Source organism: Electrona antarctica, assembly GCF_951216825.1.
Source record: "Electrona antarctica genome assembly, chromosome: 15".
Classification (NCBI taxonomy): Eukaryota; Metazoa; Chordata; class Actinopteri; order Myctophiformes; family Myctophidae; genus Electrona; species Electrona antarctica.
Window position 1 is genome coordinate 39,103,940 of NC_136796.1, and position 72,089 is coordinate 39,176,028.

General features: G+C 43.4%; 2 protein-coding genes across 3 annotated transcripts in view; both read left to right on the forward strand.

Moving 5' to 3' along the window:
- The window catches only part of LOC306938839 (homeobox-containing protein 1), a 14,421-nt gene extending 11,947 nt beyond the window's left edge, over positions 1 to 2,474 (forward strand). Inside the window, exon 10 of the mRNA XM_079523171.1 lies at positions 1 to 2,474. This exon is cut by the window's left edge and continues 218 nt beyond it. The gene's annotated coding sequence lies outside the window, so the exon portion shown is untranslated.
- Positions 2,475 to 32,944: 30,470 nt separating this feature from the next.
- On the forward strand, positions 32,945 to 49,077 carry khdrbs1b (KH domain containing, RNA binding, signal transduction associated 1b). 2 transcript variants are annotated; one of them, XR_013791739.1, is made up of 11 exons: positions 32,945 to 33,315; positions 36,150 to 36,274; positions 38,041 to 38,157; positions 38,971 to 39,117; positions 41,354 to 41,487; positions 41,662 to 41,893; positions 42,192 to 42,262; positions 42,618 to 42,676; positions 44,015 to 44,202; positions 46,387 to 46,454; positions 48,291 to 49,077. XR_013791739.1 is itself a non-coding variant. In XM_079522741.1 (9 exons), exons 1-9 carry the CDS (start codon positions 33,222 to 33,224, stop codon positions 44,119 to 44,121), a joined length of 1,086 nt encoding a protein of 361 aa, XP_079378867.1. In that variant the 5' UTR covers positions 33,111 to 33,221; the 3' UTR covers positions 44,122 to 46,372. The 2 variants fall into 2 exon arrangements, 1 of the variants encoding a protein (XP_079378867.1); XM_079522741.1 differs by lacking the exons at positions 46,387 to 46,454; positions 48,291 to 49,077 and having other exon boundaries at positions 33,111 to 33,315; positions 44,015 to 46,372.
- The last annotated feature ends 23,012 nt before the right edge of the window (positions 49,078 to 72,089 follow it).

Below are 72,089 nucleotides of genomic sequence, written 5' to 3' on the forward strand. Positions count from 1 at the left end.
GGGGGGGGGGGGGGGGAAGTCTGAGTATCTCCTACTTCCCTGGTGGCCTTTGGGGACTGTGGCACTCAGCAACCAAAGGGAAGAAGGGGTGCTAAATGCTCGCTGCGGTGCCCCAAGTGGTAAGGAGGCCACTGTATGTATCAACAGTAATCCTGCTTATAGTAAAGGCAATATCTATCTCTCTCTATATATATAGTGCATTCCAAGACAGTCTTAAGAAGCCTAAATTCCTTAGAGGGAGAGGAGTGTAAAAGGAATAACTCTCCCTCTTTAAGCTAAGCCTTTCCTCCTTTTCTTTGCAACATGCCTCCTTTTTAAACATGTTTGACGGACGTTTGTTTGGTGGACTGTGGTGAACTTAACTGTGTAGAACCTGCGGGTCAGGTGTGTTTTGGTTGACAGGAGAGTGGGACTTGCTCTTTGGCGTGATAATGATAACGATGATGATGATGATGACAACATTAAGCGTGATGTTATTGGTTCGAGCTTGTTGTGATGAGGAATGCCTTCAGCCTGCCTGAGTGTCTTTGACCCCCACCTAGTGGCGAGACTATGACCTCAATCAAGTCGATTGATTAAATCAGTCGGTCAATCAACCTGTAGTCTTGATATCAAAACGAGTACAGCCCTGAGGGAGAAAAGGAATCTCAGGTAATCCAAAGACAGTGGATCAAAACAGTAAAGGATTGTTTTTGTTTTTATATTATTATTTTTTATTTTTTGTGTGTGACATAAGCTTTGTTTTTCTTCAAATGAATGTCTTTGACTATGTTCAGCCAAAATAGGACATATTACTTGTACCTTAAATAGGACATATTATTACTTGTACCTTTTTGTACTAGCCAAGCTAGCTATAACTATCATCCATATAATCAATGGATCAATTGAACAGTATTTTCTTTGTTCTTTTTGTTTTTGTAATCTACTGTACTTCTATCCATTTGAACCTTCCACCCAGCCAGTGAAACTAGACTAGTTATGTACAGTAAAGTATACTGTTAGATTTTAATTTTCCTTTTTTAATGTTTTAAAACGATGCTAAAACAAATATTATTATTATTATCAGTAATCATAACGTACTGACCTACTCGCTAGAAGCACCTTTTCTCGCGTTTGGAATAAGCTAAGCTCATATAAGTTTGTATTATTGCAAAGCACTTCAAAAGTGGATTCCACTCTAATTAAAAGAAGGGAACAATCGAGACGTTTGGGCCTATAGATGTGTATACACGCATCGCTGAAAATATGTATTTAGAAACTAAACTGTCAAAATGTGACGACTCTTAACAAACAAATTAGGCTTTACTATCTGTATTACGTAATATCCTGTACTTTATGACCCACAAGGACTTATGGGGTCATCATTCTCCAAATGGTCATTAAGTGAACCAAGCTGCTTCTCAAACCGCCCACAGCGGGCGCCAACCTGTTTTACCTCCTAATGCCAAAGCTATGTCAAGGTAGAGGCGAGCACCGATGTAAACTGTGCTCACATAGGAAACAGCAGATCATTACGACATCCACACAGGTCACGTCAAAGTGATTTGACACGGTCACGACACCATATAGACGTAGATGTTCATTTTTGCTCAGTACAACACTAGCCAACCCTAGCTTACCTCAGAGTACTAATGTGTCATGAACGTGTCACGCCCGATTTATATACTTAGTTGTGTGACACCCGTGTGCACAACGATGAGCTAACTTGTCAAAGACCGACAGTAGCTGTTCACACCATGACTGTTTTCTCATACAGACAGTGATATGTAGCATCCATGATGGTTTGGGGGGAGGGGGGGTCGGGGGGGGTTTGCCCTGTGCTGTAGTGTACTGATTTCAGACAGTACCGTTGTCTGGCTTTGGACAGGAGGAACCCTCCGCTCTTCCTCCCGAAAGCTGCACACTGTTTCTGATTTAGTACGCTTCTCTACTCTTATCTGCTTTTATCTGACAACAACAGAACAATAACAGTAATAAATCGTATATCGAATGGTTGTGACACGTCTGGATTTATTGGGAGTTATCTCTTAGATAAATGTTTCTGAGCTATGCCTATGAGAGACTTTGTTATTAGAGAGAGACTGGTGTGGTAGATTTATTGAATCACTGTTAAAAACGTATTTTCTAAAACTATATTTTCTATCTTGTAAGGTATTCACTCACTTGTTTGAAAATGTTTAATACCAATCTACATTATGTACTGTATAATCAGTTGTATTGACACAATCCATGCTAAACAAAAATGTTAAATAGCACTAGAAAGTAATTCGTAAGCTCTGTCAAATTATGCTTTATACATTATAGCAGCATTAGAGGTGCCTAAACTAAGCCGAAGAACCAGTAGAGTGATCCTCCAAAAGGCATAGGACTTAACAAAGGCCTTCACAATTAGAACAACAAAGGAACCAGCTGCACTCACAACAACAAGTTAAAGTTTAAAATCTCTTTAATTAATGCTGCAGCAACAATCACAAATGGGCATGTTATGGTAGTTCACTCTGTTGTGATTGGGTGCTTTGTATGCCATAGTGGGGCACTAGGGACATCTGATCTGGGCACCTTGATGTAAAATTGACTAGTATTTTGTACAAAAATGTTAAAAAAATAAGATATTTGAAATCCTAAAACTTCTTTATGTCCCAAAATAACTGGATATGGTTTTGAAGTAGAAATATTAGACCTTAATTGTTGAATATTTAAGCACGTTCTAATCATGTATTATACTTTACATAAAGACATTTTCCAAATGTTTTTTATTTTATTATTTATTTGTTAACATTTTGTTTGTCCAGTTACCGGTGATATATGCATTATTCAGCACCTCAAACACCCCAAAGAACTCGTAGAACGACAATTGTTTTTGTGTGATACAGATAACATTCTCAAAAATGTACAAACATACGGTATCAGTCAATTGGCATTTTACCAATTGAATATCCAAATTGGTCAGAACAACCCATACTCTTATGGCTCTACTATTCTACACTTAGAAAATATCAACTCTGATACTTAGAAAAGTTAATACTGCTATTTAGTATTTATTTACTTCACATGTTTCTTCATTTCCAGGTTCTATCAGTGCACTGCAGTACTGTTGGAGCCGTCTGTCTACCATGAGAGGGTAATATTGTTACTCGTGTGAAATTAATTAGTGCCCAACTGTCACTGAAGCCAGAGTTTTGGTTCCGACACCGATCTTGATTTTGAAGTCCTAGACTACCGATTACATTTGTTTTGACCGATATTTCCCAGAAATAGGGATTCCAGGTTGAAAGTGGAAAAAGTTGAGAGTGCAGTGGTGACTGCATAATTTCCAATACCAATGTCACAGAGAAGTCAAATAATTTGACTTCTCAATTCTTCTCAATCTACATTTGTGTCGGTTTGGCCGAAATCGGCCAAACCGAGTCTGCGGCTCTAACACAAATGTAAGCATGATACTGTGCTCAGATGGAGTCCTGATGGTGATTTTGTCCCTGGATCACGTTATCATAGACTATAACCACTTTCAATTCACAGTAGTCTATAACTATAGTGCCCTTATTTTTGGCTAGTCATTATAGGTCAATTGACCGATCTACAAGGTCACATCGCAACGTGTCATTAACTTGTAGATTGGCTATTTAACGACACAGGAGTTTAGCTGTCCACACCAAGCACTATACCAGTAAGACACCTGAGGGCGAGAAGCGTGCACGCATCTGCCTCGTTGACAGCAGACTGCTGGGTGAGCGCTGGCGCTTTGGCATGGGGGGTCAGATCAACATGGAATGAATTCTGTACTGGCCATATAAGGAGCATGTCTTGAGTGTACAGGGTTTGATGAGGTCAGATCAACATATGGAATGTCAACAGGTGAGCTCCATACAGTATATGGAGATCTAAGGGTGGTAGCGGGGATATTCTCTTGAGTATACACTGTACAGGGTTTGATGAGGGCCCAGGTAGTGCCGGACCTTAATTTTCGGGCCTGTTGAGAACTCTAGTTTTCGCCGGCTGTCGGGCGCAGCAGCACTAATAACTTTGGGACAGGCCCGTCTAGAGTTTGAATGGACAGGTGGGCCTGTTGAGAACTCCAGTTTTCGCCAGCTGCCGGATGCGGCTGCACTAATAACTTTGGGGCAGGCCCTAGAGTTTTAAATTTATAGGTCAAGTCAAAAGGGAGACATCGAAGAGGAAGGATGGATGGGGAAGGATCAACATATGGGATGTCAGAACAGGTTCTGACATATATCCATATATGGAGATCTAATGGTTTGAGGTCAGATGTAGAGTTGCTGGCCAATGTTGATGACATCAGGGATCTCCATATATGGGCTTAACTGCGACAGCAGGTTGCATTTACTCTGACATCAGGGTCTCCACATCTCCGTCCCTGATGATGTCACATGATGTTACGAGACCTCAGCACCATATATGGTGCCCGACACACATCAGATACACGATTCCATAGTTAACTGCGACCTTCGGTCGCAATAACCGAAGTGGATGCAGAATCCATACCACAACTATAATGATTGGCAACAGTGTTGAACAATATAGTTGTCGTTATAGTGGTTGGTGTGGGTCAATGTGACCTTACCTAATGTTGAAGGAGACAGCCATCCACCATTATGCAGCAACTAAATATAGCAACCAAGAATGTCAATTAGACCCGTTATTAATCATCCATCTGCTCAATTGCTACAGTCATAAGATATGTGAGTCACTGTCTGTCTGCCCTTTAAATTCAGAGATCAGAGACTGTGATAAGTCTTATTCTGAACTGGCATAGTCACCATGCACACATAGGCCTACATAATAACTTGTCATGTAGGCTATGTGTATGGTGACTAATACTGACTATACTTAATGGCTTGATAAACGATAAGCCAGCAGGTAGAGCTTTTTCTTATAGGCAATAGGGCCAGTGTGTATAAAGATATACACACGTGAGACAAGCTATACAGTATCATTTATGACCATTTTGACTTTTTCCACTCATCTTTGTGATGTCTGTCTGTGTGTAATGTGGCTGTTAGTTAGAAAATGTCTGACAAGGACTTTTATTTGTGGTAGGCCTATTGTCTGTTTTTGTATGGTGCTATTCATTTACTCTCAATTCACATCTAAACCACTTGGGGGAGACATTATCTAACGCAAATTCACAGTTGGGGGAAACGAGCATTTGAGTCTGATTCCTTGAAAATGTGAAGCCATTGCCAACACTATTTTAGTGACATATTTTTTTGAATTACTGTATAAGGCGAGACCACGCAATTGTGACAATTTCATCATAATGGACGCATCAGATGCAGATCAACAAACATAAAAAATCAAGGGTGTCTGACTGGCGACTCCAAACATATTTCAAAGTGGGTCATATTTGAAAATCCCTTGGGCCACATACTGCATATCCTGTCATATACTGTAAGCCACTCATCTGTGCTTTTTCAGCCTTTTTTTCACACGTGAAACAAATTGGTTTTGTGAAACAAAAATATTTTCTCAACCATCCAATAATTGTACAAATATTACAGTAAATTGGTGAATGTAATTTGGGACATTTGTGAGTATATGTTCACAAAACGAAAATGACTCACTCAAAGTAAATGTAAACAATAGCTTACAGTATCGTGCATACTTTTATCAGTAGAATGCACAAGCAGCAGAGCAGAGTCAAGAGAAACAGGTCAGAGGTCTTTCAATGGAGTGTGGAGGAGGTTGGACAGTGCATGGAGTTTTATGCTCAGGTTTTAAAATGGTCTATTTTGAGATTCAGTGCCATTAGCTTCATTGCACTGTTTGTACATGAATGTATATCTTTTTTGAGTGGTGTAAACCACTCCTACAACTGGCTTTGTTAGTTTACGTGTCTGTCTGTTCGTACCAAAAAATGAGCATGGTTGCTATGGTCACCCAGTTCACACGGGTGTGATTGTTAGTCTACGTGTCTGTTCGTACCAAAAAATTAGCATGGAGGTTCCGGTGACGTCATGACCGAGGCAGACGTGTGAAAGACTAGCTCCGCTGAACCTATTTAAAAAATAGCCTTAAAACTAATCAAAACCTAACAAATGAGTTCGAAAATATACTGAAATGGTCGTCAAAGAATGGTGAAAGGCAAGACTACGAAAGATTCTAGCAAAGGAAGCACAGAAGGGTCCGAATTAAGACCAAACACAAGGCAGCTACGGCTAACACAGCTGAAGCTAACCGGTGAATCATCGCAAGCCATGGCTGGTGGAGGGAACGTGGAGTCGGAGATGCTAACAGAGCTACGGAAGCTCCGAGCGGAAAACAGTGACTTTTATAGAGACACAAAGACCTCGTTGAGCAGACTGGAGGCATCCATGACTGAAATAAAACAACGGATGGACACGCTGGACCAGAGAGTCACTACGGCAGAGCAAAGAGTGAGTGAAACAGAAGACAGAAGCGTGCTACATGACAGAGCATTAGCTTACTTGCTAAAAAAGGAGGCCAGCCTGGCTGCTAAGTGTGATCAAATGGAAAATATGTCACGACGCAACAACATTCGTTTGTTTGGAATTAAAGAAGGGGCAGAAAAGAATGATATGCCTGGCTTTATACAAGGATTCATGTGTGAAACTTTGCATTTGGAAGAAGAACTGTCTGTAAGGGTGGTGAGAGTGCACAGGGCCACTGTGCCCAAACCGAAAGAGCCGACAGCACCACCAAGATCCATAATCGTTCGCTTCCTGGACTATGGGGTAAAACAGACAGTCTTGGAGCAAGCGTGGTCACAGGGAAACATCCAGTATGAGGGAAGAAGAGTGGCGTTTGACCATGACTATTCACATAATTTACAAAGAAAGAGAAAAGCGGTGTGGGAAGTGATTAAAAAGCTGAAAGAAAAGAAAATCAAAGCCCGCACCATCTATCCGGCCCAAATAAAGATCTTCTTGGACACCGGAGAGAAGGTCTTCCCATCCCTACTGGATGCTAGAGAGACACTGAAGCAGATTGGAATCATCGTGGATGCTGAGGAACAAGACGTGTTCGACAGGGAGCTGACACAGGACGGGTGGAAGACGCAAGGAGGGAAAAGAAGGAGCCGTCAGCTGAACCTGGAGGACATCAGAGCCATAAAAAGAGGCAGTCAATTAAATCCCGATGACACCAGACCCACCATTCAAGAGGACGACCAAGAATAGCAACAGACAGAGTATCTCATCCAGGGACGTCGAGGACAGCGAGTTATCTAGATATTCTGAATCACATCTATGAACGTCCAGGAGGTCAGTATCATCTGAAGGGATGTAGTGATAAATTGAATCATTTGTTAGTATAATAAGGACTTAAGGTAAAAAATATATAAGGCAATGGTTATTATTTGAAATGAAGGGGAATGCTTTGGGTGAGGGTGCGAGGGGGGTGGCAGATGGAAATATGTAAAAACGGAAGTCAGTCTAAGGATTTGTTAATTTGTATTATTTTGATTTATGTGAATTTTGTGAAATAATATATGATCCTGCCAGGGAGGCTAATACATTTATGCTAATCTTTTGAGTGTGTACATATGAGGGTTTGGCTTACCAGGGGGGGGGGGGGGGGGTAAAGAAGGGACAGCAAATGTAGACATAATTTTTTTGTTCAGTGTTGGATTGTCTCTTCTAGGGGAGGGGCGGCAGGCTAAATACTGAGGTTTTTTTTGTTTGTTTATTGTTTGGTTAATAACAATCTCTCAAGTGTATGTTGGGTAACAAGCATATTTTGGGGACAGAGAGACAAGGGAATATCCTCAAATATTGTTTTATTTTATTATCAAGGGGGATGCCTGCCGAGGGGGGGGGGGGGGGGGGGGGGGGCAAAGTATTCCTTTTTTCTTAATTTCAGATAGGTTTTAGTGCGAGTAGGGGGGGGAACCTATGCATGCTCTAAGTTTAAGAGATATGCGAATCAAGCAATGGGATGAGGGCGACATCAGGTGGAGGCCCGTTGCAACTGCACTCTGTGCAAACCAAGAGAGTTTCTCTCTACCCAGAATGCTCATTATGTGTGTTTTTGTTTTGGGGATGAAGCATTCTATGGGGAATTTGGATTGTTGTTTTTACTTTACTTTCTCATTTTTCTTGACATACTTTTGGGACTCAGTGTTTATACAGCTTAAATTCATTGTTTGTGTTTGTAAGGCAGACTTGGGCTTGTGTGGTGAGGAGGGGAGGCATGTTAAAATGAAAAGCAAAAAATATGGCAGATTTAAATTTTATTAGCTATAATATAAAGGGACTTAACAACCCTATAAAAAGGAAAAAGATACTTAGTCAATTGAAGAAATTGCAGTGCTCTGTGGCTTTGATTCAGGAAACTCATTTGTCTGAGATTGAACACTCAAAACTTAAAAGAGAGTGGGTAGATCAAGTGTACGGGGCATCGTGTGCGGGTGGAAAGAAGAGAGGGGTGGCTATTTTATTCAGTAAATCTGTATATTACAGCAATGAGCAAACCTTCCAAGATAAAGAGGGCAGGTATGTAATGGTGGTTGGGACGCTAGGAGGCATAAAGGTCACAATTTTGAATGTGTACGCCCCGAACGAGGATTGTCCTCTGTTTAGTAAAAAAATTGCTGCATTAATTGCAGACAACGGAGAGGGGTTCATAATCATGGGAGGAGATCAGAACTGTACTTTGAGTAATAAGTGGGATAAACTACCGTCATCAACGAAACCTTTATCCAAAAAGGCAATGGCTTTAACAAACATGATGAGGGAGTTGGGCTTGGTGGATGCATGGCGACATCTTCACCCGAATGAAAGAGATTTTTCATTTATGTCCCAAGTATATGGGAGTTATTCTAGGTTGGATTACTTTTGTGTGTCAAAGAAGGATCTTTTTCGTATTAGGGAATGCACAATGGGACAGATCACTATTTCAGACCATGCCCCAGTTTCTATGAAAGTTGGCTTTGAGTTAGTCAACCACTTAAAGTACTGGAGGCTTAATGCCTCATTACTATCAGATGCTAGTATTAAGGAGGAAATAATGGGTGCCATTTCTGAGTACTTTGCTATAAATGATGATGGGAGTGTTTCACCCTCAGTAGTCTGGGATGCGGGTAAGGCCACAATCAGAGGGAAGATTATTTCTATAGGAGCGAGAATAAAAAAGCGAAGGCTTGCAAAACAACAAGAATTGGAAAACAAAATAAAAATCCTAGAAAAAGAACACAAACAATTTGGGAATGGGAAAACACTGGAAGAATTAAAAGAAATTAGACAACAATTGGATGAGTTGTTAACGTATAAGGCAGAGGGGGCACTTAGGTACACTAACAGAAAATATTATGAAATGGGAAATAGGGCGAGCAGGTTGTTGGCCTTTCAACTCCGGAAGGCCCAATCTGGTCGTGCTGTGGCCAAAATCAGACACCCCGAAACCAACCTTGTTGAAACGCAGCCTAAGCAGATCTCGGATGCCTTTGCCAAATTTTATGAACAATTATACAAGGGTCAAGAACAAGAATTTAAAAGAGAAAAGATTATTGAATTCTTGAGACCTCTCGAATTAAATAAATTGGCAGAGGGGGAAGCATCCAAATTAATAAAGCGCATCACTGAGGAGGAAATAAGAGAAACCATTTCCAACTTGAAAAACAACAAATCTCCAGGTGCAGATGGCTTTTCAGGGGAATATTACAAGGTTTTTGTAAATGAACTTTCTCCTAGGTTATGCAAATTATATAATTGTGTATTATCATCAGGAGACCCCCCAAAGTCGTGGTCAGAAGCCATCATCACGGTACTACATAAAGAAGGAAAAGACCCCATACAGTGTTCTAGTTACCGCCCAATCAGTCTTTTGTGCGTGGATTATAAAATATTAACCTCTATATTGGCGAATAGAATTCAAAAGTACATTAAACAATTAATAAATCCTCAGCAAACGGGGTTCATCTGGACTAGACAAGGGACAAACAATATTAGGAGGGCATTAAACATACAGTCACTAGCAGCGAGAGATAAAGACCCATCGATGCTCCTTAGCCTCGATGGGATTAAGGCTTTCGATAGATTAGATTGGCTCTTTTTAGAAGAGACTTTAAAAGAAATGGGTTTTAGAGAAGAATTTGTTTCTTGGATTAATCTGCTATATAATAATTCCAAATCAAGAATTAGAGTTAATGGTCACTGTTCAGAATTTTTCAAGGTTGAGAGGGGCGTAAAACAGGGAGATTCATTATCCCCTGTTCTCTACGCAATTAGTATAGAATGTTTGGCTGAAGCTATACGTCGAAATACTCAGATCCAAGGCATTCCAGACGATGGTGGGTTCGTCCACAAGGTGGCGCTATTCGCTGACGATGTTTTGCTCTTCATAAGAAATCCACTGCTCTCTATCCCCCCACTCATGCAGTGCCTGCAAAGTTATGGATCCGTTTCAGGTTATAAAATTAACGAAAGCAAATCGGAGGCAATGATGATTTCTGGGTCCTGGCCTACACAACTAAACAAAGATGTATCATATCGTTGGTCTAAACAGGGGTTTAGGTACTTGGGGATTATAATCACACCAAATCCCACACAATTATTTGATGCAAACTATACAAAATTAATTAGAGCCATTAAAAATGATCTGGGGAGATGGGATGTTCTTCCCCTTTCTTTATTGGGTAGAGTTGAAACGGTGAAAATGAATGTATTGCCTAGACTTCTGTTCTTGTTTCAGTCCTTGCCTGTCAGAGTACCCATCTCCACCTTTAAGGCACTTGATCGAATGATTTCTAAATTTATTTGGCAAAATAAAAAGCCCAGGATAAGGCTCAAAACACTTCTTTTGCCAAAAATTAGGGGAGGCCTAGGCCTTCCCAATTTAAAGCATTACTATTGGGCGGCTCAGCTGACTGCAATTGTCGCATGGATAGGTAATGATGAAGAGACAGGTTGGAACCGAATAGAACAGAGCACAATTAAAGGGGTGTCTCTGTCAGCATTACCCTTCCTTGATAAAAAAACTATTGATAAAAACAAAATTAAAATAGGAAATGAATGGATAAAGCATACATTAAAGGTGTGGGAAGCAGTTAGGAAAACACTGTGGGGACCAGGGTCAGTTTCAAGGGCAATGCCAATAGTGGGTAACATTGATTTCTCTCCATCCATAAGTGATACTGGATTCAGTCGTTGGGCTGATAAGGGTCTTAAAACCATAAATCAGTTATTTGAGGGAACAACTTTTAAATCCTTTGCTCAACTCCAGACGAAATTTAAACTCCCTTCAGGTGATTTATTTAGATATTTCCAAATAAGGCATTATATCATGGATCATAGAGAGAGAGAGCTGGTTAGGAAAACCCCAAACGAAATTGAGGTGTATTTCATTGGTATTGCAGAAAAAAATTTCCCAACTAAAAAACATGTTTCTAATTTATATAAAGCACTGGATGATGTTTCTCAAAATACATGGTACATTAAGGATAAATGGGAATTGGAATTAAATATAATAATTGAAGACAAAACCTGGGAGGACATGTGTGAAGGTTGTCACAAGGGAATAAATAGCCAGTTGTGGAAGGAATTTGATTGGAAACTCAAAACTAGATATTTCAATACTCCTCTGGTCATTTCTTCATACGTGAAAACACCATCCATAGAATTATGTTGGAGAAATTGTGGGGGAGTTGGAGACCATACACACATTTTTTGGGATTGTCCAATAATTTCAGGGTTCTGGAAAAATGTTAAAAAGGAAATTGAAAGGTGTTTGGGGTTGAATATTCCTTCTGGACCCGAGTTATTTCTGCTGGGAATTATACCCGAGGAGTTGCGTGGATGGAGTTACATATTAAGGATACTTTTACTGATTGCTAAGAAAATGATAACAGTAAATTGGAGGGAGGTAAAACCACCTACTATAACCCAATGGAAACAGAGACTGAAGCAGGTTTATATAATGGAGGAAATGACGGCAAGGTTACAATTAAAAATGGAAAGTTTCATACTTAAATGGACTTCTGTAATATTGTACTTGGGTGTTTCGGTGTATGTGTAGAGGTCTAAGAGTGCTGAGTAGGGGTTGTTGAGTCTATAAAAATGCTTCGAATGTTGGATATCTGCTGTATACTGTATTGTATTGTGAGTCATGTCTCCTGCTGTTCCCTGCCTTGTCCTGTACTGTCTGAAGAATGCTGTATTTTTGAAGTTTGTCAAGCTGTTTTTCTGTTTTTCTTTGATTTCTTTTATTGTCTCTGTTTTTGTTATGTATTTTTGTTTTCTTGTATTCACATTTATGTTTGATTTCTGTTTCATTGTTCGTGTTTCATTTTTTGAAATAAAAACAAAGTTCAAAAAAAAAAAAAAAAATTAGCATGGTTGATGCTGATTGGTTGATGCTGATTTCATTACGTCAGACATTATGTCAGACCACAGCTGATCAGTCTATATAAGACCTTACAGGCTTACACCACTCAGTTCACACGGGTGTGATTTTTTAGGTCAGTGCTGATACAATTGTGGATGAATTATTGTTTCACGGTGTTCTCTGCTGTAATGATAACATCTGCACTGCAGTAAATGTAAGCTACTGTTAATGCGTTAACCACATGAACCCTAGCATCCATATGCGAGGCATGTGAGAATAGCAATGTGACATGTGACCTTGTAGATGAACTATTTTTGCGGGAAGAGATGATATCTGCATCGTGTTGCAACTAATGTTCTGTCAGGCATATGTGAGATTGTGTGACATTGAGGTGGGAAGGAGGGGGTGTTTTGGGGGGGGGGACCACATTTCTTTCTTTCAACTTTCCTCCTAAAACTTGAAGTTGGCTTCAACTCAAGTTTATTCTTACTTGACAAGTTTGTAAAAGAGTGAAATCCTTTATTGTACAAGCTGTAGTCTTGAGAAAGAATTAAGAAAAAAAGTTAGGACAACATTATTAAATATAGGCCTATGTTGTGTGCTCAAAAAGGAAATACAAATTAAGACAGAATATTACAGTCTCTTGTACAATTAAGAGACATCCCTTAGCAACAGATATTGAACCACTGTCCCTTGTGCAAGTGACAGACAACATATACTAGCAGATATCAACCATGTATGATGTAAATGTATACATAGCGATTGCAGAAATATTCAGGATCAAGCCCTGTATTACTTTAAAAAAAAACCTGTCTTATGGGGCACCTGCTGGCCAAGTGGTCTGTGTATATATAGCTTGCAGCTATATTTTTTATTGAATCCAGACCAGGACAACAAAAATCGCAGAAATGTATAAGAAAAATAATAATATAATGGTGAACACCCCTCCCCATGCAGCCTACACTCCGACTGAGCTGTTTCCCCTTATGTACTCTGCAGACTCCACCCTTCGATTCTAATCAACCAACCACAGTATGATAACAATCCACCCAAGATGCAGCCCATGTTCTAATCAATAAACTAACAGGATTAACCCCTCATCTCCAGGTACCAATCACCCAACTACACCGCACGGCTTCAACAGGCCGCTCCCCCATGACAGCATGCCGAAAAACAGAAAGAGATTGCAGTCACTACAGAATGTGCACCTTCTGTGTGACAAGCACATATATTTCAATATGAATGTGTCTGTCTGTACTGCTGAAATTAAGCTGTGGACACTTCAGAAACCTGTCTACCAGTGATTTCAATTTTTGCATTTAGATTTTTATTAACATGAGAACAATGGCTATCATTATAGCACGCTAACTTTCCAGGCTTGGATTCCCCATCGATGATGCGACTGGTAGACATGTTTCTGAACTGTCCACTCCACAGCCCTCCTCTGAGACCGAGACCAAGTAGATTCTTTTTACCACATTATAATGAGCATTAGTGAGGACTAGTGAATGAATGAAGTTACATTGAATTGGCTGAAGGGAGGGCAGGGAATGCAGACTGCCCAAATGTCAAACACTCATAGGCCCCCCTGGTTCTGGAAGCCAACTGAATTAGAATCTGCATTTGGTTTGACATTTGGAAAGCAACTATGGGTTTCTCTTGCAGCTCCACCCCAAGTTGACATGAAAGGGAGCGGGCCGTGGAAACGCGCTCGGAGCTTCAGCACAGTAATCTAAATAAAGATGAGGACTTTCTTGGACTGAGATATTATTGGAGTCTAGCTTGGAGACGATCATTAAGGTCGGAACGTTAATTGACATCGTTGTTTGTGATCTGTACTTGTTGTGTATAGGCTGTGTGTTGACAAGTATGGGCGTTTCAAAGTGTGACTCAGCTTGTTGTTTCTTTTGTTTCATTCCTTTGTGTATTCTCTCCCCATCAGGCTTCCACATGATGTGCTGGATGTCATTGCTGCTATTACACACAAATGTAAATAAAAGCCATACTTTTTCTCACAAGAACACACATGTACACACACACACAAGTTCACACAAAGCATGTACAAATACCATAGACACCACACACACACACACACACACACACACACACACACACACACACACACACACACACACACACAGAGATACTTTTTTGTGCCAGTGTGAAGCTTTGAGGCCAACCTGGCTTGCTCTATCATTCATCGCCGCGGAAGGGTTTTTCATTCGTTTCACCCCTCTACGGAAAAAAGAATTCATGACCTGTCACCTTTTTTGCTGACTGCATGGACCATCCACTGCCTTAGTAAACGATTTCCCTGCTATTTTAGTCGCCTCACAAAACACTTGATGACACAACAGGCATGAAAAGCGTGCGATTCAATTTGTCAGTGGTTATTACTTTGTGGCACCGACAGTTATGTTTTGATTAGGGGCATTTTCTGTCGAGTTGGCTGTCATCGCCACCGTTTTGTAAGTAGAAAAGTGTTTAACCCAACCCCACCACCATTGGCCATCTATCAGACACTGTTCTTGTCTGATTAAATTTCATGTTATTGTAGCCTCATCTTTTAGTGATGTGTCCTTTTGTAGGCGGTGGGGAACGGATTGGGGAGAAAGTGTGTGACAAAGATAAAAAGGGAGGATAAAAAAGGTTACCTTCAGAGTGCATGGCCAGCTACATATAGCTGAATAGATTGTAGATTGTGTGTGTGTGTGTGTGTGTGTGTGTGTGTGTGTGTGTGTGTGTGTGTGTGTGTGTGTGTGTGTGAGAGTACGTGCGGGTGTGTCTGATGTGCGCGCATGTGTGTGTGTGTGTGTGTGTGTGTGTGTGTAGTGTAGTCACTGCATGTGCATGGCGTACGCACGGATATGTATGTGTGCGTGTGCGTGTGCATGTGCGTGCGTGTACGTGTGGGTGTGTGTGGTCGCTGCATGTGCATGGCGTGCACACGGGCATGTATGTGTAGAGTGTGTGTGTGTGCGTGCGTGCGTGCGTGCGTGCGTGCGTGCGTGCGGCCGTGCATGTTTTAAATAAGGGCCAGGCACCATGCAGCCACATAGGTCGTTTGCCCTTGAAAGAGTGACAGGAGAGTGGATGAGGTGTAGGAACCTTTTCTATGTCCCATTTCATCAGACAAATAAAGAGACACAGCCCCGACTCCGCCAGGGCCTTCATGGTCCCCGTGTCGGCCATCAGATAAGACTTTTCACCAAGGACTTGCAATCTCTGCTTTCGTTTTCTTACCTGCATGCCCTCCATACTTTACATTTCTTTGCCATCATTCAGAGCATCTCTGTGTAGCACCTGGCAACCTCTCAATAAAAGTAACAAAATCTCTCTCTCCCTGGAGGCTGCTCCTGTGAGCCAGGTATGTACCCTCTCTCTCTCTCACGCACGCACGCACGCACGCACGCACGCACGCACGCACGCACGCACGCACGCACGCACGCACGCACGCACGCAAGCACACACGCACACACGCACGCACGCGCACACGCCCACACGCCCACACACACACACACAATCCTGCCCTCTCTTTCTCCTTTACTCTGCACTTGGTTTTCCATATCATTGCAGTGAGGAAAACAAAGAAAAACAAAGACATAAAGCAATTTTACAAGTTCGGCGGCGAGACCTTTTGTTATAGAAACACTAGGGTCAATTGTGCGACTGGTCTAGCGACTACTAGACCATCCAACAGTGAAAATGACAGTTTTAAACAATAAATACTTCAGGAACAGCCGGCATGCGTTCCCTTTTCAGCAATGTCCTGCTGCACTGCCATGCAGCGTTTGGCCTATTAGAGAGGCATGCTTGTGGTCAGAAGGTTGCCGCCGGGACAGGCACTAAGTACATGTCCACCATCATGGGGTCTCTATGGGGTTTCAAATCCAGTACGATGCATTTGGCTTGTGGAGTGTCTACACGAACACAGTTGGTCATGTTGTTTGGCGGAGGGGAAGCTGGAGGTTTGACGCTGCGCTGGCGTCGACTCCTGTGGGCTGGTGTGGGCTCCCGTCAGCGGTAGTGATGCAATCCTGCCGGCGAGGGCTCCTGACTGCTGAGCCACTACAAGAGCAGTGCCATAACAACTCGAGTTTAACTTAGACTCCAAGATTGTATTTTTGTCACATGCATGTGCAGTGCTGGTGCAGCAGACTGAATGAAGATATAGAATATATATGCACTTCAGGTTATTATTATTCAGGTATACAGTATATGTTGCAGCCAAAATAATAATTACACAAAATAATGGATGAATAATTTAGTGACTGAAGACACAGAATAATGAGAATATACATTCATGCAGCAGAAGGATGAATAAGTCAGCAGCCAAGTAGCAGTCAGTATTATGTGGTGATGAGCTGTAATTCTTTGTTAGGTAAGAATCCATAAGGGGTGAACTATAGCTTACTCGACAATGCTTGTGGGGATGTTGACTTGTGGAGTCAGAGAGCATTTCAAATTTGCACTCCAGATTTACTGTCAGGATTCAGAAGCTGGTGCAGTACCAAAATACATTATGGATTTCCACAATATCTTACTACTGTAGGTGACACTAGCTGTTCTACCCGGAAATACACAGTCTCTATGAGAAAACATCCTTCAAGATATTTTTGAGGGGCGCTAGCCCCTCCTATATTCAGCTATAGTGTAGATTCTTGACCTGACACAAACATTATGCCATTGACAGTGAATGGAGAATTTACGTCATATACGTAGACGAGCAAATCTGCTATTTTGTCCTAACACAAACATTAAATAATTCCCATTGACAATATCATCATACATCATGAAGATGTATGATGATAAGAGCGCCCCTCACTTCACACGGGTGTGATTTTATTTACAAATTAACATTTTATTATCTTAGATGTGATACTGTAGTACTGCTGTATGAGCCTTACTTGAACCTATATAACCAAGAGACACCTGCCTCACAGCTGACACTATGCAGTCTCATTATCATTTAATGTTCCAGACCTTAGCAGACATCCTGCTGTTTCATTAGGGGTCTGGGTCTGGGATGACAGGCTTCCCTTTATACTGTATGAAACACCTGATCTTCAAAGGCGTCCTCATCTGCCCTGCATGTCAAAGTTACGACCCTGTTTCGGCCATTTCCCCCTATGCTGGACACTTGTCCCTCTGTGAAATGAAATATGGAATATGGAAATGCCTAAAGAAGCAGACAGGACCGACTGCTTTTCATTTCACTTCTCAGCAGCCTCCTCATGGCAAATGTTGATGCCTTATTTATGAAGAAATCTGCCCATCTGTGCGAGCGAGAGTGTGTATGAGTGTCAGTCCCTGAATACTCATTCTCATCTCTGTGTGCATGTGTGTTCGCATGCAATATGTCCCTGCACAAGTGTGTGTGTGTGTGTGTGTGTGTGTGTGTGTGTGTGTGTGTGTGTGTGTGTGTGTGTGTGTGTGTGTGTGTGTGTGTGTGTGTGTGTGTGTGTGTGTGTGCGCGCGCGCGTTTGTGCATGCGTGCTGGGTGAGAAATGAAATGTGTTATTTGGTGTATTGGAGTGTAAAAGATCGCTGAATGCTGTCATTCACTTGAGTGATGATATGTGACTCACATATGTGCGCACACACACACACACACACACACACACACACACACACACACACACACACACACACACACACACACACACACACACACACACACACACACACACACACACACACACACCCACACACACACACACACACACACGCTTGTATACTGTACAGTGTACAACACACATTTGACAGATGTAGCCTATGCAAATGGTACATTATTGCTTAAAAAAAACCACGATGACATTGCCTTCAAATCAATGTCACTTTTGTAGCTGGAGACTGGAGAGTTCTGTACATGCAAATGAGAATGAGACTATACTAGACACAACACATGCAGGCACACAAATGCCCACACATGCATAAAGTACAGTAGGCCTATTACATGCAAATATTACATTTCCTATAGACGTAGCTGTGAAAGGACACCCAGGGGGCAAGTCTGTGGCTGAATGTGCTCCTCATCCTCTTCAGATCATAATAAACCCACTTTGTTGACTTAGGTCTGCCAGGGCACTTATATGCTTCGCCCCCTCCTTATTTTACCCCTATACTAAATATCTTCACCGAAAATAACTGATCTACAATGCCTGGGCAGCATTCCTTTTCGGGTTTATGATCCGGTTGGGAGCGGATGATATCGTTACGTCATGTTGTAGTCATTGTTTTGTAGTCATCAGGCCGGAACAATCTGGAACTTCTTCTCCCTCTATAATAAAAGCAGCAGGCTACGAGAGAACGAGGCACGCTTTATTGTTATTCTTCCGGTTTGAGGAAAAGGAAGTCCCAGATCGATGGTTCCGGCTTGATGACTAAAAAACAATGACTACAACATGACGTAACGATATCACCTGCGTCCGACCGGATCACACGGCAATTTTGTAACACAGACCCGGCTTTCCTCGAGGTGGAAAGCCATGGTGACGTGAGGTTAACAAGCTTAACGTGTTACAACTTACAACATTTTTGAGCTTGTCGATCGGCTATTTCCACAGAATATTGTGTGGGTGATAAGAGGGGTTTATCACATAGTGTCCAGTTTCCACCTCATCCTCCCCTCTGTAGCCACCTCCACATTGTCCAGTCTAACTCCAACTACAGAGCTATTCTTCCTCACCCGCTTGTTCAGTTTTTTGCTTCCTGTAAAGGTCCTCAGAGATGCCGGTCCAGTCCAGTTTATTGTTTCTGTGTACTTCCAGCCAGGTGTCCACCATCTCCACCGCCTCCCATTGGATGGTGCTGGGAGTTGCCGGCCTCTTCTTAATCCACCGGTTGTCACCAAAATCTCCTTGGTTTCCGTGTTGAGCTGGAGGAAATTGTTGTCATTATACGACTCTCTCCCCCAGGCCTCTGCACACTCGTCCTCGTTGTCATCTGTGATGCAGCTGACAATGGAGGAGTTATAGATAGACGGTGGTAAATGGTAAATGGTGCATTTATATAGCGCCTTCATCCAAGGCGCTTTACATAGATTATGCATTACATTCACCCATTCACACACACATTCATACACCGATGGCGGCGGAAACCATGCAAGGCACCAACCAGCACATCAGGAGCAATTAGGGGTTCAGTGTCTTGCTCGAGGACACTTCGACACTAACTCTGGGGGAGCCCGGGTTCGAACTGGCAACCTTGCGGTTACCATCCAGCCACTCTACTCCTGAGCCACCGCCGCCCGGTGGCACACAATTTACAATTTACAATTTAGGCATTTAGCAGACAGATTTACATTAAGCAATAACAAAAGCATGGCATACATCACATATATAAAAAGTAGTTATCATGAATCATGCGTAAACTAAGAACGTAACAGTGGAGTGCAGTGTTAACTATACATACTATACTATATAATATATTATACATGTGTACTATAAAGTGCTATGACTACATAAAGTGCAATTCTAGAGCTGTCTACGTAACAAGCTATAAGTCTGTTTAAAATACTATCTAAGTCTACATAATGTGCTATCTAAGGGGCTAGGCTAGGGCAAGTGCTACGGGCCATGGTGGAGTCTGAAGAGGTGGGTTTTCAGACTACGGCGGAAGATTGGGAGTGAGGCTCCAGTTCTGACTGTGATGGGAAGTGCATTCCATAGTTTTGGAGCCAGAAGGGAGAAGAGTTTGGGACGTGTGGAGCGTTGTCCCGGCGTTTTTAGTGAAGGTACCTCCAGCTTCCCTGCGTTGGCTGATCTGAGTGCGCGGGAGGGTTTGTAGGGTACGATCATAGTTGTGATATATGGGGGGGGCCATGCCTTTGGTTTGAATGCCAGCATCAGAGTTTTGGATTCTGTGCGGGCAGCGACCGGGAGCCAATGGAGGGAGCGGAGAAGGGGGGTGACGTGTGAGAATTTTGGCTGGTTGAAGACCAAGCAGGCTGCGGCATTTTGGATCAGTTGGAGGGGCTTAAGTGCACATGCCGGTAGGCCAGTAAGGAGGGAGTTACAATAGTCAAGTTTTGACAAGACTGTTGTCTGGATTAGGAGCTGGGCTGACTCCTGGGTGAGGAACGGTCTAATTCGTCGTATGTTGTAGAGTGTAAACCTACAGGATCTAGTGACAGCTGTGATGTGTGTTTTGAACGAGAGCTGACTGTCCAGGACAACACCAAGGTTCCTGGCTGTCGGGACAGACTTTACCAGGGCGTTGTCTACGGAGATAGTTTGCTCCCGCATAGGGCAGGACTTAGCTGGGAAGAACAGAAGCTCAGTCTTGTCTGGGTTCAGCTTGAGGTGGTTGGAAGACATCCACTGTGAGATGTCAGCCAGGCATGCAGTGATGCGCTCTTCTACCTTCTACCACACACCCAGGCTGAAGCAGAGGTTTGAGGTGCACACACAGTAGAGGGTGAACAGGAAAGGTGACGGTACGGCTCCTTGGGGAGTGTACATCTGACAGGCAGCCCAGCTGGTCTGCTGTTGAAGCAGGCACATGCATGAACGCAGGCATATAAAAGAAAATCCATCTATCCAATTGAGCAAGTTCCTAGCTGTGACAAAAGACATCCATGCTCTAGCTGGCAAATTGTTTGGCATCAAATTATTATGCTACAATATTGAAACTATTTACACTACACTAGTGTGTGTGTGCGTGCGTGCGTGTGTGCGTGCGTGCGTGCGTGCGTGCGTGCGTGCGTGCGTGCGTGCGTGCGTGCGTGCGTGCGTGCGTGCGTGCGTGCGTGCGTGCGTGCGTACGTACGCATGCATTCGTGTTCCTACACAAAGGTCTAGGAGGGCTGAAAAACCTGCTTTGTGATCAGTCTGTCAACGCCCACTCCCTTTTCAAAACATATACACAAATGTGAAAGGTCAAGTTTTGAAAGCAGTTCGGACATTCTGCATAATGAGTACTGCAAGTAAATTCTGATGACAGGACCTTAATTTCAATAAAAACGTAGCATTTTTAATATAGGCATTTTACCTTTTGCCCACCCTCTCTCTCTCTTTCTCTGTCTCTCTCTCTCGTCCTGCTTGACCTTGTATTATTCTAATTATTCTCATTACCGTTTGACTTCAGACCCACTCCCAGGGCAGCTACTCCACTAACGGCAGAAGCTGGAGCTGACCTTGGAGACAGCCAGATGATGAGAGCTTATTTCAACAGGCGGTGACGGCGGCCAGGGCCCTTCCGTTGGTGAGAACGGGGGAAAGGGGAAAAAAATAAATAATGTTCCATCTCTCTCAGGGAGCCTGGCTTTGTCTCCTACACAGGTAATTAATACGCCTATTAACTCCTCAGCTCATATCATAATCAGGACCCACGGCAGGGGAGTGGGGGTGAATACAGTAATGTGAAGCCATGCAGATGTATTATGCGGGGGTGAGCTCAATGTGAAGAAAAAAAAAACCCCATAAAAGTTTGGAGGTGACTGAAACGTTGAGTTTGTTTCTGGGTTGGAGTGTGCAGTGGTAAAAAAGAAAAAGTGAATGTTTTTAGACTTTTCAAGAGATGCTAGCAGCATCAGAAAATAATGTTTCTCCTAAAAATAATTCATAAACGATTTGATAAATAATCAAAATGAATAAATCCTGAACCTAAAACGAATTCACATAAAAAAGAAACATAGCATAACCAGCTAAAAACTCATATGAATGCATATAGTTCATGACATCTACAGAGTTAATCTCATCTAATGCATATAGGAGGAATGCCTATAATTCCCAAGTTCATACTAATAACTAGTGGGGATACGGGGGGGAATAAATGAGAGAGGGCAGGATTTGTCCTATATTGGAAACTGACTTACGTCATGTCCTCAGACAGGCACTGATGCTGTCCAGACTGTCTTACCATGATGCTGTCGGAAGTAGGAACTGAGAGTCCAGAGAGAGAACGCAGCGTTTCAGATGCCCGAGGCCACATCAGCCCTCATCAGACCACCTGTCTACATGCAGGTGTTGTCTGAGTCAGGGGGCTTAACTCTTTCCTTCGCCCACAGCGGGTGTGAGGTTATATTCGGTTATGTGCGTGTGTGGATGTCTGCATATAATTGGTATCCGTGTGTGTGTGTTTCTGTGTGCACATACTCTGCACTGAAGGCCACACCAAGACTTTAATCCGAGCAGACACTCTAGAAGGACCTTGTAACCTGGTGTATAAAGGGGGCTGGGGGGCAGAGCCAGCCAGCCAATGGGACCACGGGACAATCAGAGAGAGCGGTGAGTCTCTTTATAAATGGAGACACAGAACTCTGCAGGGCTTTGATTGATGGTCATGTTTTTTTTGTTTTTTGCCTGCGCAAGCTAGATTCAGGCAAAAAAGAAAAGAAAAGAAAGAGAAGAGAAGAAACTCTCATAAAGTGTGAGACAGAGTTAGTGTGAGACAGAGTTTTGTTTTATAACTGCCTAGTAGCAAGCTGAACGCTGAGAGGTGAGAAAACAAAACATTGTGTTTTAAATTAGCAGGTGTGATATGATACGATTTGCAGCTGCAGGGGGAAGCGTGCTGCATGCAAAACAGGAGAGAGAACATAGCTTAGCGTGCAGCCATACAGCCTCACTGCTGTGCCGGGAGGAGGGAAAGATATATAGAAACCTAACTCTGAAAATGCAAAAAAAAAAAAAAAAGAAAGTCTAGAAAAAACAAAATGTCTAGAGAAAAAAGCCAAAATGTCACACGCCTCAGCCTCTCTTCTATGAAGGACTGCAAAAGGATGTTGTGACAGAACATGAATATTGTTTTTTCGCGAATGAACACATAATAATTATGAATTCCGCTAAATTATTTCCAGTGATATGCGAAGCGAGGAGGCGATGAATTACATTCTTGTGTATTTTGTTTCTTGTGTGATTATATTGAGACGAGTAATGAGTCTCATGATAGCAGCAATTTTCCTTCTCCTGTGCATTCAGGATGTATATCATCATGTTTACTTACAGACACACATACAGTACATGCATAAACACGTGCTCACGTTGCTAACACATTCATACACCTGTATTCACGCACGCACGCACGCACGCACGCACGCACGCACGCACGCACGCAAACAAACTCAACCTTAAATGTAAACTTGCTTGAAAACCAAAGCTGCAACCGTTCATGATTATTTTAGGTGTATTTATTTTTTTATGCTGTGTTCCCTATGTAATGTTATGTAAATTTATTCCACTGTTTGCCCATCTGTTTTCCGTTTTGTGTTTCTTGTGAGGACTGCAGATGAAAATTAGCAACTGTGCTATATCCGGTGTATTTACGTCCATGTGACGTCAATTAATATGCATTGTCCTGTCCAAATAAACAAATAAAGTAAAGTAAACTCATACATTTTCACATTCAAGTATATACTGCGATCAAAGGAAGGATTTTGCTGTTGTTCTTCACCCCTCTATTTGATCACGGTAAAGGAAATAAAACCTTTGAAGATGCTCTGTGGAAATGTCTACATTTACGATCATTGAAATTGGAATGTGGGACGATGAGTTATAGCTGCATATTCTGCTTTAATGACCCATAGAATGCTGGAGAAGGCAGGGAGGTCTCATAACTGATGACATTTTCTATGGTCCTTTGCACCTGACAATGTGCTTTGATCTCAATCTGCATCTCTATCTGAAACCCGAGGCCTTTGATGTTATAAATATATTTCTAATCTAATGAACAGACTCTAATCCTGGGTCTCTTTTCACAGCATGGCTCCTCAGAAGCGATACGTCGATATCATCACGTTTACTCATAGACACATGACAAAACATGCATGCATGCATAAACGTGCTCACACGCTTGGTTACACATTCACACTCCCTGCACATGCACGCACGCACGCACGCACGCACGCACGCACGCACGCACGCACGCACACGCACACACACACACTTGTCTTGTTATACACACAAATAAACGTGTGTCTTGGAATGTATGTCAGTGCGAGAATGTCTTGCCTATGTATATATTCTCTTTCCCACTGTAAATTGCCATAAGCAGACTCCAATCAAGTTATTGAAACATCTGAGTTATATGTCTATATAAATCCCGTTCGAGATATCCACTACAATGGGTTCTAAATAAATAACTGTCCTATAAGTTTGAAACTCAAATTGGTTACGTCATCCACATATGTCGGTGTTGTCGTGCTACACAGCAAGCTGCCAACTTACACTGATTGGCCGAGCGACGCCACCAAAAAGGCAGTGGGGCACATTCCTTCTCTGAGATACACTAGTCAGTCACCATGCAGGCAGACACGTCTTCACATCTGACTGAAGAATGTCACATGTTAAGACATGGCCAGGGATAGGGATGCTGTGGTTCAAGTGACTGAAATGTAGCTACTTGTATCTTATCCTAAATTATCGTGTGCATTTGATTCCACCAAATGTATTGATACTGCAGCATATTATAAAATCAAATCAGCTAATTGAATTAAACATGGCCAGTTCAAACCTATTTTACCCTATAACGTTGTGACTCATATAGACAGTGAAAGCCAAATATATCACATTATCAAAATAATTAATCTAATCTCTAATACAGTGTAACAGAAAGTTAGCTGTAAGTTAAATGACGAGTCATTCATTTTCGAATATGTTGCTAAAATTGTTTGTAACTAATTTCTTTCTGTATATTGTTGTGGGAATGGTAAGATAAATGTCAGAAGAATACGGTACGCATGTATGTATCTATACTACATATGTACCTAAAGGGCGAGGTCGCATTTGATGAGGGCCCAGTTGATGAGAACTGTAGTGTGGCAGCGGGGGCAGTGTCTTGAGTGTACAGGGTTTGATGAGGGCCCAGGAGGGTCGGGCCTTAATTTTCGGCCTGTTGAGAACTCGAGTTTTCGCCAGCTGCCGGGCGTGGCTGCACTAATAACTTTGGGGCAGGCCCGTCAGGTATCGGTCAAAAGGGAGACATCGAAGAGGAAGGATGGATGGGGAAGGATCAACATTATGGAATGTCAGAACAGGTCAGCTCCATATATGGAGATCTAAGGGTTTGAGGTTTGAGGTCAGATGTACAGTTATTGATGATGATTGATGATGATGATTAATATTGATGACATCAGGGATCTCCATCCCTGATGATATCACGTGATGTCACGAGGCGTGACCATATATAGTCATGCCTGCAGTGACCAAACAAACAACTGACTGACTGACAGGAAATGCACGAATTTATAGTAAATTACAATTACTTTTAAACTTGAGTTAATACTTAGTTACTTTGTTGATTTTGATTATTATTATAAAACACACTAGAGTAGGCCTATTTCAATAGGCCTATTGTTACTTTTACTTAAGTAAAATAAATGTAAGTACTTTTTGCCACCACTGGGCATATCATCAAACAATAAAAGACAAAAGGACAACAGGATCATCACACACCAAAGGACATATTGAAATATTTATCAAGATGCACAGTATAGCCTACACACTACAGTATGTTCCGCTTTAATTCCTCCCTCAGCGATCTAATGCTTGCTCACCGATGTGCAACATCCAGGTTGTAACCTATACACACACAGCACGTCTCCAGAGGTAACACACAGCATAAACATTTAACGAGCCAGACATTATGAGAAAATGTATAGGTCTCTATAAAGACTGTATTGGCTTTTCATTTGGGTTCACTGAATACAGCTGTGCAGCATGAATCAATAGGATCTATGTAGGAGAACATACATACTGCATTAAGAGAGTATCAAGGAGAGAGTAAGCCTGTGGGTGCTATACACATACACATACAGTATGTACATAAATCACGCACACGCACGCATGCACACCCACCCAAATATACACTCGCACACACGCACGCGCTCACACGCGCAGTCGTACGTACGTACGTACGTACGTACACACACACACACACACACACACACACACACACACACACACACACACACACACACACACACACACACACACACACACACACACACACACACACACACACACACACACACGCACACGCACACACACACATAAACTCAATACATTATAACTGCAGGGCTCTCTGGGAAATCAGCAAATCATTGGACGTCATTGACAACAAATATAATCCTTGAGTGTCAGCAAACAGATCCAATCATGTTCTGCCCGACTTCCCCCCTGACTGTGTGGGGCCCCAGGCGGCCACCTAACCTTGCCTACAACCAAGTACGGCCATGACTATGTGGGGCCCAAGCCCCCAGTAAGGCTATCCAACGTTGAAGATGCCACTACCTACTGGCGAAATGTGGAATTGCAGCACTTTAATGGAGGTGGACGGACGTTCATCACGTGCGTAAGCTATAAAGGCACATTCTGCAGTCAGGGCTCAGCTGCCCTGAGACCAGCATTCAAAAGCTGCCCTCAGGGCAGCAATTTAACATGGTTGTATGTATAGCATTTGAGCTGCCCTGAGACCAGCATTCAAATGCTGCCCTCAGGGCAGCAATTTAACATGGTTGTATGTATAGCATTTAAGCTGCCCTGAGACCAGCATTCAAATGCTGCCCTGAGAGCAGCAATTTAACATGGTTGTATGTATAGCATTTAAGCTGACCTGAGACCAGCATCCAAAAGCTGCCCTCAGGGCAGCAATTTAACATTGGTGTTTGTATAGCATTTGGCTGCCCTGAGACCAGCATTCAAAAGCTGCCCTCAGGGCAGCAATTTAATATGGTTGTATGTATAGCATTTGAGCTGCCCTGAGACCAGCATTCAAATGCTGCCCTCAGGGCAGCAATTTAACATTGGTGTATGTATGTATAGCATTTTGCTGCCCTGAGACCAGCATTCAAATGCTGCCCTCAGGACAGCAATGTAACATTGGTGTATGTATAGCATTTGGCTGCCCTGAGATCAGCATTCAAAAGCTGCCCTCAGGGCAGCAATTTAATATGGTTGTATGTATAGCTTTTGAGCTGCCCTGAGACCAGCATTCAAATGCTGCCCTCAGGGCAGCAATTTAACATTGGTGTATGTATAGCATTTGGCTGCCCTGAGACCAGCATTCAAAAGCTGCACTCAGGGCAGCAATTTAACATGGTTGTATTATTACCTGTCAGTGGGGAGTGTTGGCTGATGAATGAATATCAACATCCTAATACATCCTAATACTGGGGGGTCAAAGCCTAGCCTACTGGGGCTAGGCTAGGCTAAACTTCCGCTCGCTCGAGCCATTGAGTTATAATTATACTTCCGGATGTCTTCCGGGGGCTTCAAACCGCCACTGAGCAACTTCCACTGAAATGAATAGCGGGGGGGTGGGGCTATCGCTCTATGGTGGGGCCCCAGGTGGCCGCCTAACCTTGAGCCTAACCTTTATAGCTCTATGGTGGGGCCCCAGGTGGCCGCCTAACCTTGAGCCTAACATTTATAGCTCTATGGTGGGGCCCCAGGTGGCCGCCTAACCTTGCCTACAGAAAAGCATGGCCCTGCACGCCGCCACCACCTATAGGCTACAATATGGGGAAGCATACCTATTTACACGCACCTAGACAGTGGGCACTTTTTCATAATATATGCTATGCTCCTATATTATGAAAAAGTGCCCAAGTTGCTTCTGTGGATCTGCATCCTGAGTCACCTAGAGGGGCCCTATTATGAACCCTCCTATATCCAAATGGACCCTTACTGGTGTTATTCTGTATTGATGGTGTTTATGTTTAATAGGTCTATGTCCACACTCATGAGATAATGTGGGGGGACATGAATTTCAGGTAGTCTCAACTAGAGAGAAAAAATGTTTTTAAAAAATGTTTAAAAAATGTTTTTAATATGATGTATTCGGTGTAAATGGATTCTGGCTCCTCATGAGTAATGAGACTCACCTGTGTCTTGTGGGGGTGGCACACAACGGGGGGGGGAGGGACTCAATCTTTGGGGAATGTATAAAAGTGATGAAACATGTGTATACTGACCTGACGAAGATCTACTAAGATCGAAACATTGTAGTTTATTCAATAAAGTAAGTCTTTACCAAAATAATGGTGTGCGGGCGGGCCTCCTACCTCCTTCCATTATGAGAAGTGGAGACATGTGAAGGTGGAAAAGTGGATGGTTGCCTATAGCCAGAACCATGAGAGATTTTGTAGCAAGTTGGGAGAGAATTGGATAACTGCTTGGCTCTGAGTTTGTAGGCCGCATACATACAGGCTGCCGGGGTATGGGCTTCAATTAGGTAGAGAAATACTACAGTCATTACCTGTTCATTACCTGTACATTTCATTTTGACCACCATACTGAAACAACCTGAAAATAAGTCACATCATTTATTCTTCCTGGCGTTCTGCCGTCTGGCACGCTACACGTTGAAGATATGTCTTTGGTTGTTTCAGCTGCAGTTTTTTAATATGTATTGATTTGTTTGTTTTTATTTTGACTGCAGAAACTGCCTGTCATAATTTGAAAGTTATTAAATCTGGCAAACATTTGTAGCCCAAATGAAATAAATTGTCATAATAAGCTAAAGAAACATAAGTCTTTTAGCAGCAAATCCAACTAAACAGTACAAATAATAATGGCACATCATTACAAAAAGGGTACTCACTTTTAGTTGCACGCACACTAACAAAAACACAGAATGTCCAAAGCAAAAGAAAAACTAAAACTCTTCTGCTTATAAAAACGTGTTTTTTGACTGGGGAGTCATATTTTGATTGCAGCAACTGCCTTAATAATTTCACCCCCTCTGTATCAAAGTATTGGAGAGTATTAAGATGTTGATTTTAATTTTCTATTAATCTTTAGGGCCCCAAATCACACCAGAAAGCACAAGTGTCTATCTCAAACAAAGAGTTTTTTGACAGTAACTGTCTGTCATAATTTCACACTCTCTAGATACTTCTTGGATGTACATTCCCAGGGCGGGGACATTGAATGCCAACAAAATCACCTTGCGGGGAGAGGATGATGGAGAGAAAGATGAAGTCATCGAGATGAAGAGAGTGTTTGCATAAAGAGAGGGGATGAATGAGAGAGAGGCAGCGAGGAGGGGGGTGGGGGGCATTGGGGACTCACAGACCTAAGCAGGTGTGACAATTCTGGAGCTTTCAAGGGAATAAAAGGTTCTTCTGGCCTTGTAGCGATGCTAAACTGAGCATGACCCTGACTCTGAACCCAGCCACCTCTCTCCCTTCCTCTCTTTCAATCTTTCTTCCTTCCTTCCTTCCTTCCTTCCTTCCTTCCTTCCTTCCTTCCTTCCTTCCTTCCTTCCTTCCTTCCTTCCTTCCTTCCTTCCATGGCGGCTGAGGCTCAGGAGGTAGAGCAGGTCGTCCAATGATCCATGGGTCGGCAGTTCGAATCATGAACATTAGTATAGTAAGTAGAGGATCAAGATAGGTTGAAAAGTGGTCGTCCTTTAAGGCCTACTAATTTCTTGAATACATGTTCATATTTTCCCTCATGGGAAAAAAATAAAAATTTTGATTGCTGCATTTCTTCCTTGGTCAAGCAAACTTGGCAATTTATTCAAGTAGGGAAACATGGTTAGAGCACAAATCTTGTTTGAATATGCAAATAAGATGGATTTGGCCACGTTTCAATGTGTGGGATTATGAAGGCATCTTTTTTTCTGTAAATGTCTTGTAGATGTGTTTCTCTAAATGTAATGTATTTGTAGTGGTGTATTGTAGCCTGTGATTGTCTTTGACATAAACTGTAAATGTAGGATAATTGTCTATACAGTATATGACAAGCTCTCTTTCTCTCTCTCTCTCTCTCTCTCCCTCTGTTCATCTTCTTCCTTTTCCCCCACCGCTTACCATTTCTATCCATCTATAGTGTTTACCCTTTCCATCTGCCTTTGTTTACCCCAGCATGTGGCTCTGTATGTTAGGGGAGAGGAAAGTCCACACAAGCAGAAGGCTAGGGAGCAAGCTATCAGATTGGAACTCTACCACCTGCCAAGCCAAGCAATTCTTCCTTTTATGAGCCAATTGATATTCAGCTCACAGGCGATCCATTTTGTCAATGACAAGAGAAGCCAGGACAACCTTGCAACCTCCAACGCTAATAACATTGTAATGGTCAAAGATAGATCAAATTGAGTGCTGATAGCTGGAGAGGGTACGCGGCCTCCCATAACTATTTATCGGCGTGCAATATTTGCCTTCATTTGTTTCGAGCAGATGCATGCTTGGGTACACCTGCGGTCGATCCTAATAGTTTTTCACACTAGTTGCCGATTGACAAAATGGTTCAACGTTTTGATGTTTGTTCAAAGAGCATCCACCTGCGAATAACGCATGCCACGCGGCCAGAGACGCGAGGTGTGGGGAATTAACCCGGCCTCACTTTATATGCATGGGGCCAACTGTAGTCCCTGACCCTGCGGTGCTCCGCTCAGCACTATGACAGTTTCACTAACACTCACTTGACTTTCAGGAATTATACTCCATGAATAGGACCTAGTTGATTTCCTAGAAAGGTGGTTTTGAACTTGTTGATGCCCAGGCACACCGATAAAGGGCAAGCGAGTCACAATGAAGGCACACCTTTAGGCCTATTCAGAAGAATATAGCCTATAACCTTTACAGTCTATGCCTATAACACACGTGTTATACTCCAATCATAAATGTTTAAAATGTCCTTCTATGATGGCATTTCCAATGCCAGGTTGAAAGTGATTAATATATATTTTCGAATTTCCCTCTGTATTGGGAAATGTGTGCACATTAACACTTACAGTAGATTTAAAACAATTCATAACTTTTTGTTTGCGACCAAAGGTCGCATTTACTATGAAATCCTGCATCTCGTGTCCGTCTGCCACACCTCCATATATGGTTGCCAATCCATCACGCCTCGTGACATCTCGTGACATCATGGAGACCCTTCAGGGCCGGATCTACCATATGGGCACTTTGGGCACGTGCCCAGAGGCCCTTGGCCACCAGGGGCCCCTCAAAAAAAGAAAAAAAATTAATAAATGGTGTCTAAAAAGATTAGTGTTTTATTGTTGGTGAGAAGGGCAGCTAAAAAATGCAATTGTGTGTAAAGCAGCAACAATGCGCTAGATTGGCTGTCACTCTGGGGGGGGTAGGCGACCGGAAATAGGCTAATATAACGGCATAAAACTGCCCCAAAACGGCTCCAAAACCGCAAAAATGTTGCGGGCGCGTGAAGGGGGGGGTCCTTCGAGCTTCAGTGCCCAGGGGTCCTCAGAGGTGTTAATCCGGCCCTGAGACCCTTAGATCTCCATGGATCTGACCTTGCGACATCACGTGACATCATGTAGACCATTAACGCCTCTATATATGGTCACGCCTCGTGACACGTCACGCCACCATATATATATGGCCATCTCCATATATGAAGATCACGACACTGACCCCATTAACCCTGGAGACTGGATCATCACCTAGATCTGCATATATGGAGCCGGCCAGCAACTGGTGTTAGGCCTTTAATAGTCATGTGTAGTGTTGTCACAAAATCCCAAGGCACACCTGGACATGTCTCACGTGTGTGCCTCCCTTGGCAGTTGGCACACCTTGGGAACCACACTGCCCTAGACGCTGTGTTGCACTTTCCGCTTGTACACATCGGCCCTAAATGTTTTCCATCCATTCATGTCAGCAGGAAAGGGGAGAGAGAGGACAAAGGGATACTTTCAGGTCGGCAGTTACACCTGCATCTTGTGTCCTCTGGTCCAGTCCCAGTGTATTTTATCAGATCCACTGAGGGGCAGTAGATAGCCTAGAATTAAAAAGCTCAGTCTCTGGCTGCCCATAGCTCAGTGCAGAGGGATTCAACTGATTACACACTGGTGGAACATTACTTTATTCATATCAATTGCAATAACACTGATGCAATAAATTAATTATAGCCGCATTAAAAGGTGCACCCAGAATCATTGCCCAATTTATTGGACACATCATGCATCCAGGGTTAGGCAATGATGTCATCATGAATTAATTTTCGAGAAAGTACCATGAGAGGTCTCTCTGCATGGCCTTATTTATAATAACAATAACAATAATAATAATAATAATAATAATAATAATAATAATAATAATAATAATAATAATAATAAAACCTCCTCTGACATTGTGGACACACCCACAACAGTGCCGAAAAACGAATGAAGTCGTGCAAAACAATAAGTTATAGGAGTTGGCTGCCAAAAAGAACATATAGCCTATATCTAGCCGATAATAAATGATATAACCATTCAGCTTCAGCATTCTAATCTATCGCTCAGTCAAAAAGTCACAAAATGACCAAAAATATCAAACAAAAAGATATGCCTATAATCTCACAAAGCATATTTGACTTACTACATGCTGTGAACTTGTAGAGCTGCTATTTCTGAAATAAATAAATAAAAATAACTGAAAGTGTGTCTGTGCTGGCAATTGGCATTATATTCAACCAATGAAAAGTATTAACACAAAAATCTGAAAAGTTTTTTTTCCCCCTTTTTTTCTTTTTTTCCCCCCAGCCTATACAAGATTTCCACCTGACAGCCACGAATATAAATGAGGCTGCGGTGGGCGGGGTCAGACCAGCAATAAGCTGTGTGCTTCTCTGAGCTCACTTCCGCTGGTTGAGTCCCAAATCATTCTCCAGTCACCAGCTTTTGTTCTTCCATTTCCACAGAGCGCTGCTGCTGCAAGGAGACAGCGCGCACACACACACACACACACACACACACACTCATTCACACACGCAGTCAGACAGCACAGCAGCAGCACTACTCTGTGCTCGCCAAGCGCGCGTCAGCCACATGCAAAACGCAATCTGCTGCGAAGTGGATACGCGCTCCATAGTTACATAACTGGACTATACTCTTTTAACATCGTCGGTGCCCGGTGGTGGTGGGGTTTTTGTTTTTACGCGTTTTACGCATCGAGCCATCTCCCATCATCACAAACTGATTTTTTATTTTTTTTGTTATTTTTGTGTTCTTTTATAAAAAAGAAAAAAATGGAGAGCGACGGAAAATATCTCCCCGAGCTCCTGGCGGAGAAGGACAGCCTGGACGTGTCTTTTACGCACGCCATGAAACTTTTATCTGCAGGTAAAGTGTGTATTCTTGGGCGATGTTTGCTTAAGTACAGCATCCCGTACTGTTATTACACTGCTATATAGCTTGTACTAAACTCGCACCTCGGTGCCGTGTGTGTGTGGTGTGTGTGTGTGTGTGTGTGTGTGTGTGTGCGTGTGTGCGCGCGCGCGTGCTGCGTGCACGCTGGACGAGACATACCTCCCGAGTCCCTATTATAATCGCTCACAATAAATCATCTTGACTCACACGTCACCAGTCAGTGACACACCCGACCCAACACGTGTTAGGGGAATATATTATATTTATATATTTTATAATAGTCACAATATGCAATTTTATACTTATGTTGTAGGGTAGGTAGGCCTACTACTGAGTGGTATAGCTTTATCTGATATGGTCCAGGTGGGAAAGCCTTCTCTGCGGCTAAGACGTGTCGTTTGTGTCCCGATCGCTGCGTAATTACAACGAGCCTATAATTACAGGCTATGCTATTACTGCGTACAGTGCGTATAGTCGCCTACAACTGTGTCGCTTGCCGACAAGACTTTGATCTACACGCTGGCCGCCTCCGCTTTGGTCGACAAGCGACGCGGTCGAGCGATTGTATAGTAGTAGGCTACTGTACATACATTAAATTAACTTGAAAGCGAAAGCCCCCAAAAGAGACACACCATGCCTGTTGTGATGTAATGTAAAAGTTAGCGGCGTTCTCATAGGACACACACACATAATATTCGGCAAAAGCCACAGCTTTCTAGAATTGTCCGTAAGAATGTTGCACACAATTCAATGTGCGACAATGTGACAGGGTCACCTCAATACTTTGCAGCCTGAAGGAGGCGGTGGCGTGTTCATGCAACGAGGTAAACACCAGTCTGCGGGCTATAACGGTGTCTCAGCATTCCTGTTCACTGCTGCTCCGTCCTGGAGAATGAAAAGCAGGTTATTGTTGTTACGGTTAATGGAAATGGTTGGTTGGAAACGGCACTTCTTTCCGCGTGACATCAAAGCTTTGTGTTAAAATCTGTGTGACCTGCATGCCATTAAAACCATCAGCTCCACTGTCCCATGTGCTTTTCAAATGGTTGGTGGCAAGCTCTGCATGCTGCAATGTGGTTGCTTTTGTTGCTGCCAAGTCGATGAATAAATATATAATGGTAATGAATAATTGGCTGACAGAAGCATTAAAGCATAGAGTCTGCCCACCAAGATGCTTGAAGCATCACCTTTTTGGTGGGTAATACATTATTATCCATGGTTGAATGATCCAGTGTGCAGAGTAGATTCTGTTTTTATGTGTTCTTCTGTGTCTACACTAAGCACCTATAGGAATTTTACTAATTTGGATGTGTGTGCCTTTGTAAACGTTTTTAATGAATAGACTAATCGGCCCGCATATAGCTTCTTTGTCTAGGATGCTCACAGAGGTACACCTAAAGTATAATAGCCTAATATGCTTTGTACAGAGGGAATGGCTCTCGACTTCAGTGTGTCGGCCAGCGAGTGTGCTCGGCTCTCTCAGTAAAGGAGACAGACATCTCCAGTATAGCTCTCCTCCCCCTGCCCTGTACAGCCGGTATAGACAGTGCGATAGCTGACACGTCTGCACATGGCAGTTTTAGCACTTGTCATGGCCAGAGGTGAGGAGGCGGCTGTGATGGCACTGTGGGTATGTGCATGATGGCCCTGGAGGCTGGGTGCCCTGGCTGCCACTGTGGACGAGGTGATGCAAGGCACAGCTTAGCTCAGCTCAGCCCGATGCTGTGTGTGTGAAGGCACTGGAGGTGGGGGGATTCATGGCTGTAGTAGACTAAAAATAGACACACAGTCAAACTCTGAGAATGTACAAGTGTAATATAACCAAATGGACATCATTGTGTATAGGTCAAATAATCCTAACCCTCACGTAGGGCTGAATAATTTGGGGAAAAAAATTGTAATTGCGGTTCTTCAGTCCAATGATGCAAATGGCATTCAAGTCATTTTATGAGTGTTTTCGTTGTTTACAGTAGGCTATAGCCACCACCACATTAGATATTGTCAACATATAAACTGCTATTTAAAGGACTTCACCGGTGTTATTGCATGTTTACTAGATCCCCCATTTTTAATTGGTATTTTCAGGTGATAAACGCACCTTAAAATTATCTACTAGTACTAATCTGGCTAATATTCACCTTGCCTTGCTGAAGTCATGAAGGGCGTTTGATGTTTGTTCATAAAATAATCTTTGCTCCAGTCGACTTTGTAGACCTTTCAGAATAATCTGTGCCTTAAGTTACTTTAAAATGTAATGATAATGTCACTTTGATTAAAAATAAAGGGGGCATAAAGTTACCTGTGTTTGAGGAATAACGCAAAACAATATGGTAATGTTTTAGAAAGTTGTCAGCAGTAATGTAAAGTATAGCATCTAACCAACGGGCAACATATAAACACCTGTATGTTCTTTTAACATGTGAGGGTGAAATGAATCAACTTGTTTTATAGACCAACTAGTAGACAAAGCACTAGAATACCTTGTTTACAAGTACATTTTGACCCCCTCTCTCATGCAGTATTGTAACCTCTGTGATTTGAGTATTGCGGTGACTTTACTTTTTTATTCTTGTGTTTAACTCTGACCTCATGACAGGAAGGCTGACATGGCACAGAAGATACTAATTTTAGAACAAACCTGTTCTCATGTGGCATACTTCTCATAGCCAGGCAATCCACGTCTGACATAATGCCATGCCACCCAAAGCTCTGTTTGATGTCTTGATTGATTGAAGCTGCGAGTACATGTATCAAGTTTTTGCATCCAAAACAATATGCCTGAAACAGATACCTTTTCCTTTTTATAGAGGTCGATAGAATCCAGAAAGGGGAGCCCAAAAAGGAAGGAGGAGAAACCTATCTGGACCTTTTCACAACAAAGAACATCAAACTTAAGGAGCGAGTGCTCATACCTGTAAAACAGTACCCAAAGGTGAGCTTAGTCCCTTTACCCCCTTTGTTGACAACATTGTTATCTGCAATTATGCAGCCGACATGTCTAGATTTTTAACTAATTTTTCAAAAATAGCTGATGATCTACAAGCTCATCATGATGCATTGTGATCTAATAATGAGCTATTCTTTAACACCTTGAATATGAAGATAATATAACATAAAATAAAGTTCAGATAGTGTTTATTTTGTATCTATCAAAACGGATTGGTCTGTATTCATTTGTTTGCTTATCGGTTAAATATTCTCATAAATTGGTATTAGCATTGGACCCAAAAATCTGGCATCAGTCAGGCTTTAATTTTCCAACCCTATCCTCTCTAACCCCTGTCTTCTTAGCCCCTCTTGATTTAATTCATTCTGCAGCTGAGTTTCAATTACACAAACGCATCGGGTCAAATTACTCCTCTCAACCTTGATCTATTAGCTCAGGTGTATAATTACCCTGGATACAACTGCGTTTTAAAACCCCAGCAAAAGGATCAAAATGTTAATAATATATGGTAAAGGATATTGCTCTGCTGACTGTGTCGTGTGCTGTGTTCGCGTTTCAGTAAGCGTTAGTTATTTTATATCTTGTGGCTTGATTGCCTGACCTCAGGTGGTGTCATCTGTATGTATTTGATCTATATATTGCACAGACATATGGTGACATTGATTGCAGAAACACGTGTTATGCCGTGTTGGTGACAGAAGATGTGCAGGCATAACCTGTCTCAATGTAAGACATTTATATTGCTAGCTATAAATATACCTTATTATATAATATGGGTTGTCTTGTTTCTGTCAGCCCAGGTTGACTCGGTTACATTGGCTCCTGTCATACACTGGCGGTGTGGTTAGGATTAGATGAACTTGCTGTGATTTTCAAAGTGGATAGCATATGGTGCAGATAGATAGGATAGTTATTTTTGCATTAGGGGAGGACAAAAATGGATGTAAAGCTCAGTTCTAACGAGATGATCCCTAGATGTCGCCCTGTCTGTCTCCAGAACTAGATCAATACGATGTAGAAGTACTGTCTGTACAGCTGGACAGTCCTCTGTCCTCAATAGTGCTCCGTTTTTACATCATAAACCACAACATTTGGAACTTCAAAGCTAATGAGTGATTTCTTTCTTATCCTAAAATTTGCATAACATTGCTGTCAAGCACGATACTGAATATTTAAACTTTGAATTTCTTTCCGTAAGTTAATGCCCCAAAACAAGCTTGAGCTTGTAGATCTGCTATTTCAGCGATTTTAGAAACATTTGAAAGTGGTCAATATTGTATGATTTTTTCATATAAATATTTAACAAATAAAGTATTAACAAGAGCTCAATTTCTACCCAACAGTGACAATCATTTACCACAACCTTTGAATTGGAAAGCTAATGAAAGCTAATCCTCAAATTTGCATATTCCCATCCTGAACATCCCAGGGAGTCAATCTTTTTAAGTTAAAACGTCTCCATTAAGGACCTTTCTGCTGACAAATAGCTTTGACCTTAATCATTTGTCTGTAATCATATTTTCACAGCGGTTATACTGCATTGCATAAAATTGCAAAGCAGTGTAGTGTACACAGATTTCACTCTATGCTTAGATGATTGTAGTGAACATTTACCGGTAGTATCATTGGCTTTGTATCGACCCACCATGGTAAATATACCACTGAAGGCATTCAGTGCACTGCACTCATGCCAAAACGCCACCTTTCGGTAATCACCCGCCTAATTTGGTTTTGTTCTGCTTGGGTTTCAGTTCAATTTTGTGGGGAAGATTCTGGGACCTCAGGGCAACACAATCAAACGTCTGCAGGAGGAGACTGGAGCCAAGATCTCTGTGCTGGGCAAGGGATCCATGAGAGACAAAACAAAGGTAATGCACTGTGCTTTTGTAAGCACACCTGTGGGATCTGGGTTACCGGTAGCCATCAAACATCTGTCCTCTATTCGGGATGGACTTGTGGGTTCCCAGCTGTTGTGGATGTGGAGGATAATTAAGTCATGCATGAATGTAAACCCAATGGCAGCCGCTTGCTGTGCAATGTGCATCTGTCATAGACACCTTTAGGATAGCCCTGTATAGTAAACTTGTTGTTGTTGATTATCAAACCATGGCTTGGAGCCCTACTACAGGCATCTTATAGTACTTTGAAAAGTATATTGTATAAAAATACAACTAAATTAGTATAGGCACTTATGTGGCCTACTGTCAGTGTGCCCAAAACATTTTGAGCTGATGAGCGACAGACAGACAGACAGACAGACAGACAGACAGACAGACAGACAGACAGACAGACAGACAGACAGGACCTCCTTTAGACAGAGCTAGACTCCTGCAGATCGACACTTTGGTTTGCTATCATTATTAATAGCACACCAATGTCTGATGCTGTGGAGGGTAGATTAAATGCAGCACTCTAATGCATAATTTGCTTGAATTTGAGCCACATAGGCCCTATATTTAGTCGACCGATTTCCCAAGGGCTCCGTACTAGGCCCCTCCGGTTATCCCTGTCTTTACTCAATATCTTAGCCAATAATATCTGATTTACACATCACGGCATTGTAGATCGGCTATTTTGCAGAATGTTAGCCGCAGAATAGGGACACTAGCATTCCAAGTGGTTTGACTGGGTGCAGAATGAGAGGTGTCTTTAGTTTATCTGTGTGCCTGACTGCATTTCAGGAGGAGGGACTGAGGAAAGGCGGTGAGCCCAAGTATGCCCACTTGTCCATGGAGCTGCACGTCTTCATCGAGGTGTTTGCCCCCGTGCCAGACGCCTACCTGCGCATGGCCCACGCCATGGAGGAAGTCAAGAAGTTCCTATTTCCTGTAAGTGGGTCAAGCCCTTCTTAGCTATTGTTGTCATGCTCCGTGTTCCGGCATTAACTGTGTCAAGTGGTCACGAATGCAACCGGCATGTAAATCGCTTCGTTTTTGCTATGCTGAATGAGCACGAAAACGCAAGCCCGTTATACACACACAGGCCAGGCCTGAAAGCTTCTCCAGTAACGGCCCAAGGGGTTCTTTAATAATTGACTTAAGATATGCCTTTCAAAAAGGTCTGGGGTGGTTTGCAGGGTGCGTGTTGGGGAGAGGAGAATCTAAAGTGGACCCAGCAGGATGGCTAGAGCAGATGAAGTGAGTACCAGGAGCAAACAGACCTTATGGCATAGTCGAGTCGAGGCACGTAAAGCAATCAGCTTAAGCAGAGGAATTGGGTTTCTTTTCACCGTGTCAGCACGGTGAACCGTGCCCTATCTGTTTGTCTGCTTACAAGTCTTTCATGTTGATCTATATGCATCCAAAGCATCACTTTTTGAGGGGTGCTAGCCCCTCCAATGCCTGGCTTTTGAAATTACGTCATATGGCAGTCAAGTCACTTTCGAACACAAATCGAAATGGCAGCCAAGTCTATGGACTTGGCCAAACAACGTGAAACGTCATGTGGCCAATATAAATACATCTTGTGACTGGTATTGTTTTATCCAATAACATAATATAGTGGCAGTGAATCGGCAATGAATGTAAGTGACTCTGCCAGTGGGCGCCCCACACAAGTTTGACTGCTCTATGGTGAATCTTGGCCTGCGTGGCCTGTGTCTGGCTTGTTTTATTTTTGAGAGTTTGTGGGGTTTAGGCCAGCTGGGCCTGCGATGCTGTGGAGCCAAGGCTTGCCCGTGTGTATTCTAACTATGCCTTGTGCCATGAGTCGGCCAATGGGCCAGGTAATGTGTCTAATGGCTTTTTGGTTTTCCAGTTAGCGCTCTGTGGCAGGAGAAGTTATGTGTTTTGGATCAGAACAGAAATAAATGGGCTGATGAAGTGACGTATTATTATTATATCATATTGCTGTGTTGCATAAAAGGACATCCCCTGCGGATCCCCTACGAAACGAAGATCCTCTCAGAAAGGGGAAAACATAAAAACATTTTAATGAACAAATGGATGACTTTGCTAAAATGAGGCTCGTTTGGAAATTGATTTCCACCAAATATATATTGTGCCTATAAAAGAAAGTCATGCACAGCTTTGTTTCATTTCATCTGTGTCGATGTATGAAGGCGTGGTTGTAATACCTCCCTCTTTTACAGTCCATTAGATCTTGTAATTTTATCGTGTCTTTCAATTATTTTCAATAAGTTTCACAATGTTTCATCACAAAGAAATTCCTGTCTATTAGTTAGATTGAGACAGGTTGGCGTGCCAGGGCGTGGTAAAAACCACCGACCGGTTAAACGCAAGCACAGTCCCATTGCTCCGAGCCAGGGATGAATTTGTAATCAGACAAATGTGTTTGTCTTATTTGCCTCCCTCCAGATAAATTGAACACTCCTTTCCGTGCTGCATATTCTAGTAATATCTGGGTTTCTTTTCTTCCCCGACCATCACATCATTAGAGTGCCTTCACCATCCCTGAGTGATTTATGAAACCGAATCGATTGGGTCACGGTACTGTTCCCCGCCACGGCGCCACCCCCACGCCGGGAGGAAGGCGGATTGTGTCGCAGGATTTGTGCCGCTCAAACAGGCGCGGCGTCTCTAATCCGTGCCACCTTATTGTTTTCCACAGCGATGGAAATGGGTTAGCCGCTCATATGACCCACAAAGGGCCTGCCAAGCCTGCAAAGTCGAGTCGCTCACCTCGTATGTGCAGACAGAGGTTCCTAGGCCTGACGCACGAGTGCAGGCAGGGCGCTCTCCTTCTTTATCACTTCCTCTCCCCTCCAGCACTCTCCGCCGACTCACGGAGACTTTGTTGTGCAGTATTCTGCCTGCTCCGTTAGGCATTAGGGGGGACGCCGGGTATCGAGCGGCTGGGTAATTGCCTTCTGCTCTTTTATTCATGGCTCCTTTCTCCTGCTTTGTCCTAAACTCTGTCCTCTTCTCTTTTCTCTCTATTACTTTCACCTCCCGTGTCCTACACTGTTTCTCACTCTCCTTTTTTCATTTTTTCCGTGTGTGTGTGTGTGTGTGTGTGTGTGTGTGTGTGTGTGTGTGTGTGTGTGTGTGTGTGTGTGTGTGTGTGTGTGTGTGTGTGTGTGTGTGTGTGTGTGTGTGTGTGCAGGATTTGATGGATGAGATCTGCCAAGAGCAGTTCATGGAGATGAGCTACCTGAACGGTGGCCAGGAGCATGGAGCCAGAGGCAGAGGAGGCCTGCCTGTCAGAGGCCGCGGGGGACCTCCTGCTGGAGCACCCAGGTGAGCAGAAGCATCCTACGCACACAGACAGTCGCACGCACGCACGCACGCACACACGCACGCACGCACGCACGCACGCACGCACGCACGCACGCAACGAATCCATCCAGCCTTTTATATATAAAAAAAAGGCTCGTCATCACATTTCTTATCAGCGACCCTCCTCTTTTCCAGGGGTAGGGGTATGCCCCCTCGTGGCGGTGCCGTCAGAGGAGCCGTGACCCGAGGTGGCCCAGCCAGGGGTGGCGCAGTGAGGGGTGCGCCGGGAGGCAGAGGAGGACCCCCAGCTGCTCCCTCCAGGGGCGCCGCGGCACCCCGGGCCAGGCCCCCCACCGCCGGACCCCCGCAAAGGATGGCTCCTCCGCCCCCCCATACCCCCGTTGCAGCAGAGTCCTACGATGAATACGTGAGTTCATGCCGGCACATGGTGTTGGCAAAGGGCATGACTTTGCCATCAGTCGTTAATATGCATGACTTTTATGCTCTCCAGCTCGCAGAGAATGATTGAATGATTGTTTTTTATGACTATAAGTGCAGAGTGTGAGGGAGAGAGATTGTTCTGATGCCAGCAATGGAATTTTGGGCGGAGTATGTCTGCCTTAGCAGGAGTGCAGTACTTTGGGTAAAGTTTGACATTCACGATTCTTGATTTCATGTCTCTGCCTCTCTCTCTCTCTCTCTCTCTCTCTCTCTCTCTCTCTCAGACGTATGATGAGAGCTACACAGAGACGGCCTACGACTCATACGACAGCAGCTACTACAGTCAGCCCCAGGCGTAAGTCAAGCATCCATCTCACTTTCAGCTACTTGTCACCAATTTGACACGTAATGGGATTTGGTAACAGAACTACACTTTTGGCAAAAAAAATATATATAATTATATATATACTAATACACTGTAGCGAGTGCTTTATTCTATCCATTTTGTGTCTGCTGAATTTGAGTAGATTGCTAGTTATTTGTCAGGTCTGAGATGTTTCATGCTATAAAAAGAAGAAGAAAAAAAGAGAGATAAAAAAACAACAGGCTTTGATCTTGGGATCTAATCATCATCCCTCAGCAGTTACAGACAAGCAGCTAGTCAATGTTTTTAAAGCGTGTCTTCTTTCTCTTTCATTTCTACCAATCAGAGAACCAGAATACTACGACTACGGTCACGGAGAGACAACGGAATCATACGAATCCTACGGTAAGAATTACTATCCGTGTAAAGCCTGATTCGTACTTGGTTGCACGCTGGCGTTGGATGAAAGCCTGATTCGTACTTGGTTGCACGCTGGCGTTGGATGAAAGCCTGATTCGTACTTGGTTGCACGCTGGCGTTGGATGCCATAAATAGCAGATCACATTAATTCGTGCCGCATTGTGAGCTTGTAGATCTGCTATTTAATGAGCACGCAACTAAGTATAAATCAGGCTTAACCCAGTGTCCTATACCAGTGGTTCCCAAAGTGGGGTCTGGGGACCCCCAGGGGTCCTTGAGGGAGTTCCACGGGGTACCCAGCTAAATCATAGTTTGCAACCAAATGGACCCTTGTGGGTCTGTAACTCTGAGAGTGCACAAATTTGTACACTCTCAGAGTTAAATTAACATTGATTATACAATATAAATTGGGGTCCCAGAGCCTGGGCTATGGCTCAGTGGTCCAGGCACCTTGGCTGGTAATCCAGTCTGGCAGTGTGCCGCGGGTTCGACTCCCGATCCCGACGGCCTTTACTGCATGTCTTCCCCCCATCTCTCTCCCCATTTCCGGTCAGCCTACTGTCTGTCCCTCCATAAAAATATAAAATAAAGGCAAAAAGCCACAAAAAAAACACATTTAAAATTGGGGTCCCAGAGACAGAAATGCCATTAAATGGGGGGTCCGTAGACTAATGCATGTCAAACTGGGGGTCCTTGAAATTAAACTGCTTGAGAATCACTGCTAGAGCCGTAAGAATCTTCTCTTAGGGGGGTCCCTGCATGGTATGTCTATTCAAATGGGGGTCCGCGGGCTAATTAGTATCAATTTGGGGGTCCTTGACATGAAAGAGTTTGGGAACCACTGTCCTATACGTACTGTAGAGCAGGGGTTCTCAACGTTTTTGGCCGGGGACCCCCGGAAATGCTTTGGCAATGTCTCGGGACCCCCGCCCCGCCCCCTCCTGACCCCCAATATAAATTGACTGCTACAATAACCTTAAACCATTTTGGGCGGGAACCCCTTTTGATGTTTTAAGTTATGTTTGTTATAATTTAGCTATTGAAAAATAGCAGATCTACAAGCTCATAGCGCGCCACCGAGTGGCGCGCTATGAACTTGTAGGTCTGCTATTTTTGAAAAATCGTGAAAATAAAACTATTTTTCTTTTTTTTCTTTTTTTTGAAAATATTTTGGGGACCCCCCAAAATAATTTGGCGACCCCCCGAGGGGTCGCGACCCACGGGTTGAGAACCCCTGCTGTAGAGCGACTCTCTTGGTGCGACATGGATCTCATGCATGTGTGTGTGTGTCCTCTGTCCTTTGTCTCTGTGTGTCTGTCCCAGGCCAAGACGACTGGAATGGCACCCAGAGACAGGCTCCAGGGAAGGCCCTTCCTCCCCCCAGAGTTGCCAAGACGCCTTACAGGGAGCATCCCTATAGGCAATACTGAACAGGACTCACCTTAACGAGCAAACCCCTGACTACCGCCTGTCTACCAACGGCAGCTCGCGCTTTAAGCAGCCCGACAAAAGTAATTGTCTGTTTTGTCTTTGGTTTGGTCTTTTTTTAACTCTTCTTCTTTTTTTTCTTTTTTCCTTTTTTTTGACCTACACTGGACTATTTTTTACGAGAACTGGCCGAATTGGTTTTGGGATCTGAGACCGCACTTCACCCATTTAGATTTAGATGGGTTTTTAGAGAAGGAGACCGTGCAATGTTTTGATTTATTTATTTTCTTTACTTTTATTTTGCTGTATTTTCTTTCCCCCTCTGAACCCCATTACACCCTGGCTCTTTTTTGCATTGTTGACCTTTTTATTTTTTTACTCTTTGGGATTACATGGAGTTTCTAGGGGAGTGTTTAGCAGGCTCCTTATCAACGTGTTAGTGTCTAAGGAAACCATTTTAATTGTCTATTATAAAAAGAAATTGTTGAGGGTCAGTTGCAGATTCCCATTTAGGCTACATTTCAAAATTCTGTTTTAATAATAGCCAAATAAAATACCTTTCTAAACTTTCAATTATGTAATCTAGAAAACAAAAACAAAACAATATATATCTATACGTACATATTAAATCAAGTGAAGGAAAAATCAGTGTTAATGGAATTAAGTATGATTCTTTCTTGATTATGCTTCCCATTTGTTTTTAAATAGTTCTAAAAGTTGTCCATTTAGACTCTAGGCAGCAATATTTGTCATTGTACTTAGAGTTTTGAAATATAGCCCTAATAGACACTGTTGAGATGGACTGTCCTCATATCCTTAATTTGTTTTTTTAAATGTTAAACATTAATTTTAAGCCTCTGAAGACTAAATGTCCTTTTATTGTTAACTTACAAGAACATGGCCAGGAGTTGGCCCCTTTTGTTCTGCTATAAAAAAGGTCCAGGTCTTCATTGTGTGATCTGACTATAAACTGCATGCGGATTGGGACAGAAATCTCCACATGGGTCTTCTCTTTCTGTAGAGGAAGGGATCCTGCAGCTTAATCCGAACTATTGTACATATTTTAAAACGTTCCAAACTGTACTTATTCTGCCACTAGTATCTGTACCCTCTCCATAAAATGCATTATGCTACATGTGTAAGCTTGCCTAAATAGGTAACTAAATCTGTCAAAAAAAGATGTTTTGCAGCAGTTTGTCAATAAAGCTTAGTTTGTTTTTTATGAAACTTAACTTGGTTTATTTGTTTCCTGTCCTAGTAAAATGAAATGGCCTTTTTTAAACGACCTTTCGAGCAGTCAGTCATATAGGTGTTTTGCTTTGTTTCCTCATTCAAAACCGCATTTTTTAAATCTAAATGAATGTATTGACGTCTGACGACTTTAACCTTCCTAAATGACTGTCTTGATTGATTATCAAAAGAGCACAACTTATTCTTTTTCTCTCTTTCTATACTTTTTAAAAAGGACCCCGAGGTAAGACCTCTAAATTAACCTGGATAGCTTCCTAATGTGTATAGAGTTCTAAAGCATTGAATGCCTGGGTATGTATCAGACCTTTTTCAATCCTCTTACCTGTGGTCGTAATCGTTAATGAGAATTGCATTGATTAGCACCTGAAAATTAACTGAATTCAAACCACCATTCAGGTCTAAGCTTCATGTCACGGTTGACGCCTACGCGATGGCTACGTTTAGTAAAGAGTAATGGCAGTACAATGGAGAGGATGGTTATAACCTAGAACACTCCTCTGTAAAGGTAACCTAACCCTAAATGTTTAATTTGGTGTTTATCAATTGACATAAACTTGCTGGTAAATGCGTGCAATTTCTTAAAACATTATTGCAGTCATGGCAAAAAAAATGGGGGCGAGGGGAGAAAAAAAAAAGAAATCAACTCAAAAGTAAGAAAAATGTAACTCCCAATATTATGTAATAGTGAATTTTATGTACTAAAATAACTCTTGTGTACTAACAAAATATCCCACAATAGTGTTAATGCAACTCTTGCTAAAATGAACCAAGCCGAATCCATCTGTCAATATCTTATGTACAGTGCAGCTGCTGCTACTTTTTTCTTTGCAATGTGTGTGTAAAGGTTGTATACAGTAAAATAAAATAATAACGTTTCTACCTATGCCAAGTTATCCAAATGAAAGCTGGAGTTGCATGACTATACCTACTCCTAGACTTTGCATGACTTTTGCAGATAAAAGTTTCTCCTAGTGTTTTGAGACGTGGTATTGATTTGATGTTTATCCTTCTCCCAGGCAGCAATATGGGCCACAGAGCACCCCGGGATGGACTGTCCACTGAAGTGAGACCCTCCAAACCTCAGGTAGGTCCAGAACTGCAGTACATGTCTTGTATGCTTAACTGAACTTTGTTTTTCCCTGAGGCGGGGAGGTTCCAGCAAGTTTTTGTTTTTAGTTAATACATGGCTGACTTTTTCTTCTTTTCTTTTGTGAAAAGTGAAAAAGAAAAATCACAGTATCACAGGATCAGTGCAAACTTGTGCACTTCATCCCGATGATATTCACAGCCTTTTAAGGGTTGGTTGATTCCGATGATTAGCCGGCGCCAGGGAGTTGCGTTGCCTTCCTGACAGTGCTAGTGAATTGGTGTGTAGCGGCGCTATAGCCTTGAGCGCAAATGCAGATGTCAACATGATCCAGCTGGGAAAAGTGGCTAATGAGGATCCATAGCTCATGCCTCTGACAGGAGAGAAGCCAGGAGAGAACGACTGGCGAGTCTTAAAATGGAACCAGTGAGTGCGGGGGCTGGTGGGTTTCTCCTTAACCCTTTTAGACCGGAGTTAAAAACATTCACTTTGAAAGAATATATATTCAAAGATTTGCGCCACATTTTTACGATTTTTCAAAAATAGCAGACCTACAAGCTCGTAGCGCGCCACTCGGTGGCGCGCTATGAGCTTGTAGATCTGCTATTTTTCAATAGCTAAATTATAACATAATGTTTAAAACACCAAAAGGGGTTCCCCCCAAAATGGGTTAAAGGGACAATATCGTGATTTTCAACATGATCTACTAGGGCTGGCCAAATATATTGATATTATACTGATATTGTGGTATGAGAATGAATAGATGTGGTCTGGGATTTTGGATATTGTGATGTCTCTTCCTTAAGCCCCATTTTATGATATTATTATAAAATGTTGAACGATAAATATCTATAAGCTTTTAATTTGTAGATCTGCTGTAGTTTGAGAGAGAGAGAAAGAGAGAGAGAGTCATAATACGATATCATAACATCGATATCAAAGTATTAGCCAAATGATTTTATCCATATGGCCCAGCATATTAATCTATAGTATATTTGTTGTATAGGGCTAATGTTTCAGTATAGCAGCCATAACATTTCACAGTCTTCTGTGTCTCTACAACCGCCCCCTACACGGGTTGTACAAGGACGCACTGTGATTGGCCAGTAGCTACTATGAGCGGCAGTCGGGGCAAACGCTCTCGCCAGAACATTATTTACAATTTTCTGCCTATTCGACACGGCAACTCGGTGGTGTCTCACGTGGCTCAAGTTCGCTTGAGACGGCGGGCCTCCGCGGCGGTCTAGTCCATAGAGTAATATATTGGGTCTAGACCACAGTTGTTGTAGACGAGAGGCCGACAGGCGAGAGGCACTTACGCGTTGGCCACAGAAGCGTTATAAGCACAACCCGTGTAAGATTTAGAATGTCGCGTCAAATCCATGAATGTGAATACGACGAACCTTATTCACTGTTTTTTTGTCGCAACCCTTGACGACCATGACATTGACCCACTTTGCTGTGTTTACAGCAAACTAGCAATCGTGACTTCAGAACATATGAAGAGTTTACTGTAATTGCAACCATAAACCATATGGCCATGACAGGCAGGGTAATACTGGTCCATAAAATGCACCATGGGAAATGCTGCCAACACCGGGAAACACGGAAATGGATATATGGGAATTTTCACAGTCAATATGGATTGTAACTATTCTTGTAGATTATGATGACATCAACAAATGCTCAAATACCCAGGTACATGAATGCCACATTTTATAACAATGCTGATCAGAGTGTTTGTGCAGGGGTTATAATGAATACAGTCTATTTAGTGATAACATTCTGCAGCAGCTAACCCAGTGTGTCGTTGTCATGTGTCTGTCTGTGCAGTTAGGCTGTGTACGGGAGCAGTCCTGTGTGAGGATAATGGTCAAAGCGAAAACCCCCGGGTCTCCCCCGGTGAAAGGAGGTTTTACCCACAAGGCTCCTGTTTCTGGTGGGGCTGGGGAGTCGGGAAAAGCGAGGCCTGCTGCCAGGACAGCGATGGGACACAGATGCTGGGCTGTGGGGAGATGAAGCCAGCCCAGACTCCCTTCGGAACAGGACAAAGACTGCAACTGTTGGGCTTGTCCCTGGGAATCAAGGATGGCCAGAGAGAATCTAATGAACGGCAACAACGGACATCTTCAAACTCTTGATCTTTTCTTTTTCATATGAACAATTTCACGAATTAGTGAAGATCTCTACAATATTGCATTGCTTCAAATTATTTTCTAACGTTGGGAAAGGCCCTATGAACCTTGAATTATATGCTGCTACGAACAATTTTCCTCTTGAACCGTTCCTTCTCCTAACAAACCTAATTGTTCCACTACAATGTACCATACAATGAGCACTGCATGTGCCGTTATTGTTGCGTGTGAAATGGTTTTAATTTCTCTTCTTCACCCATTCCTAGATGTGACATTAACTCAACGCAAGGGAATGTTCTCATGCTTTGTGTGCCAGAGAAAAATCATACACACGTCTGTGTTTTAAAGCGTTGTATTTTTTTGTACATTGTACTTGTGTGTAGTTTAGTAACCCATGTGTTTATGGCCATGTGAAATTAGATTGCGCCTGTGTGAGTAAAAGATGCCTGGAGAGAGTGAGAATTTGTATATTGTTATGGTTGGGTTCTCTGCTTTGTTGCACACACACGCACACACACAGGCACACGCATGCGTGCGCGCAATTGGCGCAGCTAGCCTATGTAGCCCTGAGGACATCTAATGGTAATGTTGAGCCTATTTGCATGTATGCACATGTAGGCTTCCTACGGATCCACAAAGCTCTCGCAACAAATGTTGGGCTGTTCCCCCCCCAGTTCAGCGTTCAAATATGGTAATTCGCTGAGACAGAAGCCAAGTGTGCTTGTGTGAGGGAGTGAGAGAAGGTGAAGACAAATCCTACCATCTTCCACTCCAATCTGTCCTATTCTACATACCTCTAAGGGCTGGTCGGTGTGACTTCAAATCAGTATTATTTCAAACCTTTGCCCCAGTTACGGTAGCTATTTCCACTATTTTCTTTTTTCTTTTCTTTTTTACACCACTTACAATGTAGTACAACACAGGGTTAAGTGGTTAATCAGACAATCAATCAATTTAGTCGATTATAAAACAGACTTTTGTCAATTTAGAAAAAAAAGCTCAATTAAACTACATGAGCAAGATTAAGTCGATTATTGTTATATATATAAATATCAGTTTTGATATTATTGGTTAATTGCCCTTAATCTTATCCCACCTCCCTCCCATGCATCTGTGCCAAACTATCTCCCTCAGATTCATCCTATCGTATATTCCATCCACCCTATCGTATCTCTCTCCCATTTGTCCTATTCTCCCTCCATCCCATCTCCCCTGATGTGATTCACACCCAGCCATTTTTCTCCCATTACCACTGATGACATTATGGTCGGTCTGTGGGTTTCGGTTACTGTACATTTGGAGGTCAGAACGTACTTCTGCCCTGATCTACCTATTATACTTAACATTAGCCAACTTACAGGCTCCATTTATTTTATCGCCAAAAAATAATAGTAAAGAAAAACGCCTGGGGCTCAAAAGGCATAGCGCAGAAACATAAGAGATGAAACTTTATTGGGCCATATTCCACATGGAGATCATCTTTCAGTCTTTATTTGTCCTGAATGTCCCAAGTAATGATTTCTTTGTCTACTGGTAATCTAATGAGGGCGATATTATGAATGGCAGAGAGGAAGCCATCTGCTTTGTTTGAATTGATAAACTGTCAACATCATGAGGATGGAGAACGAGGTAAATGGTACTTTTGCTGATCAATAAAGATATTGTTGAAGATGAGCAAGCTGTGCTTCAGTCGTCTGTGACAGCCCCTCCAGGCTATGCCAAGTCTTTGACATAATTCTGCTCTCTCCGCCCACCCCCGAGCTGTCGTTATTCATGCACAGAATAGTGTAAGTGGGCGTCAAGGTGTGGACTGGTGAGCGACAGGTTATCGCCGGTTCCTTTCTTTTGGAAGAACATGCGTGTGTGCGTGCGCGTGAGCTATAGAACAAGTGGGAGGATGTGTTAAAACTGCTTCGGAATGTGTGCCCTGCAAGGGAGGTGAAGATCACGTAGGTGGATGTTAGAGTGTGGGTATCTGAATCGTGTCTTCTGGTCTTAATGTACACACACACACACACACACACACACACACACACACACACACACACACACACACACACACACACACACACACACACACACACACACACACACACACACACACACTCTTCTAAAAGAAAGGAACCGATAACCTTTGTTTTGGAAATACATGTGAATGTATTCCTGGTTCAAGCCTGTTGCAGAGCCAATCAAACTAAAAGCTACTGTATATGGCAAAATAACCTTCTGGAAACCTGGGAATACAGTTATGCACAGGGCCACATCTGTTTAGTTAGCCGATCGCATCCATTTCTGCTACAGTATAACTCCACGTAATTCCCTAGCATTTACTTATGATGCATGATCCTCAACTTAACCTTATCACACCATACACAGTTTACAGATGCAAAAAAGTGGATGAATTCATTTGTCATGCAAGCTCCCGTCATTTGCAGTTTTCAGTAAAGAGGAAAATGATAGACAAAGAAAATGTGGAAAACATATTATATTCCTGGTATGAGTACAGAGAATGGTTAAATGAAAAGGGAAAAAAAAGTTGATTGACCGGCTCTGACTTCACTACACAAAATATCTTCGCTGAAATCTATGAGCTTGTATTTTCTACAAAACCTTCCCCAGAATACTGCAGCATGGGGTTTAACTGGTTAAAACAGCAGCATATAGACAACGATTAACTAGATACAGGTGAACTGAAATCAACAGACAATCAACACTGGGATAGGTTAACAGGCAAACAGAACACAGGTCAATAGGTTACACAGGGAGGTGAGACCGAGTCAGGTATACCACAAATAAAGCAGACTGGAAAGCACAGAACATTATTACCAGTAAGACACCCTGAGGCTTCGTACACACATAAAGAACAACTGTGCTGTGCTCTGCCTGTGTTTCATGGCCGCCTCAATGCTTTTCCAATGGAAGTCACGTGGTTTTACCAAACACTTGTGTTTGATTGCCCCCTCTCCCCCCATCACACACTTACTGTTTGGTCAAACCACGTGACATCCATTGGAAAAGCATTGAGGCGACCATGAAACACGGACAGCACAGAGCATGTTCGTCTGATATGTGTGTACGAAGCGTGAGGGCGAGAAAAGGGCGAGGTCGCGTGCACGCATCCACCTGGGTGACGGCAGACTGCTGGGCAAGCGCTGGCGCTTTGGCATGGGGGGTCAGATCAACATATGGAATGTCAGAACAGGTCAGCTCCTTATAAGGAGATCTAAGGGTGGCAGCGGGGGCAGTGTCTTGAGTGTACAGGGATTGATGAGGTCTGGCCATATATGGAGCGTGTCTTGAGTGCACATGGGTTTGATGAGGTCAGATCAACATTTGGAATGTCATAACAGGTCAGCTCCATATATGGAGATCTAAGGTTGACCTCAAGTACACCCAAAAAACCTGAACTTTGAACATTCAGTGGATCTTTTGTGGTCTGGGACTTTTCCTGTGTCTGTGAAGCCTTTTGAGCTACAATGAAAACAGGCAAAACAGTGAAAACGGTGACATCTGCGGGCAAATCCCATTTGGGATTTTCAGGCTGTGACATCACATTTTAACTATCTGCCTGTGTCCCTTTTGTGCCCATACTGTATATGGAGATCTCTATCTGTCTGTCTGCCTCTGTCTGTCTGCCACTCTGCCTGTTCAGTGCAAACTGACTGTTAAAAGTGTACTGGTTAAGTAATCAATTTGCAGGTGTGGGGTTGCCATGGCAATAATTTGGCTGAGGCAGAGGCTGGGAATTGCACAGGTGAGGGGACTTAGGCTGATTAGGCCCACTGGCAGAGCCTGAGCAGAGCCTTTTGTGGTGGTTCTGGAGAACCGTGGCTCCGTCCGACTCGATACCGGGCACTGCACTCCCTGCGGGGGTGTGGAGCAAGTGTGTCGAGTTACGTGCATTACAACCATACACACACGTACGCACGCACGCACGCACACACGTACGCATGCACGTACGCAGAGACGTGGCGCATTATATAGACTAGACCTGTACGTGCCCGTCGCAGTCGGCCACCGGCCTACTTGGGAACGATGAAACTTGGGAACCTAATGATATACATTGCCATAGCACCCGTTTTAACTGTCAGCCGATGTCCCACATGGAGATCTGTGTATGTGCCTGTGTGCGTGTGTGTGTGAGGACTGCAAACTGAAAAGTGTACTTGGCAATTAATTGGGCCCACTGGCAGAGCCTGATTGGTTGAGCCTCAATTGGCTGAGGCAGAGGCTGGAAATTGCACAGGTGAAAGGAGTTGGCCTCATTAGGCCCACTGGCAGAGCCTGGCCCAGGTGAAAGGAGTTGGCCTCATTAGGCTCACTGGCAGAGCCTGACCAGAGCCTTTTGTGGTGGTTCTGGAGAACCGTGGGTCTGACCGACTCGATACCTGGCACTGCACTCCCTGTGGGGGTGTGGAACGCGTGTGTCGAATGTGAAGTCGTGGGTCAAACGGTTCTCGAGTTACGTGCATTACAACCGTACACACACGCACACACACGTACGCACACAGAGACGTGGCGCATTTATAGTAGGATGTTTGTTTTAAAAACGCCATTGACAGCACTCCACTGAAAACCATTGCTGATGCGCAACCTCCTTTTCTCATTTAATTATTTAAATAGATGCCTAGTTTGTAGATCATGCTTTATTTTAATACTCTGGATAAGAGCATCTGCTAAATACCTAAATGTAGATTCTAAGAGTAATCTTGTCTTTATGGAGCTAATCTACAGCTTGGTGGGTAGAGTAGAGCATACTGCTAACATAGTCTTGCTTGGGGTTATGATTGAATCTCCACTGGGACCACACATGCTGCTGAAATGGCATGAATAAAAGTGTCTCCCAAATGGCCTGCTTAAGGCTGCGCAGCACCGTCCAAAAGGAGTCAAACTTATTTTGGCTTCTGCTTGTCAATAAGAACACAATGACATCATTGCTGAGCATATAGGGACAAACACATTGCCTGTCCCAAGTTTGTTTCTGCAGTTTTGGAACATTTAAGATTTTCAAACATAGCCGAACATCACCACATTGAACATTGTGTTTTTACACTCATGTGATCATGATTTATATTGTTTTATTTCCGCACTTTGGCAGCAATGTACCATGGGTAGCTTTGAATTATTGTTGGTTAGGAGGTACAAACCTCTATAATCTCTATTCGAGAGACTACAAACACAACCAGATGGCAGTTAATTCATGGAGAGAAAACGCACAGATTGTCCACTGTGTCTGTCACCAGGAACTGGTGAAATCTCAGAGATTTATTCAATTTATGTATTATTATTCCAAGCACGTAGGAGGATGGTATACAAATAACAGAGATCTGTGTTAAAATCGCCGTTCCAGCCCAGTAGGCCTGCCCAATACAGTGGGCAAGGCCTAATGTTCAGAACTCAGAACGGATCCCGCAAGAACATTGTTAATTTCCGCAAGTCCTGCTGAAGTGGATATTCTTATTTGTACTTTGTTCGGTGTACGTTGGCAGCTTTATTCCAGTAATTGAACTTCATTCCTCTATAGCACGGAGAAATATGTACCGCATGCCATGTTTTTTTTAATTAAAAATAATTTCCACCAAATAATGAAGGAATGAACAAAAATCTAACATAAATATGACAAAAAACATAACAAAAACACAGACACAAAGGTAAACAGAAAAACAGCATGCCATGTTTGTTGCACCTTCATATCCCCATCTCCCGATGAGTCGCTGAACTTGAAAAGTGAGATTATTTTTTTTTAATTATCCCCATCAATCACAGAGTTGTCCCCAGCAAATCTAAAAGTATGTGTCTCAACTTTGCCCCCCAGTACTCTCCCATCACTCACTATGCAAGCTGACTGCCACACAGATAGAAATGTGCTAGCTGCCACTGGGATCAACCTGGGGCTATGCAAACAGCACATGTCACACTCGACTGTCCTAAAGGTTCTCTAGGCTGTGGTTTATTTCAAAGAGCCCAGCAAGCCAGTCTTTGACTAAACATGAGCTCATCCCTGGAACTACACTCACGCACAGAAACAAAAGAACCTCTATAAATCACTGTCTCTGCAAAACACAAGGGGAAAAGACTACTTTCTTTCCTCAATGGAGCCATTGTTGCCTGTCACCATCTTAATTATCTGCCACTGTCAAATAGGAATCCTGCCTGGGCGACTAGCGTGTTTTGTGATTTGTTCAACACTACGACGAGTGTTTGGAGGCCATTGTTTTTCTAACATGATTGATAGATCGCGCTTATGAGATGTTGACTTATGGCCGACGCCCGACGGAGCAACACCCAATGAACAACAGGAGGAGACCGAGTATTGAAGGAACTCCGAATGACGTCAAACATTCCATAACCACAGCTGGTGTGACTTCCTTATTCACTTTTATTATTGCTTTTTTGTGGAATGCTGCATGGGCGACTAGCATGTTTTGTGATTCTTATCAACACTATGACGAGTGTTTGGAGGCCATTGTGTTTTTCTAACGTGATTGACAGATCTGATTATGAGACGTTGACGTAAGGCCGACGCCCGACAGAGAAACACCCAAACAGCTGAACAGGACACATTCAATAACCATAGCTGGCGTGACTTTTTATTATTGTTTTTATGTTGTGCTATTGTGACGAATGAACCTGTTTCCCAAGCTGTATAACTAACGACGTTCCCAAGCAACAGCAGTGTCATTTCAAGTTTCCCACAGTCACAGTGCTCATAGCCAAGAATAAACTAAACGTGTGACCAAAAAAGAAATTCTTGTTAGGTTGGTTGGTCTTGTCAAAGTTTCCCTTCCATAGGAGAGAACTTTGAAGTTGGAGCGCCGGAGCCCACATTAGAATGCTGTCCTATTTGAAGGTGCCCCCCTCCTGCTCCTGTGTAGAGTAACGTTACTGTGGAACACGGACCGGGCCTCAGCGCCGCTGGCAGCCTCTACGGGTGCTGGAGGAGACAAACTAGGTCAGCTATATAAAGTTGATGAATCTTAGTTCAAAATGGTTGCCATGGAGGACTTCATCGATGCCGCACTGCAACATGGGATTCTCTGGAGTGTGTGTGTGTGTGTGTGTGTGTGCGTGTGTGTGTGTGTGTGTGTGTGTGTGTGTGTGTGTGTGTGTGTGTGCGTGTGTTGTGCACGGAAGCCAGGCAGAGGGGAAGCACAGCTTGGGTTGTTTATTAATGAAAGATGGAGAAAGGCGAGCTGAGAACTCAGAGTGCCTGTGCATGTGTCTATATATCTGTGTGTGTGTGTGCGTGCGTGCGTGCGTGCGTGCGTGTGTGTGAGAGAAAAATGGAAAGAAAGAGTGAGAGAAGGCACAAAGAAGACCAAAAGTCTCTCTGTGAGTGTGCGGGGGAGGATATTGCTAGAAAATGTCATACCTGTCGTGTTTCCCAAATAACATTTATCAAATCGCACAATCACATTTAAAGAGCAACGTCTTTTAGTGTAGTTTTGTGATCTGACAGCTCCCGACAGGCAGACCTTTCACAAATCCCGTTGATATTCACTACTGTGTGTGTGTGTGTGTGTGTGTGTGTGTGTGTGTGCATGCGCGTGTGTGTGTGTGCGTGCCTGCATGCATTACATGCATACATGCATGCGTACGTTAGTGCGTGCGTGCGTGCGTGCGTGTGTTCTCATATCCCAAAGTGGCACACACGGATCAATAGACTCCAGCCTACTGCAGACAGCTCAGGTACATATAGAGCTCATTTACACCTTGCGTTAGAGGATACTCTCCGTGTTTTTCCTCCACAGAAATTCATCATTGTCAAAACATGGTCAAAGTAAATAATATGCAGCACTTTTTGATGGCAAAAAGGCAAATATTGCACTGCGTTGAAGTAGATAGTATAGTAGGCCTATAGTACATACTTCTATGATGTCTGTTGTGGAAATTCCACTGCACACTTCTAATATCTGTCACTAACACTGAGATGGCATATGGCACTAGTGCTATTTACAGGTGAGATTGTGACGTGCAGACTATAGTAAATTGACTCTTTTCGACTACAATTTACAATTTAGGCATTTAGCAGAAGCTCTTAATCCAGAACGACTTACATTAAGCAAGAACAAAAAGCATGGCAATACATCACATACATCACAATAACTAAGTGACTAAGTGAACTAGAACAGTGATGCGTACCATACCAACTTAAGCCTCTCCAATTGATCCAAAATGCTGCAGCTCGCTTGGTCTTCAACCAGCCAAAATTCTCCATTGGCTCCCAGTCGAGTACAAAACTCTGATGATGGCATTCAAAGCAACCAAAGGTATGGGACCCCCATATTTTGCAAGTCTGATCGGACCCTACACACCCTGCCGTGTGCTCAGATCAGCCGACGCAGGGAGGCTGGAAGTACCTTCGCTAAACTTCCCATTGCAAGCAGAACTGCAGACTCACTCCCGATCTTCCGCCGTAGTCTGAAAACAACTAAAGCATGAAAACTTACAAGCCAAGGCTCTTCAAAGCACACGTGAGGAGGAAAAGGGCAGCATTACAGGCAAGAGTAACCATAGAGAGTAACAGGCAAGCATTACAGGTAGCAGCGTGACAGAAGCAGCGTGACAGAAGCAGCGTGACAGGAAAGCGTGACTGCTTCTGCGTTCAGAGCGTGTGACGGAAGCATGGATTACAGGCTTCCTGCACGTTTCATAGTAACAGCGACCTGCGGTCGCAATCACAACAGAATGTGCTCCTTAATTCTGTGTGACTGGGAATCTACAAGTGACAAGCACAACATACATTTCAATATGCATGTGTATACGGCTGAACATTATGAAACATAATGGGGGAAAGTAGTCTATAAGAGCTTGCTCTGACAGATGAAGGGGAAATGCTTCACGTGTCAGAAGTACCAAAAGTGGTGTTGAAACAAGATGTGTGTTTAAATGTGTAAAACAGTTCTTCTGCCTCAGAGGTCAAATTATAATGTGTCACGTATGTACAGTATGTATGTATGGAACTCCCCCGTCAAACCAAACTCAGCTTCTTCTACGCAACGGTAGAGTCTGTTCTCCTATACGGCAGTGAATGCTGGACCCTGAAGCCAACCCTGCAGAAGTCTCTCAATGGGTGCTACACCAGAATTCTGTGTGCAGCACTCAACATCAGTAAGAGCACACATGTTACCAACACAAATCTGTATGATGGAATGCCAAGGGTGAGCCAGAAAATAGCAGCCAGGAGAATGAGACTAGCAGCGGACACTGCCAAAGACACCAAGAGCTGCCAGCCAGCAAACTAGTGCTGTGGGAACCAACACACGGGCACCGGTCACGAGGACGTCCCACGCTAACATACGTGGATGTACTCAAGAACGATGCAGGAGCGCAAAGCACCAACGAGCTGGCCAGATGTATGGAGAACCGGGATGACTGGAAGCAACGACGGAGGGCTCGTCTGAGGACGACCTAGAGAGACGTCCTCCAATGGCCGTTCGTTTTTTTAACAACAATCTTAGGGGGTGGGCGGGTGGGATTGTATATTCACTACTGGCATTTCCTATCACTTCTTTTTGATAGGTTTTGGCACTTCTTAGGAAAGGCTTCTATATCCTCTCTGAGCCTAAAGTTCCATACCTTTCTGAGAGATGTCATGGCCTACTGTAGATGACGAGCTTCTCTTTTTACTAGCTGCAATTTCAGGAGGCTTATATCGCTGTTGTCTGCCAGAATGTGCAGCAATGCATGCCAGAATGTCAGCCAGTCACGTCTGCCCGTCTTACAGGTCATGATGGTCATCTACATAGGCCTACTGTGCTGTTTCTCGAGAAGTCGAACGCAGCTAAATTCTCTTTTAGTGCCATATGGAATAAATTGCTGTGGTGCCCATGTGCATTATGCTTCCATTTGAAGGTGAACGCGATCCATAACCAATTCCTTTACAGCTAAAGCCTCCCGCATACACTACAAGGATTTTGACAACATTTTGGAAAGATTTTTAAAGGACTTAATTAGACTAGAATGTAGTCTTTAAAAAAAAATATATACAAAATCTTGTCAAAACTCTTGTAGTATATGGGAGGCTTTACAAAGAAACACTAGAATTTAGGAGCTAGGGTGGTGTGGGGATTTGGATCCATCAGAGCTTGCAGATTAACTATCATTTATTATGGCTTACATCTTGTGAGACATAATAAATGCCAAATTGTAAATTGTGTAAAACACCAAGATTGACCATCTGCTGTTCTTGGAAGGTAATATTGGTGTATTTGCATGGATTGCATAAGATTCATAGGGTTTCAAATGGGGTAATTACACACACGCACATACCCAGGCCATATCAATAACTTTAAGCCTAGAATTAAGCCATCCAGGACTGATGAATCATGACCATAAATCCTTTCGTTCTTCGATTTTTCAAAAATAGCAGACCTACAAGCTCGTAGCGCGCCACTCGGTGGCGCGCTATGAGCTTGTAGATATGCTATTTTTCAATAGCTAAAGCATAACATAATGCTAACACCAAAAGGGGTTCCCGCCCAGAATGGGTTAAATCCACAGAATCAAAGGTTTAATGGTCATGATTCACCAGGATCCTGGATGGCTTGATTCTATAGGCTAATAAAATAATACATAATACATATTTTTTGTAAATCTTTATGGGGAAAATGAATGGCCGCATTTTTCAGTGGAACCAGAAAACCATGCCCTGCATGCACTGACATTAGATTACAAAAAGATCTGTGGGGCGAAATCATTAACAGAGGAGGAGAGATTAATCACGTTTTGTCCGTGCAATTTGATCTCCGTTCGGGAGTATGCATGCAGCTAGGGCCATCAGGCTGACGTCTGCTGTCTCTCTGCATCTCAACACCCACAGCCCCACCTGCTGCCAGCTCTTATCTGGTGTTTTACAGAGAGAGACACTTTACAAATAGAAAAAAAAAGAGGAAAAAGGCACTGCCGTAGCAGGGAGATTTACAGACAATGCACAATAATCCTCCGAGATGATATAATGCTGACTTTATGCAATAAATCTGTCCTGTCACTTTCTTTAAAATCGTCAAGCCGGAACTTATTTGAACATGGCTTTAACTCATCTTTATGGCAGAGTATACCATCTCAGTGGCCTTGTGGTTAGAGTGTCCGCCCTGAGACTGGGAGGTCGGGGTTCAATCCCTGGCCGGGTCATACCAAAGACTCTAAAAAAATGGGACCCAGTGCCTCCCTGCTTGACACTCAGCATCAAGGGTTGGATTGGGGGTGTACATGTCATCAAGCTGCCTCACGCTACAGAAACAGGAGATAGGCTCCTGCCCTATGGGCCTCATGGCTCGGCAAGGCTACTTACTTACTTATGGCAGAGTATGTTCATACAATAATAACCTGAACATCTGCAGTGGTTGGAGGTGGTCTCCATACTCCATACCTCCACTGAGAAAAGTATAGACCCATGGGTGTCAGTCAGGTGTAGAACACCCCCACTGGTTGACAAATAGCACTGCCTGAAACTACTCATACGCACGTCTCCCCTGACCTATAGCCTCTAGCCAGCCTTGTTCACCACTGTTCACAAAGCCCCTGACCAAGCGGTAGAAATGTGGTCTCATGCAAGAGACCTGGGTTCAAACGGGGCAGGACATACTTTTTTTCCCTTTCGATTTGTTTTTATTTATTATTATTATTATGCACCTACGGGCATGATCACCTTCAAGTTCGTGTAGGTTTGCCTTGTCCTTAGATATTGATCTAGGACAAGTCACATGAATAATAAATGGCCTGGCCTGCAGGGCCATATTTTACCATTTCGGGTTAGGACACCCTCTAAAATGAGATGCTGCATCTCAATAAATTCTGACCAAAGTCTGGCGGTGACGGGGGACACAAAGAGTCAAGATCTGGATCATTATTTTGTCAGTGTGCGGAGTGAAGAGAACACGGGTGAAGGCAACACTAGGCAGAGCTGATTCTAATGAGGAATGTATTAAGCAAACAGTTGCAGGGACATGGTTTACATGGATTAAGTTAAAGAATAAATCTGGCATGGGATCCAGACACACAACACATTAGGAACAGAAGGCTAGAGACAAAATTGGACACACCCAATTATGAACTGGCAGATGTCCTAATTTATGTCCAAGAGACATCCATGACGCACAGCAATGTTAATTATGCAACTCACAATATGCCACAAAGAATGCTCTGTCCTTGAGGTCTGTACATGTATTGTTCCTAGTCTCGCATGGCCAGACCCAAACGTCTCACATTTTCAGCAATCCGAACATTCTTTCCATTATAGCTTTTGTGACACAATATCTGAATGAAATATCACAGACCATTGTTGACATAGTACACCATGATGTAATCAGCAAGAGTTGTGTAATCATCAGCCATGTACCTCTTGAGCCCCATTATTGCCCCCGCCAGCGGGGGCAGCGGCTGTCCACCTCATGAACAGCTCTCAGCGGGTAAATGGAGACCCAATTGGTCTCCGATTTTCCCCCCTGGACCCCCCTGGGGTTTAAGAGGTTTTAATGGATAGCCATTGTCACCCAACAGCCACTTCTCCAAGGGGTATACATATGTATCCCCCTGGAAGATTGCAGGAATGACAGTCGGGACAGTATATAGGACTTGATTCAGGATTATTTGCAAATAAAATGTGTAACTTTATACGCTGCATTGCAAGTCACCTGGATGTTGATGGAATGGGTTCCCCTATAGTTCACACATACGGCACATCAGAGCGTTCCCCGATGGCGCACGTGCTTGCAATCTATTGCACCCAGGGAACACAAATTTCACAGGTAGGTGTCATTGGGAAAGCCATGAAAAGTGGCACGTCGTTCTAAGCTTGATGTAACTGCACGCATTTCCATCCCATCCCAGTAACACAGGGGATGTAATGCTGGAATGACCCACTTGCAAAGAAATGCATCACAGAAGACTTGAAAGCAATGAGTGGTGCATAGGGACAGCTGGCATTAGTGTCCAAAACATCTGACAGGGTATTACAGATGTCTGTTAAAGCCTGGCAGGAAAAGCACGTTTACATTTTCGCTTAGGGACAGGTATATATAGCAGATTTACAGTCAAGCACTTAGAAAACACTCTTATCCAGAGCAACTTACAAGGGTGAAATCTGAGTAAATGGCTGTTGAACACTAGTCAACAAACGGCGTAAACAAATAGTCACATAGGAAGAGACCATTGTAGCGCTTCAAAGAAACTAGGACATTTACATGAAATACGCCCTGGCAAATATGTACACATGTTAATATTTATGCAATTCAGATACACAATAAACATCAAACCTAGCTAATTAAGTTACACTTCTGCCAATACACTAAACATTCTGCTAGTCCCGAGTGAAAGTGCTCATTACCAAACATTGTCGTATAAAAAACTTCTTTAAACGAATATGTCTTGATGAATTGAATACACAGGACCACAATGGAAACAGGGCTCTTTGTGTTATCTTTATTATTGTATAACTGTACCTCTGCAAACGGTTTCAATCAAGCAATATTTGTCACAAACACTGGTGAGATAAATGAACACACATAATCACTCTTGGTACTATTTAACAGTTTAGAGGCCCCAGACGGAGATCACTGTCAAGTTCAAGTTCAAGTGCCCCATACGGAGATTGATAAATGGGACGGAGATTAATTATATCAAAACCGATCGCATCGCTCCACAGCCTAGGAGCGCTTGTTGCCCAATCCTCGGTGTTGCACAACAGTGACACGTCATCGAAAATGTTCCCTGCCTGTTTAGCGGACGAAAACGAAAATCTTAAAACGTTCATATTAACTCGCGATCTAAATCATCGCGTCTAATTATGAAAAAAGATCCTGTGTTAGACGGCGCTCCGCGGTCCAGTCGCTAGTCGCGATAGATTTATTCTTACCTCCCGTTGTTGTCGATCGACTCTAGAGTGGTGTGGCTATTGTTAGCTGCTACACAGACATTCACAACAACTTCCGCTAAAGTGTTCCGGGCGATATAAATGATGGGCACATTTTATTAATGGATTAAATAGGTCCGGGCCCTCAAGGTGTTAATGTCTGCAGCATTGCACACACAGTACTGTACGAGGTGTACAAGTCTCGGTGTCTCTCCATAAATTAAGAAGTTCAATTCATTAGACAGGCCTGCCATTATTCACGGACACCTGATTTCAACAGAATATCCTAATACCATAGAATGCTTTATGCTTTATATCTTGACCTTGGTTGCACAGTAGCCCCAGTAGAACGGAATGTTCCGCCACAATGTGCAGACAATAAAGGAGAACTAACTAGACAAAGGCCATCTATCTTCTTCTGCACAGGTACTTTGAGGTGGGGCATGGAAACAAACAGAATGGTTAAAGGCTCTTAGTTTTATTGCATTCTTCTTTGAGCCTGTCACGCCATGCAGTGGTGGTGAAATATTGATGGACACTTAACCTCCTTGGAATGTGGTGTGAGACCACATTCCAAGGCAGGTAGGCCGGCAGGTAGGCATGCAGGTGTCTATCAACATGTCATTTCACCATTCCATTATAAATTCAACAGTAGAGTATGTTATAGAGCACCGAAGCCTGGCGTCAATATCGGTAGAGGGCGCAAATCCACGGGTTCATGTACTTTTTATTTACATTGTAATCCCCAAAAAATAAACATGTCACTCCGGGCCGTTTCACTCATATGGATATGAAGAATCAACTGACTGAGAGAAAACGCTATTGTTACTGCTACTGAATTAGTTACATTTTCGCTAGATCATATAGTATCATATATGAGTGACTGACGATACAGGGACACCTCCCTGACAATAACGCAGAGACAGCTTGTTTATATTTGGACCACAATGCTTATATAAAACGTTTTTAAGATGACCCCATGTTATTCTCCATAGAGAAATTACTTCCGTGAACCAGGGGAATCGAGGGGATGAGCGAGTGACGTCAGGACTTCGGCGCTCTATTGCATACACATTGGCCTCAAGCTTTGTAACTAAATCACCCAGCACCTGCTATGAGGTATATCAATTATCAATTTATAAATGAGAGGGTACACATTTAACCAAATAGACCTTTCTGGGTCCATTTGGTTACACTGGTACCCTCTCACAGGGCACTGTGCACAAGTAGATGTTACACAGAACAGAATACAACCTACCATACTTAGCCAGTTATATAATTAGGTGGCATTATGCTGACAAATAATTTCTCTTCACTCTTCTCCTCCCAAGGTAAACCAACCTGACAACAAGGGCATCTCGTAAATGAAATAATTAATGCACCGTTTGGCCCTTTAAACCCTGTGCCAACAAGCCTCATCCTTAATTAAAACAAGGAGCATGCACCTGGTTAATCACACACATAGCACTAATACTGTAGGACCACCGCACCTGGTTACAATAAAATATAACAGTACATGCCATCACAAAACTAGGTAAGAGCAGGCGGTGATTGATTCCTTACATGCCACCCGTGAAATCGATGCAGTACGTTCCCCCCGGTAATGACAAACAATTACCTCCTCTTCATTTTTAACATGTCGGTATAGCTGTGTATGGCCGTCCTTGACCTGTCACATCACATGAATGACCCAAGAAAGATGCTTAAAGGGGCATTCCACTCATTTTCAACATTTTACTATGTCATTAATATACCTTAGAGCTGTTGTGTGGAAATAATAAAAGAGTTCCCCCCATTCTGTGTTTCCTAGAACTGTAATTATGAAAAAAATCATTAACATGGTGAAACGCATCTTGATGGCTGAAGCCATTGGCTTATTTTGCCTATCCTCATGAGAGCAGAAACAATTTATTCGTCATCGTCCGTTTTCATAAAAACACAAAGAACGTCCCTTTGTCTCAGCCTCTGTAGCTGAGCTCATTTGGAAAATGAGCAACATGACTCCAAAACTATTTTCCAGATATTTTAATATAAATGCGTTGATCATGGTCGCCCCCAGGGGTCTATTGTTGGTTAACTCCTTTCCGCTCTAGTCTAGACCAAATCACTTTGCTAAATATAGCCGAGGACGCATTGTGAGGCTTAAGATCTGCCGTTTTCACAGGATATTCAATATTCAGAATAGGGACGCTAGGGCGCATGTGTCTAAAAGTTGGAAGCAATGCAGTTGTTGAGATGTAATGAGAGAACCCCTCGGACCTGACAAATCAAAGCGCTACAACGCCGGCATGGGGAGCTAATCCTCCCTCCTCCCTGCTTTGATCAGTCGAGGTTCCGTAATTAAACCTTCACGTTGACCCCTTCCAACTGGTTCAGATGTCCCTATACGTACGGCTGAGGTAATTAAACCTTCACGTTGACCCCTTCCAACTGGTTCAGATGTCCCTATACGTTCAGCTGAGGGGACGCGTGCTCTGGTAGGGGGGCTGCCGCGTGGCTCGCGGGACGGCGGTGCGTGCTCATCAGAGCACACGGCAATGAGAGCTGGCAGGAGCAGTGGGTATTAGCTTTGATGATGCGCCGCATAACATTGAGGGAAGAGTGTTGCGATTAAGTCGGGGATGCTGGGGATTATGGGGCTTTTGTGAAGAGCCAGACACAGGTTTAGGTGGCAGACTGTCATATTCTAATTCTATATAGATACTGGCTCGCAGGGACGAAACTGTAACCACAGTAACTCCACACGCTCCAACTAGTGAGAGCGAGAGCTCAGTGCGAACAGACCATTTCACAGACCACGTACAGCAAAACGTAGCGTAGTATCGCACACACACGCACGCACGCACACACGCACCCTTTCTCCCTTATTTCTTATTCCCCATTCCCATCCACCCATTGCAGCCTCCATCCTCCCGTTTCATCGTGGACTCTCTCTCTCTCTCTCTCTCTTTCTCTCTACCTCTCTCTCTCCCTCGTTAGCTGTGCCTGGGTGTCTCACCTCTCATTAGCTTCTCCTCTGCTGACTGGAGGCACCTGTCCTCTGGTCCCAGTGTGGACATCTCAGCTCCTGTGTAAATCAATTTCCATGTTAAATAGCTACTGCAGGGTGGGAGATGGGGGCCGGTGATGTTGGTGGTGGGAGTGGGAGTGGGCTGCATGGGGCAGTGGGGGCCAAGTTGCCGACATAGAGAGAGAGAGAGAGAGAGAGAGAGAGAGAGAGAGAGAGAGAGAGAGAGAGAGAGAGAGAGAGAGAGGTTTAGACACTATCACAGCTTTTTTCCCCCCCAGGGTGATACAGTCAGCCTTCCTCTCTCTTATTCTATCGTTCTATCTCCGACTCTCACTCGTAGACTACCACCCCCCCCCCTCCCCCCTCCTTCTCTCTCCCGCTCTGGCCTTTTATCACTCTGTTCTTGCCCTTTGGCTCTTCCCTTTCATTGTATTTCTCTCCCTGTCGTCCACCTCTTTCTCTTTCTGTCTCACTTCCATTCTCCCAAGCAGCGCGGCCCAGGGCATGTTCTCTTTTCAGACGGGAGCTAAAAACAGTTGTGACATGGCGGTGTGTGCGTGCATGCATGAGTGCATGCACGCGTGTGTCTATGAACGATTGAACCCGTGTGTATACTGTGAATCTTTGTTTGTATTGTGTTGTGTGTGCATGCATACTAGCATGTCTGTGTGAGTGCGCGTGTGCATGTGTGCGCTCGCGTGCGTTAGACCATTAAATGGTGTTTCGTTCACTCAGTCATGGTGAAACACACTTTGGCTAGACCTAAGTGCGTGCGTGCGTGCGTGCGTGCGTGCGTGCGTGCCTCAGCAGTGTTTCTCACATGCTAATTACTAGGTGTCTCCATGGAGCCAAGGTCACCATAGTCTTGCGTAGTCAGACAACTATTCCACAATCTCCGAATGCTATATAGAGTCTGGAACTACACCTCCCGAAATCCCAGTAAGGAAGCTACGAAAATATATTTCAAAATATATATATTTTTTAATTTCCTTTTCTGATCAGCAGAACGCTATATATACTTAGAGGATTTTTATTTATATTATAGGATACATTTGCGCAACTGTAAAGATGAAACGGAAGTGGGGAGGAGTGATGGAATCATTTGTAAATTGCGAGAGGCAACCGTCTGGCAACGCAAGACTAAGGTCACCATGACTGAGTGAACGAAACACCATGTAATGGTCTAACGTAGGTCTAGCCAAAGTGTGTTTCTGTGTGTGTGTGTGCGTGCGTGCGTGCGTGCGTGCGTGCGTGCGTGCGTGCGTGCGTGCGTGCGTGCGTGCCTGCGTGTGGTGCGTGCGTGCGCGCGTGCGTGCGCGCGCCACTGTTCTCTATCTTTTGATGTGCCGAACTGAATACTCTATCTGATGAGATTAAAGATGAATTGCTCCCTCCTAATCACCATATAGAGGAAATTAGCTTGATTACGGATAAACTGTTCACCTCTCCTGTGATCAGATTATGAATAAGCTCTAGTATTACCGTCCACTGGATTTGACTGAATGTGTGAGCACCCACCCACCCTCAGATACAATGCATATTGTAAAGAACATACTCACATGTAATCAGTAATCACGCGTGTGCACGCACGCACGCACGCACGCACGCACGCACGCAATTAAATGTTCAAAAGTGTTGCATGATACTAGGAATTAGAGACACCCTTGAGGATCATCACTATCATTTCATTTAATTTACTATGTATTTTTCTAAATTTAGAATAGCCAATTATAATTTTCTCTACCGCTCTTCCTCTCCAAATTCAGTCATTATATACCAATTAATTCTCCACACACACATTTCATTGTGTCACCTGCAGCTATTCTATACCCTCACCGCCCGCCAGTGAGGGGCCCCCACCGGGAGGACGCATTACTCCTCCTGTTCAACAGCCCCAGCTGACAGGCACTGCACCACGGTGATGTTCCAACCCCTATAGAACAGTGCTTCTCAACCTTGTTCATATCAAGGCCCATTATTGTCTCCACCAGGCCGAAGGCATGGGGAGAGAGTATGTTTTGCACTCCGTCCGTGTGTCCGTCCGTCCTTCCGTCCGTCCGTTACCAGCTAATCTCCGGCACCGTTAACCCAGTCGATGCCAAACTTTGCACACACACTCCCTGGATGCCAACGATGAACCTCTGCCCCACATTTTCCAGAACGGCCTGTTATAGCGCCACCATGAGGCAGATTTTCAAATGTTTTACCTAAAACTGCACCGATCTGCATGAAACGTTGCATGCACACTCCCTAGAGGCCATGGACAAACCTTTGACCTGCATTTTCCGCATCTGCCTTTTATAGCGCCACCAGGAGGCCGACTTTTGTAAAACACATTTTTTGATATTACTCCTCCAGATTCTGTCCAAAAATCTCACAAATCGTTACACAGTATCTCTATGGTCATGTGCTCAAGTTGGATATGTCCGATATTTCATATTCCATCCTAATTGGCTATAATTGGCTTTCACAGTTTGCAAGATTGCCCCGTTTTTAACAAAAGCCTCAAATCATGAACGCAGCATGGAATTTACGTGAAATCTTTCACACATTTTCTTACTAGGCTGAGGAATATATCCCACCCTTTTCACATTGGCCTGTTATAGCGCCACCAACAGGTTGATTTTTGCAAAACATATTTTTGGAACAAAATGCCTCAAATCATCCAATTGCCATCAAAGGCGAATGAAGAAATAGCAATCGGTACACATGATCTCTGTAGTCATGTGATCAAGACGAGTCTGTTGGATTTCTCAGATTGTACACTGATTGGCTAAGATTGCCTTCCAAAGTTTTCAGGAGTGGCCCCTTTTGTACAAAATGCTGCACATGTCCTGCTCATCCAGAATTCTATCCTCAGAGATGCTATGAGTGATCTGGCTCTGCATTTCCTCAACAAAATGAAGAAAATTGTTGCAAAAACAAATAAAATAAACATCCTCCTAAACATTTTGCCAAACATCACACACACTCCTATCCTCCTGGTGGAGACCTGTGCCCGGAAGGGCACTTTTTCTAGTTTATTCTGCATTTGATCCACGGACCACCGTGTGATGAGATTGAGCATTAAATACCATAATTGTACATTGTTTGTGTGGGTTTGTCTCCCAGCAGTGCTTGTAATATACACTGTATAGGCTCCAATAAGGCCTGCCACTAACCCAACATCCGGGGAATCCCTCCCCGGAGTCTCTTTTCGTCCTCCACTTGGCAGTTCCGTGGACCTCTAATATTAACCCCCAACTGACTGCCGAGTGTGACCGTGGACCAGGCCACTTCATGGAGCCCACCAGAAGTGTGACCGTGGACCCGACCGACCTGGACCAGATGTGGACCAGGCCCCTACATGGAGCCCACCCTGTCTATCTCTCTTCTATTCTTTCTTCCTATTCCCCCTCTACCCCCCCCTCTCCCCCGACACGGTCGAGGCAGATGGCCGCCCACCCTAGAGTCTGGTTCTGCCTGACGTTTCTTCCTAAAGGGGAGTTTTTCGTTACCATTGTCGCAATATTGCTTGCTCTGGGTGGATCTTTGTTGGTTGTAAAGTGTCTTGAGACAACTTGTTGTGATTTGACACTTTAATAAAATTGAATTGAAAAATTGAGCATCTCAGACCCAAGACTAAAGAATATGTTATCGACGTTCACACATAATTCCATGACAATTCCTCTACATTTTCTAAATAGTAATGCAGATGTTTAACAATTATGTAACTCTTGAGAGCGTAAAATGAAACCAAATGGACCCCTACGGGTCCATTTTGTTTCATTTTATACACTAATGATCTATAAGGGTTCAAATTGGTTACCAACTCTCCATCATTTAGCTGGGGACCACCTAGAACCCCCTCAAGGACCACTGTTGGTCCCCGGACCCCTGATTGAAAACCACTGCGCTAATGAACCTATATAGGGTTTGAATTTTCTGCGGTGGATCCAGGGCTTAGACTCTGCCAGTGCTGAACAGGCATTGGTGTAAAGTAACTAAGTAAGTACATTTACTCAAGTACTGTAATGAATTGCATTTTTAAAGAATTGCATTTTTATAGCGCTTTTCCAAGTGCTCAAAGCGCTTTACAATGGTTCATTCATTCATACATTGGGAGGTGAGGCGGCGAACAGTCAACGCCAGCATCCTCACTTCCCACATTCACACACCGATAGTGGCAAGTTCACACCGACTGACTCATTGGAGGCAACGTAGGGTTCAGTGTCTTGCCCAAGGACACTTCGACATGTGGACAGGAGGAGCCGAGAATCGAACCGCCGACCCAGGGATCATTGGACGACCTGCTCTACCTCCTGAGCCACAGCTCTATATACATTTTATGAATTCGAAGACTTCTGAAATGGGACATTCTGCAGAATGAGTCGTTTCTACTTTTGGTACTTTAAGTACATTTTAATACCAATACTTTTGTACATTTACTCAAGTACATTTTTAATTCTGGACTTTTACTTGTAACTGAGTTACAACTACATTGAAGTATTGACACTTTTAGTACAACATTTGAGTTATTTTTCCACCACTGCACCTGAGTGTCATTTAATTTTAATTGTGTACAGTCTGTTCATTAACTTTCATTGGAAGAATGTATTCTAACTCACTCCGGCTGAAATGAACTGGGGAGGGAATCCCTCACGCTCACACAGATAATAGCTTTTGCTTTTCATCTACACTTTGCGTGTTGATTAATATCCCCACGAACACACACACACACACACACACACACACACACACACACACACACACACACACACACACACACACACACACACACACACACACACACACACACACACACACACACACACACACACACACACACACACACACACACACACACACACAGAGAGAGAGAGAGATAGCGTGTGAATATTAACAATAACCTAATTTGAATGAGCTTTTTAATCTGAAAGCTGATCTCAAGTTGGATCAAATTGGCGTTTCACTCACATTAGTCATCGCTTAAAGAGACGGCATTATAATTAGATCACACGGTTTCGGCACTGTACACAGTAAATTCGTCAGTGTTAATTGAACTCTGATTATGAAAATGCACCACTCTCAGGCTGAAGTTAACACTGAGGATATGACAAGGAAGGAAGGAAGGAAGGAAGGAAGGAAGGAAGGAAGGAAGGAAACACTATACAGAACACTATACGTAGACCACAGCCTACTTTTTCGGAAGCAGGGTCCTAAGCACACACACACACACACACACACACACACACACACACACACACACACACACACACCAGAAGCCAAGGAGCCAAGGAGCCAGGGATCGAACCAGACCAGGTGCTCTTGCTCCAGCACTCCAACACAGATGTGGCCGTAGACCCAAACAAGTGGTACCCACTTCATGTAAACACTGGGCAGAGACAGCCTGTTGGCCTCCCTGTCTTATCTCAGTCCTGTCAGGCATAGTACAGTCACATCTGTTCGCCTTATACCCTTCAAGTCATGGGGACAGCGTTGGCAAAGCTACCAGCTGTTGGCCACAAAGTGTGAGAGTGAGCAACGTGCCTGTGTGCTGTCTGTGTGCAATTGTGTGGCTGTGCATGTGCATGTGTGTGTGTGTGTGTGTGTGTGTGTGTGTGTGTGTGTGTGTGTGTGTGTGTGTCTGCAACTCTGCATGTACAGTATATGCGACGAGTGTACGTGCGTGCATGCGGCTGTGTATTAGCTATTCCCTGTGTGTGTTTGTCTGTCTCTGTGTGTGTGTGTGTGTGTGTGTGTGTGTGTGTGTGTGTGTGTGTGTGTGCGCACGCGGGTGTGTGTGTGCGCGCCCGCGTGCACTGCGCATTACATGTGTGTGCACGTGGAGGGCTCGTAAGCCACAGCTCCTGTCACGGGGGACATCATTAAGCATCGCTCTGCAGAAACAAGGATAAAAAGATGGAGGAAGAAGGAAATTAGAACATGATCTCAGCTGCTGCCTTAATCCAATATCCATCAACCGTCTTCTACCATTGTGTGTGCTTCTGTGCATTGACTTGTGTGTGCGTTCCTTACATTTATGAACGCAGCGGGGCGTCACAATAAAATAAGGCATAATGTGTTAATTCCACGACCACATACATCGGCATCGGTTGATATCGATATTGGAAATTAGGAGTTGGACAATATCGGGATATCAGATATCAGATATTGGATATAAGTCAATATGAGACAGACATCCCTATTTCAGTGCATGCAATGTGTATCGGGATATTTATGCATGTGTATGCAATGAGTGTCTGTGAATATACACATACTGTATATTCCGTATGTTTTGTGCTGTGTGTACACGTATTGACCCTCATTTATCAAACTTGCTCCGATCAAAATAAATGGGCGTACGTCATCTCAAGGCAATTTATTGCATTTTCATGAGTGTAGCCTACAATCACATCGCACATCAGGCCTCAGCTCGTGCATGCAAATGCTTTTCATCTATGATGAAAAACATATAATAACCTCATGCATCCATCTCCTCCCATTGATCTACTCCCACTTGCCCTAGTATTACCGTGGCAACAGATTACAAAGTTCCCCCACCATGTTCTACAGCAGCTACACCCCTTAATCTTCCCTCCATCTCACTGATAGAAAGAGAAAGCGAGAGAAGGAACGGCCACTCCAACTTCAGG

Bases quoted from the DNA above. Each gene is read 5' to 3' on its own strand.
- khdrbs1b (XM_079522741.1), top strand. From the start codon at position 33,222: ATGGAGAGCGACGGAAAATATCTCCCCGAGCTCCTGGCGGAGAAGGAC. The intron at 36,275-38,040 runs GTGAGCTTAGTC...CTTGGGTTTCAG, and splicing joins CTGTAAAACAGTACCCAAAG to TTCAATTTTGTGGGGAAGAT. The intron at 42,677-44,014 runs GTAAGAATTACT...TGTCTGTCCCAG, and splicing joins GGAATCATACGAATCCTACG to GCCAAGACGACTGGAATGGC.